The following is a 72,089-nucleotide window of genomic DNA, read 5'->3' on the forward strand; positions in this document are numbered from 1 at the left end:
ACCGTCTTGTTAAGCTACTGTGACCTCCACGTCTCTTCCAAGGGGCATTAAAACCGTCTTTTTAAACCACTCTGACCTCCACGTCTCTTCCAAGGGGCATTAACACCGTCTTGTTAAACAACTTTGACCTCCATGTCTCTTCCAAGGGGCATTCAAACCATCTTGTTAAACCACTCTGACTTCCACGTCTCTTCCAAGGGGCATTAAAACCGTCTTGTTAAACCACTCTGACCGCCACTTCTCTTCCAAGGGGCATTAAAACCGTCTTGTTAAACCACGCTGACCTCCACATCTCTTCCAAGGGGCATTAAAACCATCTTGTTAGACCACTCTGACCTCAACGTCTCTTCCAAGGGGCATTAAAACCGTCTTGTTAAACCACTCTGACCTCCACGTCTCTTCCAAGGGGCATTAAAACTGTTTTATTGAGCTACTGTGACCTCCACGTCTCTACCAAGGGGCATTAAAACCATCTTGTTAAACTAGTCTGACCTCCACGTCTCTTCCAAAGGGCATTAAAACTGTCTTGTTAAGCTACTGTGACCTCCACGTCTCTTCCAAGGGGCATTAAAACCATCATGTTAAACCACTCTGGCCTCCACGTCTCTTCCAAGGGGCATTAAAACCGTCTTGTTAAACCACTCTGACCTCCACGTCTCTTCCAAGGGGCATTAAAACCATCTTGTTAAACCACTCTGACCTCCACGTCTCTTCCAAGGGGCATTAACACCGTCTTGTTATACCACTCCGACCTCCACGACTCTTCCAAGGGGCATTAAAACCGTCTTTTTAAACCACTCTGACCTCCACGTCTCTTCCAAGGGGCATTAAAACCGTCTTGTTAAACCACTCTGACCTCCATGTCTCTTCCAAGGTGCATTAAAACCTTCTTGTTAAACCACTCTGACCTCCACGTCTCTTCCAAGGGGCATTAAAACCATCTTGTTAAGCTACTGTGACCTCCACGTCTCTTCCAAGGGGCATTAAAACCGTCTTGTTCAGCTACTGTGACCTCCACGTCTCTTCCAAGGGGCATTAAAACCATCTTGTTAAACCACTCTGACCTCCATGTCTCTTCCAAGGGGCATTAAAACCGTCTTGCTAAACCACTCTGACCTCCATGTCTCTTCCAGGGGGCATTAAAACCGTCTTGTTATACCACTCTGACCTCCACGTCTCTTCCAAGGGGCATTAAAACCGTCTTGTTAAACCACTCTGACCTCCACGTCTCTTGCAAGGGGTATTAAAACTGTTTTATTGAGCTAATGTGACCTCCACGTCTCTACCAAGGGGCATTAAAACCATCTTGTTAAACTAGTCTGACCTCCACGTCTCTTCCAAGGGGCATTAAAACTGTCTTGTTAAGCTACTGTGACCTCCACGTCTCTTCCAAGGGGCATTAAAACCATCATGTTAAACCACTCTGACCTCCACGTCTCTTCCAAGAGGCATTAAAACCGTCTTGTTAAACCACTCTGACCTCCACGTCTTTTCCAAGGGGCATTAAAACAATCTTGTTAAACCACTCTGACCTCCACGTCTCTTCCAAGGGGCATTAAAACCGTCTTGCTAAACCACTCTGACCTCCAAGTCTCTTCCAAGGTGCATTAAAACCATCTTTTTAAACCACTCTGACCTCCATGTCTCTTCCAAGGGGCATTAAAACCATCTTGTTAAACCACTCTGACCTCCACGTCTCTTCCAAGGGGCATTAAAATCGTCTTGTTAAGCTACTGTGACCTCCACGTCTCTTCCAAGGGGCATTAAAATCATCTTGTTCAGCTACTGTGACCTTCACGTCTCTTCCAAGGGGCATTAAAACCATCTAGTTAATCTTCCGTGACCTCCACGTCTCTTCCAAGGGGCATTAAAATCATCTTGTTAAACCACTCTGACCTCCACGTCTCTTCCAAGGGGCATCAAAACAATCTTGTTAAACTGCTGTGACCTCCACGTCTCTTCCAAGGGGCATTAAAACCGTGTTGTTAAACCACTCTGACGTCCACGTCTCTCCCAAAGGGCATTAAAACCATCTTGTTAATCCACTCTGACCTCCACGTCTTTTCCAAGGGGCATTAAAACCATCTTGTTAAACCACTCTGACTTCCACGTCTCTTCCAAGGGGCATTAAAACCGTCTTGTCAAACCACTCTGACCGCCACTTCTCTTCCAAGGGGCATTAAAACCGTCTTGTTAAACCACTTTGACCTCCACGTCTTTTCCAAGGGACATTAAAACCATCTTGTTAAACCACTCTAACCTCCATGTCTCTTCCAAGGTGCATTAAAACCTTCTTGTTAAACCACTCTGACCTCCACGTCTCTTCCAAGGGGCATTAAAACCATCTTGTTAAGCTACTGTGACCTCCACGTCTCTTCCAAGGGGCATTAAAACCGTCATGTTCAGCTACTGTGACCTCCACGTCTCTTCCAAGGGGCATTAAAACCGTCTTGTTAAACCACTCTGACCTCCACTTCTCTTCCAAGGGGCATTAACACCGTCTTGTTAAACAACTTTGACCTCCATGTCTCTTCCAAGGGGCATTAAAACCATCTTGTTAAACCACTCTGACCTCCAAGTCTTTTCCAAGGGGCATTAAAACAATCATGTTAAACCACTCTGACCTCCACGTCTCTTCCAAGGGGCATTAAAACCGTCTTGCTAAACCACTCTGACCTCCAAGTCTCTTCCAAGGTGCATTAAAATCGTCTTGCTAAACCACTCTGACCTCCACGTCTTTTCCAAGGGGCATTAAAACAATCTTGTTAAACCACTCTGACCTCCACGTCTCTTCAAGGGGCATTAAAACCGTCTTACTAAACCACTCTGACCTCCAAGTCTCTTCCAAGGTGCATTAAAACCGTCTTGTTAAAACACTCTAACCTCCACGTCTCTTCCAAGGGGCATTAAAACCATCTTGTTAAACCACTCTGACCTCCACGTCTCTTCCAAGGGGCATTAAAATCGTCTTGTTAAGCTACTGTGACCTCCACGTCTCTTCCAAAGGGCATTAAAACCATCTTGTTCAGCTACTGTGACCTTCACGTCTCTTCCAAGGGGCATAAAAACCATCTTGTTAAGCTTCCGTGACCTCCACGTCTCTTCCAAGGGGCATTAAAATCATCTTGTTAAACCACTCTGACCTCCACGTCTTTTCCAAGGAGCATCAAAACAATCTTGTTAAGCTGCTGTGACCTCCACGTCTCTTCCAAGGGGCATTAAAACCGTCTTGTTAAACCACTCTGACCTCCACGTCTCTCCCAAAGGGCATTAAAACCATCTTGTTAATCCACTCTGACCTCCATGTCTCTTCCAAGGGGCATTAAAACCGTCTTCTTAACCCACTCTGACCTCCACGTCTCTTCCAAAGGGCATTAAAACCATCTTGTTAAGCTACGGTGACCTCCACGCCTCTTCCAAAGGAAATTAAAACTGTCTTGTTAAACCACTCAGACCTCCACGTCTCTTCCAAGGGGCATTAAAACCATCTTGTTAAACCACTCTGACCTCCACGTCTCTTCCAAGGGGCATTAACACCGTCTTGTTATACCACTCCGACCTCCACGACTCTTCCAAGGGGCATTAAAACCGTCTTTTTAAACCACTCTGACGTCCACGTCTCATCCAAGGGGCATTAAAACCGTCTTGTTAAACTACTGTGACCTCCACGTCTCTTCCAAGGGGCATTAAAACCGTCTTTTTAAACCACTCTGACCTCCACGTCTCTTCCAAGGGGTATTAACACCGTCTTGTTAAACAACTTTGACCTCCATGTCTCTTCCAAGGGGCATTCAAACCATCTTGTTAAACCATTCTGACTTCCACGTCTCTTCCAAGGGGCATTAAAACCGTCTTGTTAAACCACTCTGACCGCCACTTCTCTTCCAAGGGGCATTAAAACCGTCTTGTTAAACCACGCTGACCTCCACATCTCTTCCAAGGGGCATTAAAACCATCTTGTTAGACCACTCTGACCTCAACGTCTCTTCCAAGGGGCATTAAAACCGTCTTGTTAAACCACTCTGACCTCCACGTCTCTTCCAAGGGGCATTAAATCTGTTTTATTGAGCTACTGTGACCTCCACGTCTCTACCAAGGGGCATTAAAACCATCTTGTTAAACTAGTCTGACCTCCACGTCTCTTCCAAAGGGCATTAAAACTGTCTTGTTAAGCTACTGTGACCTCCACGTCTCTTCCAAGGGGCATTAAAACCATCATGTTAAACCACTCTGGCCTCCACGTCTCTTCCAAGGGGCATTAAAACCGTCTTGTTAAACCACTCTGACCTCCACGTCTCTTCCAAGGGGCATTAAAACCATCTTGTTAAACCACTCTGACCTCCACGTCTCTTCCAAGGGGCATTAACACCGTCTTGTTATACCACTCCGACCTCCACGACTCTTCCAAGGGGCATTAAAACCGTCTTTTTAAACCACTCTGACCTCCACGTCTCTTCCAAGGGGCATTAAAACCGTCTTGTTAAACCACTCTGACCTCCATGTCTCTTCCAAGGTGCATTAAAACCTTCTTGTTAAACCACTCTGACCTCCACGTCTCTTCCAAGGGGCATTAAAACCATCTTGTTAAGCTACTGTGACCTCCACGTCTCTTCCAAGGGGCATTAAAACCGTCTTGTTCAGCTACTGTGACCTCCACGTCTCTTCCAAGGGGCATTAAAACCATCTTGTTAAACCACTCTGACCTCCATGTCTCTTCCAAGGGGCATTAAAACCGTCTTGTTAAACCACTCTGACCTCCATGTCTCTTCCAGGGGGCATTAAAACCATCTTGTTATACCACTCTGACCTCCACGTCTCTTCCAAGGGGCATTAAAACCGTCTTGTTAAACCACTCTGACCTCCACGTCTCTTCCAAGGGGTATTAAAACTGTTTTATTGAGCTAATGTGACCTCCACGTCTCTACCAAGGGGCATTAAAAACATCTTGTTAAACTAGTCTGACCTCCACGTCTCTTCCAAGGGGCATTAAAACTGTCTTGTTAAGCTACTGTGACCTCCACGTCTCTTCCAAGGGGCATTAAAACCATCATGTTAAACCACTCTGACCTCCACGTCTCTTCCAAGAGGCATTAAAACCGTCTTGTTAAACCACTCTGACCTCCACGTCTTTTCCAAGGGGCATTAAAACAATCTTGTTAAACCACTCTGACCTCCACGTCTCTTCCAAGGGGCATTAAAACCGTCTTGCTAAACCACTCTGACCTCCAAGTCTCTTCCAAGGTGCATTAAAACCATCTTTTTAAACCACTCTGACCTCCACGTCTCTTCCAAGGGGCATTAAAACCATCTTGTTAAACCACTCTGACCTCCACGTCTCTTCCAAGGGGCATTAAAATCGTCTTGTTAAGCTACTGTGACCTCCACGTCTCTTCCAAGGGGCATTAAAATCATCTTGTTCAGCTACTGTGACCTTCACGTCTCTTCCAAGGGGCATTAAAACCATCTAGTTAATCTTCCGTGACCTCCACGTCTCTTCCAAGGGGCATTAAAATCATCTTGTTAAACCACTCTGACCTCCACGTCTCTTCCAAGGGGCATCAAAACAATCTTGTTAAGCTGCTGTGACCTCCACGTCTCTTCCAAGGGGCATTAAAACCGTGTTGTTAAACCACTCTGACCTCCACGTCTCTCCCAAAGGGCATTAAAACCATCTTGTTAATCCACTCTGACCTCCACGTCTTTTCCAAGGGGCATTAAAACCATCTTGTTAAACCACTCTGACTTCCACGTCTCTTCCAAGGGGCATTAAAACCGTCTTGTCAAACCACTCTGACCGCCACTTCTCTTCCAAGGGGCATTAAAACCGTCTTGTTAAACCACTCTGACCTCCACATCTCTTCCAAGGGGCATTAAAACCATCTTGTTAGACTACTCTGACCTCCACGTCTCTTCCAAGGGGCATTAAAACGGTCTTGTTAAACCACTCTGACCTCCACGTCTCTTCCAAGGGGCATTAAAACTGCCTTATTGAGCTACTGTGACCTCCACGTCTCTACCAAGGGGCATTAAAACCATCTTGTTAAACTAGTCTGACCTCCACGTCTCTTCCAAGGGGCATTAAAACTGTCTTGTTAAGCTACTGTGACCTCCACGTCTCTTCCAAGGGGCATTAAAACCATCATGTTAAACCACTCTGACCTCCACGTCTCTTGCAAGGGGCATTAAAACCGTCTTGTTAAACCACTCTGACCTCCACGTCTTTTCCAAGGGGCATTAAAACCATCTTGTTAAACCACTCTGACCTACACGTCTCTTCAAGGGGCATTAAAACCGTCTTGCTAAACCACTCTGACCTCCAAGTCTCTTAGAAGGTGCATTAAAACTGTCTTGTTAAACCACTCTGACCTCCACGTCTCTTCCAAGGGGCATTAAAACCATCTTGTTAAACCACTCTGACCTCCACGTCTCTTCCAAGGGGCATTAAAATCGTCTTGTTAAGCTACTGTGACCTCCACGTCTCTTCCAAGGGGCATTAAAACCATCTTGTTCAGCTACTGTGACCTTCACGTCTCTTCCAAGGGGCATTAAAACCATCTTATTAAGCTTCCGTGACCTCCACGTCTCTTCCAAGGGGCATTAAAATCATCTTGTTAAACCACTCTGACCTCCACGTCTCTTCCAAGCGGCATCAAAACAATCTTGTTAAGCTGCTGTGACCTCCACGTCTCTTCCAAGGGGCATTAAAACCATCTTGTTAAACCACTCTGACCTCCACGTCTCTTCCAAGGGGCATTAAAATCGTCTTGTTAAGCTACTGTGACCTCCACGTCTCTTCCAAGGGGCATTAAAATCATCTTGTTCAGCTACTGTGACCTTCACGTCTCTTCCAAGGGGCATTAAAACCATCTAGTTAATCTACCGTGACCTCCACGTCTCTTCCAAGGGGCATTAAAATCATCTTGTTAAACCACTCTGACCTCCACGTCTCTTCCAAGGGGCATTAAAACAATCTTGTTAAGCTGCTGTGACCTCCACGTCTCTTCCAAGGGGCATTAAAACCGTGTTGTTAAACCACTCTGACCTCCACGTCTCTCCCAAAGGGCATTAAAACCATCTTGTTAATCCACTCTGACCTCCACGTCTTTTCCAAGGGGCATTAAAACCATCTTGTTAAACCACTCTGACTTCCACGTCTCTTCCAAGGGGCATTAAAACCGTCTGGTCAAACCACTCTGACCGCCACTTCTCTTCCAAGGGGCATTAAAACCGTCTTGTTAAACCACTCTGACCTCCACATCTCTTCCAAGGGGCATTAAAACCATCTTGTTAGACTACTCTGACCTCCACGTCTCTTCCAAGGGGCATTAAAACCGTCTTGTTAAACCACTCTGACCTCCACGTCTCTTCCAAGGGGCATTAAAACTGCCTTATTGAGCTACTGTGACCTCCACGTCTCTACCAAGGGGCATTAAAACCATCTTGTTAAACTAGTCTGACCTCCACGTCTCTTCCAAGGGGCATTAAAACTGTCTTGTTAAGCTACTGTGACCTCCACGTCTCTTCCAAGGGGCATTAAAACCATCATGTTAAACCACTCTGACCTCCACGTCTCTTGCAAGGGGCATTAAAACCGTCTTGTTAAACCACTCTGACCTCCACGTCTTTTCCAAGGGGCATTAAAACCATCTTGTTAAACCACTCTGACCTACACGTCTCTTCAAGGGGCATTAAAACCGTCTTGCTAAACCACTCTGACCTCCAAGTCTCTTAGAAGGTGCATTAAAACTGTCTTGTTAAACCACTCTGACCTCCACGTCTCTTCCAAGGGGCATTAAAACCATCTTGTTAAACCACTCTGACCTCCACGTCTCTTCCAAGGGGCATTAAAATCGTCTTGTTAAGCTACTGTGACCTCCACGTCTCTTCCAAGGGGCATTAAAACCATCTTGTTCAGCTACTGTGACCTTCTCGTCTCTTCCAAGGGGCATTAAAACCATCTTATTAAGCTTCCGTGACCTCCACGTCTCTTCCAAGGGGCATTAAAATCATCTTGTTAAACCACTCTGACCTCCATGTCTCTTCCAAGGGGCATCAAAACAATCTTGTTAAGCTGCTGTGACCTCCACGTCTCTTCCAAGGGGCATTAAAACCGTCTTGTTAAACCACTCTGACCTCCACGTCTCTCCCAAAGGGCATTAAAACCATCTTGTTAATCTACTCCGACCTCCACGTCTCTTCCAAGGGGCATTAACACCGTCTTGTTATACCACTCTGACCTCCACGACTCTTCCAAGGGGCATTAAAACCGTCTTTTTAAACCACTCTGACCTCCACGTCTCTTCCAAGGGGCATTAAAACCTTCTTGTTAAACCACTCTGACCTCCACGTCTCTTCCAAGGGGCATTAAAACCATCTTGTTAAGCTACTGTGACCTCCACGTCTCTTCCAAGGGGCATTAAAACCGTCTTGTTCAGCTACTGTGACCTCCACGTCTCTTCCAAGGGGCATTAAAACCATCTTGTTAAACCACTCTGACCTCCATGTCTCTTCCAAGGGGCATTAAAACCGTCTTGTTAAACCACTCTGACCTCCATGTCTCTTCCAGGGGGCATTAAAACCATCTTGTTATACCACTCTGACCTCCACGTCTCTTCCAAGGGGCATTAAAACCGTCTTGTTAAACCACTCTGACCTCCACGTCTCTTCCAAGGGGTATTAAAACTGTTTTATTGAGCTAATGTGACCTCCACGTCTCTACCAAGGGGCATTAAAACCATCTTGTTAAACTAGTCTGACCTCCACGTCTCTTCCAAGGGGCATTAAAACTGTCTTGTTAAGCTACTGTGACCTCCACGTCTCTTCCAAGGGGCATTAAAACCATCATGTTAAACCACTCTGACCTCCACGTCTCTTCCAAGAGGCATTAAAACCGTCTTGTTAAACCACTCTGACCTCCACGTCTTTTCCAAGGGGCATTAAAACAATCTTGTTAAACCACTCTGACCTCCACGTCTCTTCCAAGGGGCATTAAAACCGTCTTGCTAAACCACTCTGACCTCCAAGTCTCTTCCAAGGTGCATTAAAACCATCTTTTTAAACCACTCTGACCTCCACGTCTCTTCCAAGGGGCATTAAAACCATCTTGTTAAACCACTCTGACCTCCACGTCTCTTCCAAGGGGCATTAAAATCGTCTTGTTAAGCTACTGTGACCTCCACGTCTCTTCCAAGGGGCATTAAAATCATCTTGTTCAGCTACTGTGACCTTCACGTCTCTTCCAAGGGGCATTAAAACCATCTAGTTAATCTTCCGTGACCTCCACGTCTCTTCCAAGGGGCATTAAAATCATCTTGTTAAACCACTCTGACCTCCACGTCTCTTCCAAGGGGCATCAAAACAATCTTGTTAAGCTGCTGTGACCTCCACGTCTCTTCCAAGGGGCATTAAAACCGTGTTGTTAAACCACTCTGACCTCCACGTCTCTCCCAAAGGGCATTAAAACCATCTTGTTAATCCACTCTGACCTCCACGTCTTTTCCAAGGGGCATTAAAACCATCTTGTTAAACCACTCTGACTTCCACGTCTCTTCCAAGGGGCATTAAAACCGTCTTGTCAAACCACTCTGACCGCCACTTCTCTTCCAAGGGGCATTAAAACCGTCTTGTTAAACCACTCTGACCTCCACATCTCTTCCAAGGGGCATTAAAACCATCTTGTTAGACTACTCTGACCTCCACGTCTCTTCCAAGGGGCATTAAAACGGTCTTGTTAAACCACTCTGACCTCCACGTCTCTTCCAAGGGGCATTAAAACTGCCTTATTGAGCTACTGTGACCTCCACGTCTCTACCAAGGGGCATTAAAACCATCTTGTTAAACTAGTCTGACCTCCACGTCTCTTCCAAGGGGCATTAAAACTGTCTTGTTAAGCTACTGTGACCTCCACGTCTCTTCCAAGGGGCATTAAAACCATCATGTTAAACCACTCTGACCTCCACGTCTCTTGCAAGGGGCATTAAAACCGTCTTGTTAAACCACTCTGACCTCCACGTCTTTTCCAAGGGGCATTAAAACCATCTTGTTAAACCACTCTGACCTACACGTCTCTTCAAGGGGCATTAAAACCGTCTTGCTAAACCACTCTGACCTCCAAGTCTCTTAGAAGGTGCATTAAAACTGTCTTGTTAAACCACTCTGACCTCCACGTCTCTTCCAAGGGGCATTAAAACCATCTTGTTAAACCACTCTGACCTCCACGTCTCTTCCAAGGGGCATTAAAATCGTCTTGTTAAGCTACTGTGACCTCCACGTCTCTTCCAAGGGGCATTAAAACCATCTTGTTCAGCTACTGTGACCTTCACGTCTCTTCCAAGGGGCATTAAAACCATCTTATTAAGCTTCCGTGACCTCCACGTCTCTTCCAAGGGGCATTAAAATCATCTTGTTAAACCACTCTGACCTCCACGTCTCTTCCAAGGGGCATCAAAACAATCTTGTTAAGCTGCTGTGACCTCCACGTCTCTTCCAAGGGGCATTAAAACCATCTTGTTAAACCACTCTGACCTCCACGTCTCTTCCAAGGGGCATTAAAATCGTCTTGTTAAGCTACTGTGACCTCCACGTCTCTTCCAAGGGGCATTAAAATCATCTTGTTCAGCTACTGTGACCTTCACGTCTCTTCCAAGGGGCATTAAAACCATCTAGTTAATCTACCGTGACCTCCACGTCTCTTCCAAGGGGCATTAAAATCATCTTGTTAAACCACTCTGACCTCCACGTCTCTTCCAAGGGGCATTAAAACAATCTTGTTAAGCTGCTGTGACCTCCACGTCTCTTCCAAGGGGCATTAAAACCGTGTTGTTAAACCACTCTGACCTCCACGTCTCTCCCAAAGGGCATTAAAACCATCTTGTTAATCCACTCTGACCTCCACGTCTTTTCCAAGGGGCATTAAAACCATCTTGTTAAACCACTCTGACTTCCACGTCTCTTCCAAGGGGCATTAAAACCGTCTGGTCAAACCACTCTGACCGCCACTTCTCTTCCAAGGGGCATTAAAACCGTCTTGTTAAACCACTCTGACCTCCACATCTCTTCCAAGGGGCATTAAAACCATCTTGTTAGACTACTCTGACCTCCACGTCTCTTCCAAGGGGCATTAAAACCGTCTTGTTAAACCACTCTGACCTCCACGTCTCTTCCAAGGGGCATTAAAACTGCCTTATTGAGCTACTGTGACCTCCACGTCTCTACCAAGGGGCATTAAAACCATCTTGTTAAACTAGTCTGACCTCCACGTCTCTTCCAAGGGGCATTAAAACTGTCTTGTTAAGCTACTGTGACCTCCACGTCTCTTCCAAGGGGCATTAAAACCATCATGTTAAACCACTCTGACCTCCACGTCTCTTGCAAGGGGCATTAAAACCGTCTTGTTAAACCACTCTGACCTCCACGTCTTTTCCAAGGGGCATTAAAACCATCTTGTTAAACCACTCTGACCTACACGTCTCTTCAAGGGGCATTAAAACCGTCTTGCTAAACCACTCTGACCTCCAAGTCTCTTAGAAGGTGCATTAAAACTGTCTTGTTAAACCACTCTGACCTCCACGTCTCTTCCAAGGGGCATTAAAACCATCTTGTTAAACCACTCTGACCTCCACGTCTCTTCCAAGGGGCATTAAAATCGTCTTGTTAAGCTACTGTGACCTCCACGTCTCTTCCAAGGGGCATTAAAACCATCTTGTTCAGCTACTGTGACCTTCTCGTCTCTTCCAAGGGGCATTAAAACCATCTTATTAAGCTTCCGTGACCTCCACGTCTCTTCCAAGGGGCATTAAAATCATCTTGTTAAACCACTCTGACCTCCATGTCTCTTCCAAGGGGCATCAAAACAATCTTGTTAAGCTGCTGTGACCTCCACGTCTCTTCCAAGGGGCATTAAAACCGTCTTGTTAAACCACTCTGACCTCCACGTCTCTCCCAAAGGGCATTAAAACCATCTTGTTAATCTACTCCGACCTCCACGTCTCTTCCAAGGGGCATTAACACCGTCTTGTTATACCACTCTGACCTCCACGACTCTTCCAAGGGGCATTAAAACCGTCTTTTTAAACCACTCTGACCTCCACGTCTCTTCCAAGGGGCATTAAAACCTTCTTGTTAAACCACTCTGACCTCCACGTCTCTTCCAAGGGGCATTAAAACCATCTTGTTAAGCTACTGTGACCTCCACGTCTCTTCCAAGGGGCATTAAAACCGTCTTGTTCAGCTACTGTGACCTCCACGTCTCTTCCAAGGGGCATTAAAACCATCTTGTTAAACCACTCTGACCTCCATGTCTCTTCCAAGGGGCATTAAAACCGTCTTGTTAAACCACTCTGACCTCCATGTCTCTTCCAGGGGGCATTAAAACCATCTTGTTATACCACTCTGACCTCCACGTCTCTTCCAAGGGGCATTAAAACCGTCTTGTTAAACCACTCTGACCTCCACGTCTCTTCCAAGGGGTATTAAAACTGTTTTATTGAGCTAATGTGACCTCCACGTCTCTACCAAGGGGCATTAAAACCATCTTGTTAAACTAGTCTGACCTCCACGTCTCTTCCAAGGGGCATTAAAACTGTCTTGTTAAGCTACTGTGACCTCCACGTCTCTTCCAAGGGGCATTAAAACCATCATGTTAAACCAATCTGACCTCCACGTCTCTTCCAAGAGGCATTAAAACCGTCTTGTTAAACCACTCTGACCTCCACGTCTTTTCCAAGGGGCATTAAAACAATCTTGTTAAACCACTCTGACCTCCACGTCTCTTCCAAGGGGCATTAAAACCGTCTTGCTAAACCACTCTGACCTCCAAGTCTCTTCCAAGGTGCATTAAAACCATCTTTTTAAACCACTCTGACCTCCACGTCTCTTCCAAGGGGCATTAAAACCATCTTGTTAAACCACTCTGACCTCCACGTCTCTTCCAAGGGGCATTAAAATCGTCTTGTTAAGCTACTGTGACCTCCACGTCTCTTCCAAGGGGCATTAAAATCATCTTGTTCAGCTACTGTGACCTTCACGTCTCTTCCAAGGGGCATTAAAACCATCTAGTTAATCTTCCGTGACCTCCACGTCTCTTCCAAGGGGCATTAAAATCATCTTGTTAAACCACTCTGACCTCCATGTCTCTTCCAAGGGGCATCAAAACAATCTTGTTAAGCTGCTGTGACCTCCACGTCTCTTCCAAGGGGCATTAAAACCGTGTTGTTAAACCACTCTGACCTCCACGTCTCTCCCAAAGGGCATTAAAACCATCTTGTTAATCCACTCTGACCTCCACGTCTTTTCCAAGGGGCATTAAAACCATCTTGTTAAACCACTCTGACTTCCACGTCTCTTCCAAGTGGCATTAAAACCGTCTTGTCAAACCACTCTGACCGCCACTTCTCTTCCAAGGGGCATTAAAACCGTCTTGTTAAACCACTCTGACCTCCACATCTCTTCCAAGGGGCATTAAAACCATCTTGTTAGACTACTCTGACCTCCACGTCTCTTCCAAGGGGCATTAAAACCGTCTTGTTAAACCACTCTGACCTCCACGTCTCTTCCAAGGGGCATTAAAACTGCCTTATTGAGCTACTGTGACCTCCACGTCTCTACCAAGGGGCATTAAAACCATCTTGTTAAACTAGTCTGACCTCCACGTCTCTTCCAAGGGGCATTAAAACTGTCTTGTTAAGCTACTGTGACCTCCACGTCTCTTCCAAGGGGCATTAAAACCATCATGTTAAACCACTCTGACCTCCACGTCTCTTGCAAGGGGCATTAAAACCGTCTTGTTAAACCACTCTGACCTCCACGTCTTTTCCAAGGGGCATTAAAACCATCTTGTTAAACCACTCTGACCTACACGTCTCTTCAAGGGGCATTAAAACCGTCTTGCTAAACCACTCTGACCTCCAAGTCTCTTAGAAGGTGCATTAAAACTGTCTTGTTAAACCACTCTGACCTCCACGTCTCTTCCAAGGGGCATTAAAACCATCTTGTTAAACCACTCTGACCTCCACGTCTCTTCCAAGGGGCATTAAAATCGTCTTGTTAAGCTACTGTGACCTCCACGTCTCTTCCAAGGGGCATTAAAACCATCTTGTTCAGCTACTGTGACCTTCACGTCTCTTCCAAGGGGCATTAAAACCATCTTATTAAGCTTCCGTGACCTCCACGTCTCTTCCAAGGGGCATTAAAATCATCTTGTTAAACCACTCTGACCTCCACGTCTCTTCCAAGGGGCATCAAAACAATCTTGTTAAGCTGCTGTGACCTCCACGTCTCTTCCAAGGGGCATTAAAACCATCTTGTTAAACCACTCTGACCTCCACGTCTCTTCCAAGGGGCATTAAAATCGTCTTGTTAAGCTACTGTGACCTCCACGTCTCTTCCAAGGGGCATTAAAATCATCTTGTTCAGCTACTGTGACCTTCACGTCTCTTCCAAGGGGCATTAAAACCATCTAGTTAATCTTCCGTGACCTCCACGTCTCTTCCAAGGGGCATTAAAATCATCTTGTTAAACCACTCTGACGTCCACGTCTCTTCCAAGGGGCATCAAAACAATCTTGTTAAGCTGCTGTGACCTCCACGTCTCTTCCAAGGGGCATTAAAACCGTGTTGTTAAACCACTCTGACCTCCACGTCTCTCCCAAAGGGCATTAAAACCATCTTGTTAATCCACTCTGACCTCCACGTCTTTTCCAAGGGGCATTAAAACCATCTTGTTAAACCACTCTGACTTCCACGTCTCTTCCAAGGGGCATTAAAACCGTCTTGTCAAACCACTCTGACCGCCACTTCTCTTCCAAGGGGCATTAAAACCGTCTTGTTAAACCACTCTGACCTCCACATCTCTTCCAAGGGGCATTAAAACCATCTTGTTAGACTACTCTGACCTCCACGTCTCTTCCAAGGGGCATTAAAACGGTCTTGTTAAACCACTCTGACCTCCACGTCTCTTCCAAGGGGCATTAAAACTGCCTTATTGAGCTACTGTGACCTCCACGTCTCTACCAAGGGGCATTAAAACCATCTTGTTAAACTAGTCTGACCTCCACGTCTCTTCCAAGGGGCATTAAAACTGTCTTGTTAAGCTACTGTGACCTCCACGTCTCTTCCAAGGGGCATTAAAACCATCATGTTAAACCACTCTGACCTCCACGTCTCTTGCAAGGGGCATTAAAACCGTCTTGTTAAACCACTCTGACCTCCACGTCTTTTCCAAGGGGCATTAAAACCATCTTGTTAAACCACTCTGACCTACACGTCTCTTCAAGGGGCATTAAAACCGTCTTGCTAAACCACTCTGACCTCCAAGTCTCTTAGAAGGTGCATTAAAACTGTCTTGTTAAACCACTCTGACCTCCACGTCTCTTCCAAGGGGCATTAAAACCATCTTGTTAAACCACTCTGACCTCCACGTCTCTTCCAAGGGGCATTAAAATCGTCTTGTTAAGCTACTGTGACCTCCACGTCTCTTCCAAGGGGCATTAAAACCATCTTGTTCAGCTACTGTGACCTTCTCGTCTCTTCCAAGGGGCATTAAAACCATCTTATTAAGCTTCCGTGACCTCCACGTCTCTTCCAAGGGGCATTAAAATCATCTTGTTAAACCACTCTGACCTCCATGTCTCTTCCAAGGGGCATCAAAACAATCTTGTTAAGCTGCTGTGACCTCCACGTCTCTTCCAAGGGGCATTAAAACCGTCTTGTTAAACCACTCTGACCTCCACGTCTCTCCCAAAGGGCATTAAAACCATCTTGTTAATCTACTCCGACCTCCACGTCTCTTCCAAGGGGCATTAACACCGTCTTGTTATACCACTCTGACCTCCACGACTCTTCCAAGGGGCATTAAAACCGTCTTTTTAAACCACTCTGACCTCCACGTCTCTTCCAAGGGGCATTAAAACCTTCTTGTTAAACCACTCTGACCTCCACGTCTCTTCCAAGGGGCATTAAAACCATCTTGTTAAGCTACTGTGACCTCCACGTCTCTTCCAAGGGGCATTAAAACCGTCTTGTTCAGCTACTGTGACCTCCACGTCTCTTCCAAGGGGCATTAAAACCATCTTGTTAAACCACTCTGACCTCCATGTCTCTTCCAAGGGGCATTAAAACCGTCTTGTTAAACCACTCTGACCTCCATGTCTCTTCCAGGGGGCATTAAAACCATCTTGTTATACCACTCTGACCTCCACGTCTCTTCCAAGGGGCATTAAAACCGTCTTGTTAAACCACTCTGACCTCCACGTCTCTTCCAAGGGGTATTAAAACTGTTTTATTGAGCTAATGTGACCTCCACGTCTCTACCAAGGGGCATTAAAACCATCTTGTTAAACTAGTCTGACCTCCACGTCTCTTCCAAGGGGCATTAAAACTGTCTTGTTAAGCTACTGTGACCTCCACGTCTCTTCCAAGGGGCATTAAAACCATCATGTTAAACCAATCTGACCTCCACGTCTCTTCCAAGAGGCATTAAAACCGTCTTGTTAAACCACTCTGACCTCCACGTCTTTTCCAAGGGGCATTAAAACAATCTTGTTAAACCACTCTGACCTCCACGTCTCTTCCAAGGGGCATTAAAACCGTCTTGCTAAACCACTCTGACCTCCAAGTCTCTTCCAAGGTGCATTAAAACCATCTTTTTAAACCACTCTGACCTCCACGTCTCTTCCAAGGGGCATTAAAACCATCTTGTTAAACCACTCTGACCTCCACGTCTCTTCCAAGGGGCATTAAAATCGTCTTGTTAAGCTACTGTGACCTCCACGTCTCTTCCAAGGGGCATTAAAATCATCTTGTTCAGCTACTGTGACCTTCACGTCTCTTCCAAGGGGCATTAAAACCATCTAGTTAATCTTCCGTGACCTCCACGTCTCTTCCAAGGGGCATTAAAATCATCTTGTTAAACCACTCTGACCTCCATGTCTCTTCCAAGGGGCATCAAAACAATCTTGTTAAGCTGCTGTGACCTCCACGTCTCTTCCAAGGGGCATTAAAACCGTGTTGTTAAACCACTCTGACCTCCACGTCTCTCCCAAAGGGCATTAAAACCATCTTGTTAATCCACTCTGACCTCCACGTCTTTTCCAAGGGGCATTAAAACCATCTTGTTAAACCACTCTGACTTCCACGTCTCTTCCAAGTGGCATTAAAACCGTCTTGTCAAACCACTCTGACCGCCACTTCTCTTCCAAGGGGCATTAAAACCGTCTTGTTAAACCACTCTGACCTCCACATCTCTTCCAAGGGGCATTAAAACCATCTTGTTAGACTACTCTGACCTCCACGTCTCTTCCAAGGGGCATTAAAACCGTCTTGTTAAACCACTCTGACCTCCACGTCTCTTCCAAGGGGCATTAAAACTGCCTTATTGAGCTACTGTGACCTCCACGTCTCTACCAAGGGGCATTAAAACCATCTTGTTAAACTAGTCTGACCTCCACGTCTCTTCCAAGGGGCATTAAAACTGTCTTGTTAAGCTACTGTGACCTCCACGTCTCTTCCAAGGGGCATTAAAACCATCATGTTAAACCACTCTGACCTCCACGTCTCTTGCAAGGGGCATTAAAACCGTCTTGTTAAACCACTCTGACCTCCACGTCTTTTCCAAGGGGCATTAAAACCATCTTGTTAAACCACTCTGACCTACACGTCTCTTCAAGGGGCATTAAAACCGTCTTGCTAAACCACTCTGACCTCCAAGTCTCTTAGAAGGTGCATTAAAACTGTCTTGTTAAACCACTCTGACCTCCACGTCTCTTCCAAGGGGCATTAAAACCATCTTGTTAAACCACTCTGACCTCCACGTCTCTTCCAAGGGGCATTAAAATCGTCTTGTTAAGCTACTGTGACCTCCACGTCTCTTCCAAGGGGCATTAAAACCATCTTGTTCAGCTACTGTGACCTTCACGTCTCTTCCAAGGGGCATTAAAACCATCTTATTAAGCTTCCGTGACCTCCACGTCTCTTCCAAGGGGCATTAAAATCATCTTGTTAAACCACTCTGACCTCCACGTCTCTTCCAAGGGGCATCAAAACAATCTTGTTAAGCTGCTGTGACCTCCACGTCTCTTCCAAGGGGCATTAAAACCATCTTGTTAAACCACTCTGACCTCCACGTCTCTTCCAAGGGGCATTAAAATCGTCTTGTTAAGCTACTGTGACCTCCACGTCTCTTCCAAGGGGCATTAAAATCATCTTGTTCAGCTACTGTGACCTTCACGTCTCTTCCAAGGGGCATTAAAACCATCTAGTTAATCTTCCGTGACCTCCACGTCTCTTCCAAGGGGCATTAAAATCATCTTGTTAAACCACTCTGACGTCCACGTCTCTTCCAAGGGGCATCAAAACAATCTTGTTAAGCTGCTGTGACCTCCACGTCTCTTCCAAGGGGCATTAAAACCGTGTTGTTAAACCACTCTGACCTCCACGTCTCTCCCAAAGGGCATTAAAACCATCTTGTTAATCCACTCTGACCTCCACGTCTTTTCCAAGGGGCATTAAAACCATCTTGTTAAAACACTCTGACTTCCACGTCTCTTCCAAGGGGCATTAAAACCGTCTTGTCAAACCACTCTGACCGCCACTTCTCTTCCAAGGGGCATTAAAACCGTCTTGTTAAACCACTCTGACCTCCACATCTCTTCCAAGGGGCATTAAAACCATCTTGTTAGACTACTCTGACCTCCACGTCTCTTCCAAGGGGCATTAAAACGGTCTTGTTAAACCACTCTGACCTCCACGTCTCTTCCAAGGGGCATTAAAACTGCCTTATTGAGCTACTGTGACCTCCACGTCTCTACCAAGGGGCATTAAAACCATCTTGTTAAACTAGTCTGACCTCCACGTCTCTTCCAAGGGGCATTAAAACTGTCTTGTTAAGCTACTGTGACCTCCACGTCTCTTCCAAGGGGCATTAAAACCATCATGTTAAACCACTCTGACCTCCACGTCTCTTGCAAGGGGCATTAAAACCGTCTTGTTAAACCACTCTGACCTCCACGTCTTTTCCAAGGGGCATTAAAACCATCTTGTTAAACCACTCTGACCTACACGTCTCTTCAAGGGGCATTAAAACCGTCTTGCTAAACCACTCTGACCTCCAAGTCTCTTAGAAGGTGCATTAAAACTGTCTTGTTAAACCACTCTGACCTCCACGTCTCTTCCAAGGGGCATTAAAACCATCTTGTTAAACCACTCTGACCTCCACGTCTCTTCCAAGGGGCATTAAAATCGTCTTGTTAAGCTACTGTGACCTCCACGTCTCTTCCAAGGGGCATTAAAACCATCTTGTTCAGCTACTGTGACCTTCACGTCTCTTCCAAGGGGCATTAAAACCATCTTATTAAGCTTCCGAGACCTCCACGTCTCTTCCAAGGGGCATTAAAATCATCTTGTTAAACCACTCTGACCTCCACGTCTCTTCCAAGGGGCATCAAAACAATCTTGTTAAGCTGCTGTGACCTCCACGTCTCTTCCAAGGGGCATTAAAACCGTCTTGTTAAACCACTCTGACCTCCACGTCTCTCCCAAAGGGCATTAAAACCATCTTGTTAATCTACTCTGACCTCCACGTCTCTTCCAAGGGGCATTAACACCGTCTTGTTATACCACTCCGACCTCCACGACTCTTCCAAGGGGCATTGAAACCGTCTTTTTAAACCACTCTGACCTCCACGTCTCTTCCAAGGGGCATTAAAACCTTCTTGTTAAACCACTCTGACCTCCACGTCTCTTCCAAGGGGCATTAAAACCATCTTGTTAAGCTACTGTGACCTCCACGTCTCTTTCAAGGGGCATTAAAACCGTCTTGTTCAGCTACTGTGACCTCCACGTCTCTTCCAAGGGGCATTAAAACTGTCTTGTTAAGCTACTGTGACCTCCACGTCTCTTCCAAGGGGCATTAAAACCGTCTTGTTAGGCAACTGTGACCGCCACGTCTCTTCCAAGGGGCATTAAAACCGTCTTGTTAAACCACTCTGACCTCCATGTCTATTCCAAGGGGCATTAAACCATCTTGTTAAACCACTCTGACTTCCACGTCTCTTCCAAGGGGCATTAAAACCGTCTTGTTAAACCACTCTGACCGCCACGTCTCTTCCAAGGGGCATTAAAACCGTCTTCTTAACCCACTCTGACCTCCACGTCTCTTCCAAAGGGCATTAAAACCATCTTGTTAAGCTACGGTGACCTCCACGCCTCTTCCAAAGGAAATTAAAACTGTCTTGTTAAACCACTCAGACCTCCACGTCTCTTCCAAGGGGCATTAAAACCATCTTGTTAAACCACTCTGACCTCCACGTCTCTTCCAAGGGGCATTAACACCGTCTTGTTATACCACTCCGACCTCCACGACTCTTCCAAGGGGCATTAAAACCGTCTTTTTAAACCGCTCTGACCTCCACGTCTCATCCAAGGGGCATTAAAACCGTCTTGTTAAGCTACTGTGACCTCCACGTCTCTTCCAAGGGGCATTAAAACCGTCTTGTTAAACCACTCTGACCTCCACGTCTCTTCCAAGGGGCATTAACACCGTCTTGTTAAACAACTTTGACCTCCATGTCTCTTCCAAGGGGCATTAAAACCATCTTGTTAAACCACTCTGACTTCCACGTCTCTTCCAATGGGCATTAAAACCGTCTTGTTAAACCACTCTGACCGCCACTTCTCTTCCAAGGGGCATTAAAACCGTCTTGTTAAACCACGCTGACCTCCACATCTCTTCCAAGGGGCATTAAAACCATCTTGTTAGACCACTCTGACCTCAACGTCTCTTCCAAGGGGCATTAAAACCGTCTTGTTAAACCACTCTGACCTCCACGTCTCTTCCAAGGGGCATTAAAACTGTTTTATTGAGCTACTGTGACCTCCACGTCTCTACCAAGGGGCATTAAAACCATCTTGTTAAACTAGTCTGACCTCCACGTCTCTTCCAAAGGGCATTAAAACTGTCTTGTTAAGCTACTGTGACCTCCACGTCTCTTCCAAGGGGCATTAAAACCATCATGTTAAACCACTCTGGCCTCCACGTCTCTTCCAAGGGGCATTAAAACCGTCTTGTTAAACCACTCTGACCTCCACGTCTCTTCCAAGGGGCATTAAAGCCATCTTGTTAAACCACTCTGACCTCCACGTCTCTTCCAAGGGGCATTAACACCGTCTTGTTATACCACTCCGACCTCCACGACTCTTCCAAGGGGCATTAAAACCGTCTTTTTAAACCACTCTGACCTCCACGTCTCTTCCAAGGGGCATTAAAACCATCTTGTTAAACCACTCTGACCTCCATGTCTCTTCCAAGGTGCATTAAAACCTTCTTGTTAAACCACTCTGACCTCCACGTCTCTTCCAAGGGGCATTAAAACCATCTTGTTAAGCTACTGTGACCTCCACGTCTCTTCCAAGGGGCATTAAAACCATCTTGTTAAACCACTCTGACCTCCATGTCTCTTCCAAGGGGCATTAAAACCGTCTTGTTAAACCACTCTGACCTCCATGTCTCTTCCAGGGGGCATTAAAACCATCTTGTTATACCACTCTGACCTCCACGTCTCTTCCAAGGGGCATTAAAACCGTCTTGTTAAACCACTCTGACCTCCACGTCTCTTCCAAGGGGTATTAAAACTGTTTTATTGAGCTAATGTGACCTCCACGTCTCTACCAAGGGGCATTAAAACCATCTTGTTAAACTAGTCTGACCTCCACGTCTCTTCCAAGGGGCATTAAAACTGTCTTGTTAAGCTTCTGTGACCTCCACGTCTCTTCCAAGGGGCATTAAAACCATCATGTTAAACCACTCTGACCTCCACGTCTCTTCCAAGAGGCATTAAAACCGTCTTGTTAAACCACTCTGACCTCCACGTCTTTTCCAAGGGGCATTAAAACAATCTTGTTAAACCACTCTGACCTCCACGTCTCTTCCAAGGGGCATTAAAACCGTCTTGCTAAACCACTCTGACCTCCAAGTCTCTTCCAAGGTGCATTAAAACCATCTTTTTAAACCACTCTGACCTCCACGTCTCTTCCAAGGGGCATTAAAACCATCTTGTTAAACCACTCTGACCTCCACGTCTCTTCCAAGGGGCATTAAAATCGTCTTGTTAAGCTACTGTGACCTCCACGTCTCTTCCAAGGGGCATTAAAATCATCTTGTTCAGCTACTGTGACCTTCACGTCTCTTCCAAGGGGCATTAAAACCATCTAGTTATTCTTCCGTGACCTCCACGTCTCTTCCAAGGGGCATTAAAATCATCTTGTTAAACCACTCTGACCTCCACGTCTCTTCCAAGGGGCATCAAAACAATCTTGTTAAGCTGCTGTGACCTCCACGTCTCTTCCAAGGGGCATTAAAACCGTGTTGTTAAACCACTCTGACCTCCACGTCTCTCCCAAAGGGCATTAAAACCATCTTGTTAATCCACTCTGACCTCCACGTCTCTTCCAAGGGGCATTAAAACCATCTTGTTAAACCACTCTGACTTCCACGTCTCTTCCAAGGGGCATTAAAACCGTCTTGTTAAACCACTCTGACCGCCACTTCTCTTCCAAGGGGCATTAAAACCGTCTTGTTAAACCACTCTGACCTCCACATCTCTTCCAAGGGGCATTAAAACCATCTTGTTAGACCACTCTGACCTCCACGTCTCTTCCAAGGGGCATTAAAACCGTGTTGTTAAACCACTCTGACCTCCACGTCTCTTCCAAGGGGCATTAAAACCTTCTTGTTAAACCACTCTGACCTCCACGTCTCTTCCAAGGGGCATTAAAACAATCTTGTTAAGCTACTGTGACCTCCACGTCTCTTCCAAGGGGCATTAAAACCGTCTTGTTCAGCTACTGTGACCTCCACGTCTCTTCCAAGGGGCATTAAAACCATCTTGTTAAACCACTCTGACCTCCATGTCTCTTCCAAGGGGCATTAAAACCGTCTTGTTAAACCACTCTGACCTCCATGTCTCTTCCAGGGGGCATTAAAACCATCTTGTTATACCACTCTGACCTCCACGTCTCTTCCAAGGGGCATTAAAACCGTCTTGTTAAACCACTCTGACCTCCACGTCTCTTCCAAGGGGTATTAAAACTGTTTTATTGAGCTAATGTGACCTCCACGTCTCTACCAAGGGGCATTAAAACCATCTTGTTAAACTAGTCTGACCTCCACGTCTCTTCCAAGGGGCATTAAAACTGTCTTGTTAAGCTACTGTGACCTCCACGTCTCTTCCAAGGGGCATTAAAACCATCATGTTAAACCAATCTGACCTCCACGTCTCTTCCAAGAGGCATTAAAACCGTCTTGTTAAACCACTCTGACCTCCACGTCTTTTCCAAGGGGCATTAAAACAATCTTGTTAAACCACTCTGACCTCCACGTCTCTTCCAAGGGGCATTAAAACCGTCTTGCTAAACCACTCTGACCTCCAAGTCTCTTCCAAGGTGCATTAAAACCATCTTTTTAAACCACTCTGACCTCCACGTCTCTTCCAAGGGGCATTAAAACCATCTTGTTAAACCACTCTGACCTCCACGTCTCTTCCAAGGGGCATTAAAATCGTCTTGTTAAGCTACTGTGACCTCCACGTCTCTTCCAAGGGGCATTAAAATCATCTTGTTCAGCTACTGTGACCTTCACGTCTCTTCCAAGGGGCATTAAAACCATCTAGTTAATCTTCCGTGACCTCCACGTCTCTTCCAAGGGGCATTAAAATCATCTTGTTAAACCACTCTGACCTCCATGTCTCTTCCAAGGGGCATCAAAACAATCTTGTTAAGCTGCTGTGACCTCCACGTCTCTTCCAAGGGGCATTAAAACCGTGTTGTTAAACCACTCTGACCTCCACGTCTCTCCCAAAGGGCATTAAAACCATCTTGTTAATCCACTCTGACCTCCACGTCTTTTCCAAGGGGCATTAAAACCATCTTGTTAAACCACTCTGACTTCCACGTCTCTTCCAAGTGGCATTAAAACCGTCTTGTCAAACCACTCTGACCGCCACTTCTCTTCCAAGGGGCATTAAAACCGTCTTGTTAAACCACTCTGACCTCCACATCTCTTCCAAGGGGCATTAAAACCATCTTGTTAGACTACTCTGACCTCCACGTCTCTTCCAAGGGGCATTAAAACCGTCTTGTTAAACCACTCTGACCTCCACGTCTCTTCCAAGGGGCATTAAAACTGCCTTATTGAGCTACTGTGACCTCCACGTCTCTACCAAGGGGCATTAAAACCATCTTGTTAAACTAGTCTGACCTCCACGTCTCTTCCAAGGGGCATTAAAACTGTCTTGTTAAGCTACTGTGACCTCCACGTCTCTTCCAAGGGGCATTAAAACCATCATGTTAAACCACTCTGACCTCCACGTCTCTTGCAAGGGGCATTAAAACCGTCTTGTTAAACCACTCTGACCTCCACGTCTTTTCCAAGGGGCATTAAAACCATCTTGTTAAACCACTCTGACCTACACGTCTCTTCAAGGGGCATTAAAACCGTCTTGCTAAACCACTCTGACCTCCAAGTCTCTTAGAAGGTGCATTAAAACTGTCTTGTTAAACCACTCTGACCTCCACGTCTCTTCCAAGGGGCATTAAAACCATCTTGTTAAACCACTCTGACCTCCACGTCTCTTCCAAGGGGCATTAAAATCGTCTTGTTAAGCTACTGTGACCTCCACGTCTCTTCCAAGGGGCATTAAAACCATCTTGTTCAGCTACTGTGACCTTCACGTCTCTTCCAAGGGGCATTAAAACCATCTTATTAAGCTTCCGTGACCTCCACGTCTCTTCCAAGGGGCATTAAAATCATCTTGTTAAACCACTCTGACCTCCACGTCTCTTCCAAGGGGCATCAAAACAATCTTGTTAAGCTGCTGTGACCTCCACGTCTCTTCCAAGGGGCATTAAAACCATCTTGTTAAACCACTCTGACCTCCACGTCTCTTCCAAGGGGCATTAAAATCGTCTTGTTAAGCTACTGTGACCTCCACGTCTCTTCCAAGGGGCATTAAAATCATCTTGTTCAGCTACTGTGACCTTCACGTCTCTTCCAAGGGGCATTAAAACCATCTAGTTAATCTTCCGTGACCTCCACGTCTCTTCCAAGGGGCATTAAAATCATCTTGTTAAACCACTCTGACGTCCACGTCTCTTCCAAGGGGCATCAAAACAATCTTGTTAAGCTGCTGTGACCTCCACGTCTCTTCCAAGGGGCATTAAAACCGTGTTGTTAAACCACTCTGACCTCCACGTCTCTCCCAAAGGGCATTAAAACCATCTTGTTAATCCACTCTGACCTCCACGTCTTTTCCAAGGGGCATTAAAACCATCTTGTTAAACCACTCTGACTTCCACGTCTCTTCCAAGGGGCATTAAAACCGTCTTGTCAAACCACTCTGACCGCCACTTCTCTTCCAAGGGGCATTAAAACCGTCTTGTTAAACCACTCTGACCTCCACATCTCTTCCAAGGGGCATTAAAACCATCTTGTTAGACTACTCTGACCTCCACGTCTCTTCCAAGGGGCATTAAAACGGTCTTGTTAAACCACTCTGACCTCCACGTCTCTTCCAAGGGGCATTAAAACTGCCTTATTGAGCTACTGTGACCTCCACGTCTCTACCAAGGGGCATTAAAACCATCTTGTTAAACTAGTCTGACCTCCACGTCTCTTCCAAGGGGCATTAAAACTGTCTTGTTAAGCTACTGTGACCTCCACGTCTCTTCCAAGGGGCATTAAAACCATCATGTTAAACCACTCTGACCTCCACGTCTCTTGCAAGGGGCATTAAAACCGTCTTGTTAAACCACTCTGACCTCCACGTCTTTTCCAAGGGGCATTAAAACCATCTTGTTAAACCACTCTGACCTACACGTCTCTTCAAGGGGCATTAAAACCGTCTTGCTAAACCACTCTGACCTCCAAGTCTCTTAGAAGGTGCATTAAAACTGTCTTGTTAAACCACTCTGACCTCCACGTCTCTTCCAAGGGGCATTAAAACCATCTTGTTAAACCACTCTGACCTCCACGTCTCTTCCAAGGGGCATTAAAATCGTCTTGTTAAGCTACTGTGACCTCCACGTCTCTTCCAAGGGGCATTAAAACCATCTTGTTCAGCTACTGTGACCTTCTCGTCTCTTCCAAGGGGCATTAAAACCATCTTATTAAGCTTCCGTGACCTCCACGTCTCTTCCAAGGGGCATTAAAATCATCTTGTTAAACCACTCTGACCTCCATGTCTCTTCCAAGGGGCATCAAAACAATCTTGTTAAGCTGCTGTGACCTCCACGTCTCTTCCAAGGGGCATTAAAACCGTCTTGTTAAACCACTCTGACCTCCACGTCTCTCCCAAAGGGCATTAAAACCATCTTGTTAATCTACTCCGACCTCCACGTCTCTTCCAAGGGGCATTAACACCGTCTTGTTATACCACTCTGACCTCCACGACTCTTCCAAGGGGCATTAAAACCGTCTTTTTAAACCACTCTGACCTCCACGTCTCTTCCAAGGGGCATTAAAACCTTCTTGTTAAACCACTCTGACCTCCACGTCTCTTCCAAGGGGCATTAAAACCATCTTGTTAAGCTACTGTGACCTCCACGTCTCTTCCAAGGGGCATTAAAACCGTCTTGTTCAGCTACTGTGACCTCCACGTCTCTTCCAAGGGGCATTAAAACCATCTTGTTAAACCACTCTGACCTCCATGTCTCTTCCAAGGGGCATTAAAACCGTCTTGTTAAACCACTCTGACCTCCATGTCTCTTCCAGGGGGCATTAAAACCATCTTGTTATACCACTCTGACCTCCACGTCTCTTCCAAGGGGCATTAAAACCGTCTTGTTAAACCACTCTGACCTCCACGTCTCTTCCAAGGGGTATTAAAACTGTTTTATTGAGCTAATGTGACCTCCACGTCTCTACCAAGCGGCATTAAAACCATCTTGTTAAACTAGTCTGACCTCCACGTCTCTTCCAAGGGGCATTAAAACTGTCTTGTTAAGCTACTGTGACCTCCACGTCTCTTCCAAGGGGCATTAAAACCATCATGTTAAACCAATCTGACCTCCACGTCTCTTCCAAGAGGCATTAAAACCGTCTTGTTAAACCACTCTGACCTCCACGTCTTTTCCAAGGGGCATTAAAACAATCTTGTTAAACCACTCTGACCTCCACGTCTCTTCCAAGGGGCATTAAAACCGTCTTGCTAAACCACTCTGACCTCCAAGTCTCTTCCAAGGTGCATTAAAACCATCTTTTTAAACCACTCTGACCTCCACGTCTCTTCCAAGGGGCATTAAAACCATCTTGTTAAACCACTCTGACCTCCACGTCTCTTCCAAGGGGCATTAAAATCGTCTTGTTAAGCTACTGTGACCTCCACGTCTCTTCCAAGGGGCATTAAAATCATCTTGTTCAGCTACTGTGACCTTCACGTCTCTTCCAAGGGGCATTAAAACCATCTAGTTAATCTTCCGTGACCTCCACGTCTCTTCCAAGGGGCATTAAAATCATCTTGTTAAACCACTCTGACCTCCATGTCTCTTCCAAGGGGCATCAAAACAATCTTGTTAAGCTGCTGTGACCTCCACGTCTCTTCCAAGGGGCATTAAAACCGTGTTGTTAAACCACTCTGACCTCCACGTCTCTCCCAAAGGGCATTAAAACCATCTTGTTAATCCACTCTGACCTCCACGTCTTTTCCAAGGGGCATTAAAACCATCTTGTTAAACCACTCTGACTTCCACGTCTCTTCCAAGTGGCATTAAAACCGTCTTGTCAAACCACTCTGACCGCCACTTCTCTTCCAAGGGGCATTAAAACCGTCTTGTTAAACCACTCTGACCTCCACATCTCTTCCAAGGGGCATTAAAACCATCTTGTTAGACTACTCTGACCTCCACGTCTCTTCCAAGGGGCATTAAAACCGTCTTGTTAAACCACTCTGACCTCCACGTCTCTTCCAAGGGGCATTAAAACTGCCTTATTGAGCTACTGTGACCTCCACGTCTCTACCAAGGGGCATTAAAACCATCTTGTTAAACTAGTCTGACCTCCACGTCTCTTCCAAGGGGCATTAAAACTGTCTTGTTAAGCTACTGTGACCTCCACGTCTCTTCCAAGGGGCATTAAAACCATCATGTTAAACCACTCTGACCTCCACGTCTCTTGCAAGGGGCATTAAAACCGTCTTGTTAAACCACTCTGACCTCCACGTCTTTTCCAAGGGGCATTAAAACCATCTTGTTAAACCACTCTGACCTACACGTCTCTTCAAGGGGCATTAAAACCGTCTTGCTAAACCACTCTGACCTCCAAGTCTCTTAGAAGGTGCATTAAAACTGTCTTGTTAAACCACTCTGACCTCCACGTCTCTTCCAAGGGGCATTAAAACCATCTTGTTAAACCACTCTGACCTCCACGTCTCTTCCAAGGGGCATTAAAATCGTCTTGTTAAGCTACTGTGACCTCCACGTCTCTTCCAAGGGGCATTAAAACCATCTTGTTCAGCTACTGTGACCTTCACGTCTCTTCCAAGGGGCATTAAAACCATCTTATTAAGCTTCCGTGACCTCCACGTCTCTTCCAAGGGGCATTAAAATCATCTTGTTAAACCACTCTGACCTCCACGTCTCTTCCAAGGGGCATCAAAACAATCTTGTTAAGCTGCTGTGACCTCCACGTCTCTTCCAAGGGGCATTAAAACCATCTTGTTAAACCACTCTGACCTCCACGTCTCTTCCAAGGGGCATTAAAATCGTCTTGTTAAGCTACTGTGACCTCCACGTCTCTTCCAAGGGGCATTAAAATCATCTTGTTCAGCTACTGTGACCTTCACGTCTCTTCCAAGGGGCATTAAAACCATCTAGTTAATCTTCCGTGACCTCCACGTCTCTTCCAAGGGGCATTAAAATCATCTTGTTAAACCACTCTGACGTCCACGTCTCTTCCAAGGGGCATCAAAACAATCTTGTTAAGCTGCTGTGACCTCCACGTCTCTTCCAAGGGGCATTAAAACCGTGTTGTTAAACCACTCTGACCTCCACGTCTCTCCCAAAGGGCATTAAAACCATCTTGTTAATCCACTCTGACCTCCACGTCTTTTCCAAGGGGCATTAAAACCATCTTGTTAAAACACTCTGACTTCCACGTCTCTTCCAAGGGGCATTAAAACCGTCTTGTCAAACCACTCTGACCGCCACTTCTCTTCCAAGGGGCATTAAAACCGTCTTGTTAAACCACTCTGACCTCCACATCTCTTCCAAGGGGCATTAAAACCATCTTGTTAGACTACTCTGACCTCCACGTCTCTTCCAAGGGGCATTAAAACGGTCTTGTTAAACCACTCTGACCTCCACGTCTCTTCCAAGGGGCATTAAAACTGCCTTATTGAGCTACTGTGACCTCCACGTCTCTACCAAGGGGCATTAAAACCATCTTGTTAAACTAGTCTGACCTCCACGTCTCTTCCAAGGGGCATTAAAACTGTCTTGTTAAGCTACTGTGACCTCCACGTCTCTTCCAAGGGGCATTAAAACCATCATGTTAAACCACTCTGACCTCCACGTCTCTTGCAAGGGGCATTAAAACCGTCTTGTTAAACCACTCTGACCTCCACGTCTTTTCCAAGGGGCATTAAAACCATCTTGTTAAACCACTCTGACCTACACGTCTCTTCAAGGGGCATTAAAACCGTCTTGCTAAACCACTCTGACCTCCAAGTCTCTTAGAAGGTGCATTAAAACTGTCTTGTTAAACCACTCTGACCTCCACGTCTCTTCCAAGGGGCATTAAAACCATCTTGTTAAACCACTCTGACCTCCACGTCTCTTCCAAGGGGCATTAAAATCGTCTTGTTAAGCTACTGTGACCTCCACGTCTCTTCCAAGGGGCATTAAAACCATCTTGTTCAGCTACTGTGACCTTCACGTCTCTTCCAAGGGGCATTAAAACCATCTTATTAAGCTTCCGAGACCTCCACGTCTCTTCCAAGGGGCATTAAAATCATCTTGTTAAACCACTCTGACCTCCACGTCTCTTCCAAGGGGCATCAAAACAATCTTGTTAAGCTGCTGTGACCTCCACGTCTCTTCCAAGGGGCATTAAAACCGTCTTGTTAAACCACTCTGACCTCCACGTCTCTCCCAAAGGGCATTAAAACCATCTTGTTAATCTACTCTGACCTCCACGTCTCTTCCAAGGGGCATTAACACCGTCTTGTTATACCACTCCGACCTCCACGACTCTTCCAAGGGGCATTGAAACCGTCTTTTTAAACCACTCTGACCTCCACGTCTCTTCCAAGGGGCATTAAAACCTTCTTGTTAAACCACTCTGACCTCCACGTCTCTTCCAAGGGGCATTAAAACCATCTTGTTAAGCTACTGTGACCTCCACGTCTCTTTCAAGGGGCATTAAAACCGTCTTGTTCAGCTACTGTGACCTCCACGTCTCTTCCAAGGGGCATTAAAACTGTCTTGTTAAGCTACTGTGACCTCCACGTCTCTTCCAAGGGGCATTAAAACCGTCTTGTTAGGCAACTGTGACCGCCACGTCTCTTCCAAGGGGCATTAAAACCGTCTTGTTAAACCACTCTGACCTCCATGTCTATTCCAAGGGGCATTAAACCATCTTGTTAAACCACTCTGACTTCCACGTCTCTTCCAAGGGGCATTAAAACCGTCTTGTTAAACCACTCTGACCGCCACGTCTCTTCCAAGGGGCATTAAAACCGTCTTCTTAACCCACTCTGACCTCCACGTCTCTTCCAAAGGGCATTAAAACCATCTTGTTAAGCTACGGTGACCTCCACGCCTCTTCCAAAGGAAATTAAAACTGTCTTGTTAAACCACTCAGACCTCCACGTCTCTTCCAAGGGGCATTAAAACCATCTTGTTAAACCACTCTGACCTCCACGTCTCTTCCAAGGGGCATTAACACCGTCTTGTTATACCACTCCGACCTCCACGACTCTTCCAAGGGGCATTAAAACCGTCTTTTTAAACCGCTCTGACCTCCACGTCTCATCCAAGGGGCATTAAAACCGTCTTGTTAAGCTACTGTGACCTCCACGTCTCTTCCAAGGGGCATTAAAACCGTCTTGTTAAACCACTCTGACCTCCACGTCTCTTCCAAGGGGCATTAACACCGTCTTGTTAAACAACTTTGACCTCCATGTCTCTTCCAAGGGGCATTAAAACCATCTTGTTAAACCACTCTGACTTCCACGTCTCTTCCAAGGGGCATTAAAACCGTCTTGTTAAACCACTCTGACCGCCACTTCTCTTCCAAGGGGCATTAAAACCGTCTTGTTAAACCACGCTGACCTCCACATCTCTTCCAAGGGGCATTAAAACCATCTTGTTAGACCACTCTGACCTCAACGTCTCTTCCAAGGGGCATTAAAACCGTCTTGTTAAACCACTCTGACCTCCACGTCTCTTCCAAGGGGCATTAAAACTGTTTTATTGAGCTACTGTGACCTCCACGTCTCTACCAAGGGGCATTAAAACCATCTTGTTAAACTAGTCTGACCTCCACGTCTCTTCCAAAGGGCATTAAAACTGTCTTGTTAAGCTACTGTGACCTCCACGTCTCTTCCAAGGGGCATTAAAACCATCATGTTAAACCACTCTGGCCTCCACGTCTCTTCCAAGGGGCATTAAAACCGTCTTGTTAAACCACTCTGACCTCCACGTCTCTTCCAAGGGGCATTAAAACCATCTTGTTAAACCACTCTGACCTCCACGTCTCTTCCAAGGGGCATTAACACCGTCTTGTTATACCACTCCGACCTCCACGACTCTTCCAAGGGGCATTAAAACCGTCTTTTTAAACCACTCTGACCTCCACGTCTCTTCCAAGGGGCATTAAAACCATCTTGTTAAACCACTCTGACCTCCATGTCTCTTCCAAGGTGCATTAAAACCTTCTTGTTAAACCACTCTGACCTCCACGTCTCTTCCAAGGGGCATTAAAACCATCTTGTTAAGCTACTGTGACCTCCACGTCTCTTCCAAGGGGCATTAAAACCATCTTGTTAAACCACTCTGACCTCCATGTCTCTTCCAAGGGGCATTAAAACCGTCTTGTTAAACCACTCTGACCTCCATGTCTCTTCCAGGGGGCATTAAAACCATCTTGTTATACCACTCTGACCTCCACGTCTCTTCCAAGGGGCATTAAAACCGTCTTGTTAAACCACTCTGACCTCCACGTCTCTTCCAAGGGGTATTAAAACTGTTTTATTGAGCTAATGTGACCTCCACGTCTCTACCAAGGGGCATTAAAACCATCTTGTTAAACTAGTCTGACCTCCACGTCTCTTCCAAGGGGCATTAAAACTGTCTTGTTAAGCTTCTGTAACCTCCACGTCTCTTCCAAGGGGCATTAAAACCATCATGTTAAACCACTCTGACCTCCACGTCTCTTCCAAGAGGCATTAAAACCGTCTTGTTAAACCACTCTGACCTCCACGTCTTTTCCAAGGGGCATTAAAACAATCTTGTTAAACCACTCTGACCTCCACGTCTCTTCCAAGGGGCATTAAAACCGTCTTGCTAAACCACTCTGACCTCCAAGTCTCTTCCAAGGTGCATTAAAACCATCTTTTTAAACCACTCTGACCTCCACGTCTCTTCCAAGGGGCATTAAAACCATCTTGTTAAACCACTCTGACCTCCACGTCTCTTCCAAGGGGCATTAAAATCGTCTTGTTAAGCTACTGTGACCTCCACGTCTCTTCCAAGGGGCATTAAAATCATCTTGTTCAGCTACTGTGACCTTCACGTCTCTTCCAAGGGGCATTAAAACCATCTAGTTATTCTTCCGTGACCTCCACGTCTCTTCCAAGGGGCATTAAAATCATCTTGTTAAACCACTCTTACCTCCACGTCTCTTCCAAGGGGCATCAAAACAATCTTGTTAAGCTGCTGTGACCTCCACGTCTCTTCCAAGGGGCATTAAAACCGTGTTGTTAAACCACTCTGACCTCCACGTCTCTCCCAAAGGGCATTAAAACCATCTTGTTAATCCACTCTGACCTCCACGTCTCTTCCAAGGGGCATTAAAACCATCTTGTTAAACCACTCTGACTTCCACGTCTCTTCCAAGGGGCATTAAAACCGTCTTGTTAAACCACTCTGACCGCCACTTCTCTTCCAAGGGGCATTAAAACCGTCTTGTTAAACCACTCTGACCTCCACATCTCTTCCAAGGGGCATTAAAACCATCTTGTTAGACCACTCTGACCTCCACGTCTCTTCCAAGGGGCATTAAAACCGTGTTGTTAAACCACTCTGACCTCCACGTCTCTTCCAAGGGGCATTAAAACTGCCTTATTGAGCTACTGTGACCTCCACGTCTCTACCAAGGGGCATTAAAACCATCTTGTTAAACTAGTCTGACCTCCACGTCTCTTCCAAGGGGCATTAAAACTGTCTTGTTAAGCTACTGTGACCTCCACGTCTCTTCCAAGGGGCATTAAAACCATCATGTTAAACCACTCTGACCTCCACGTCTCTTGCAAGGGGCATTAAAACCGTCTTGTTAAACCACTCTGACCTCCACGTCTTTTCCAAGGGGCATTAAAACCGTCTTGTTAAACCACCCTGACCTCCACGTCTCTTCCAAGGGGCATTAAAACCATCTTGTTAAACCACTCTGACCTCCACGTCTCTTCCAAGGGGCATTAAAATCGTCTTGTTAAGCTACTGTGACCTCCACGTCTCTTCGAAGGGGCATTAAAACCATCTTGTTCAGCTACTGTGACCTTCACGTCTCTTCCAAGGGGCATTAAAACCATCTTATTAAGCTTCCGTGACCTCCACGTCTCTTCCAAGGGGCATTAAAATCATCTTGTTAAACCACTCTGACCTCCACGTCTCTTCCAAGGGGCATCAAAACAATCTTGTTAAGCTGCTGTGACCTCCACGTCTCTTCCAAGGGGCATTAAAACCGTCTTGTTAAACCACTCTGACCTCCACGTCTCTCCCAAAGGGCATTAAAACCATCTTGTTAATCTACTCTGACCTCCACGTCTCTTCCAAGAGGCATTAACACCGTCTTGTTATACCACTCCGACCTCCACGACTCTTCCAAGGGGCATTAAAACCGTCTTTTTAAACCACTCTGACCTCCACGTCTCTTCCAAGGGGCATTAAAACCTTCTTGTTAAACCACTCTGACCTCCACGTCTCTTCCAAGGGGCATTAAAACCATCTTGTTAAGCTACTGTGACCTCCACGTCTCTTTCAAGGGGCATTAAAACCGTCTTGTTCAGCTACTGTGACCTCCACGTCTCTTCCAAGGGGCATTAAAACTGTCTTGTTAAGCTACTGTGACCTCCACGTCTCTTCCAAGGGGCATTAAAACCGTCTTGTTAGGCATCTGTGACCGCCACGTCTCTTCCAAGGGGCATTAAAACCGTCTTGTTAAACCACTCTGACCTCCACGTCTCTTCCAAGGGGCATTAAAACCATCTTGTTAAACCACTCTGACCTCCATGTCTCTTCCAAGGGGCATTAAAACCATCTTGTTAAACCACTCTGACTTCCACGTCTCTTCCAAGGGGCATTAAAACCGTCTTGTTAAACCACTCTGACCGCCACGTCTCTTCCAAGGGGCATTAAAACCGTCTTCTTAAACCACTCTGACCTCCACGTCTCTTCCAAGGGGCATTAAAACCGTCTTGTTAAACCACTCTGACCTCCACGTCTCTTCCAAGGGGCATTAAACTGTTTTATTGAGCTACTGTGACCTCCACGTCTCTACCAAGGGGCATTAAAACCATCTTGTTAAACTAGTCTGACCTCCACGTCTCTTCCAAGGGGCATTAAAACTGTCTTGTTAAGCTACTGTGACATCCACGTCTCTTCGAAGGGGCATTAAAACCATCATGTTAAACCACTCTGACATTCACGTCTCTTCCAAGGGGCATTAAAACCGTCTTGTTAAACCACTCTGACCTCCACGTCTTTTGCAAGGGGCATTAAAACAATCTTGTTAAACCACTCTAACCTCCACGTCTCTTCCAAGGGGCATTAAAACCGTCTTGCTAAACCATTCTGACCTCCAAGTCTCTTCCAAGGTGCATTAAAATCGTCTTGCTAAACCACTCTGACCTCCACGTCTTTTCCAGGGGGCATTAAAACAATCTTGTTAAACCACTCTGACCTCCACGTCTCTTCAAGGGGCATTAAAACCGTCTTGCTAAACCACTCTGAACTCCAAGTCTCTTCCAAGGTGCATTAAAACCGTCTTGTTAAACCACTCTAACCTCCACGTCTCTTCCAAGGGGCATTAAAACCATCTTGTTAAACCACTCTGACCTCCATGTCTCTTCCAAAGGGCATTAAAACCATCTTGTTAAGCTACGGTGACCTCCACGCCTCTTCCAAAGGAAATTAAAACTGTCTTGTTAAACCACTCAGACCTCCACGTCTCTTCCAAGGGGCATTAAAACCATCTTGTTAAACCACTCTGACCTCCACGTCTCTTCCAAGGGGCATTAACACCGTCTTGTTATACCACTCCGACCTCCACGACTCTTCCAAGGGGCATTAAAACCGTCTTTTTAAACCACTCTGACCTCCACGTCTCATCCAAGGGGCATTAAAACCGTCTTGTTAAGCTACTGTGACCTGCACGTCTCTTCCAAGGGGCATTAAAACCGTCTTGTTAAACCACTCTGACCTCCACGTCTCTTCCAAGGGGCATTAACACCGTCTTGTTAAACAACTTTGACCTCCATGTCTCTTCCAAGGGGCATTAAAACCATCTTGTTAAACCACTCTGACTTCCACGTCTCTTCCAAGGGGCATTAAAACCGTCTTGTTAAACCACTCTGACCGCCACGTCTCTTCCAAGGGGCATTAAAACCGTCTTCTTAAACCACTCTGACCTCCACGTCTCTTCCAAGGGGCATTAAAACCGTCTTGTTAAACCACTCTGATCTCCACGTCTCTTCCAAGGGGCATTAAACTGTTTTATTGAGCTACTGTGACCTCCACGTCTCGACCAAGGGGCATTAAAACCATCTTGTTAAACTAGTCTGACCTCCACGTCTCTTCGAAGGGGCATTAAAACTGTCTTGTTAAGCTACTGTGACATCCACGTCTCTTCGAAGGGGCATTAAAACCATCATGTTAAACCACTCTTACATTCACGTCTCTTCCAAGGGGCATTAAAACCGTCTTGTTAAACCACTCTGACCTCCACGTCTTTTGCAAGGGGCATTAAAACAATCTTGTTAAACCACTCTAACCTCCACGTCTCTTCCAAGGGGCATTAAAACCGTCTTGCTAAACCATTCTGACCTCCAAGTCTCTTCCAAGGTGCATTAAAATCGTCTTGCTAAACCACTCTGACCTCCACGTCTTTTCCAAGGGGCATTAAAACAATCTTGTTAAACCACTCTGACCTCCACGTCTCTTCAAGGGGCATTAAAACCGTCTTGCTAAACCACTCTGAACTCCAAGTCTCTTCCAAGGTGCATTAAAACCGTCTTGTTAAACCACTCTAACCTCCACGTCTCTTCCAAGGGGCATTAAAACCATCTTGTTAAACCACTCTGACCTCCATGTCTCTTCCAAAGGGCATTAAAACCATCTTGTTAAGCTACGGTGACCTCCACGCCTCTTCCAAAGGAAATTAAAACTGTCTTGTTAAACCACTCAGACCTCCACGTCTCTTCCAAGGAGCATTAAAACCATCTTGTTAAACCACTCTGACCTCCATGTCTCTTCCAAGGGGCATTAACACCGTCTTGTTATACCACTCCGACCTCCACGACTCTTCCAAGGGGCATTAAAACAGTCTTTTTAAACCACTCTGACCTCCACGTCTCATCCAAGGGGCATTAAAACCGTCTTGTTAAGCTACTGTGACCTCCACGTCTCTTCCAAGGGGCATTAAAACCGTCTTGTTAAACCACTCTGACCTCCACGTCTCTTCCAAGGGGCATTAACACCGTCTTGTTAAACAACTTTGACCTCCATGTCTCTTCCAAGGGGCATTAAAACCATCTTGTTAAACCACTCTGACTTCCACGTCTCTTCCAAGGGGCATTAAAACCGTCTTGTTAAACCACTCTGACCGCCACTTCTCTTCCAAGGGGCATTAAAACCGTCTTGTTAAACCACGCTGACCTCCACATCTCTTCCAAGGGGCATTAAAACCATCTTGTTAGACCACTCTGACCTCAACGTCTCTTCCAAGGGGCATTAAAAACGTCTTGTTAAACCACTCTGACCTCCACGTCTCTTCCAAGGGGCATTAAAACTGTTTTATTGAGCTACTGTGACCTCCACGTCTCTACCAAGGGGCATTAAAACCATCTTGTTAAACTAGTCTGACCTCCACGTCTCTTCCAAAGGGCATTAAAACTGTCTTGTTAAGCTACTGTGACCTCCACGTCTCTTCCAAGGGGCATTAAAACCATCATGTTAAACCACTCTGGCCTCCACGTCTCTTCCAAGGGGCATTAAAACCGTCTTGTTAAACCACTCTGACCTCCACGTCTCTTCCAAGGGGCATTAAAACCATCTTGTTAAACCACTCTGACCTCCACGTCTCTTCCAAGGGGCATTAACACCGTCTTGTTATACCACTCCGACCTCCACGACTCTTCCAAGGGGCATTAAAACCGTCTTGTTAAACCACTCTGACCTCCACGTCTCTTCCAAGGGGTATTAAAACTGTTTTATTGAGCTAATGTGACCTCCACGTCTCTACCAAGGGGCATTAAAACCATCTTGTTAAACTAGTCTGACCTCCACGTCTCTTCCAAGGGGCATTAAAACTGTCTTGTTAAGCTACTGTGACCTCCACGTCTCTTCCAAGGGGCATTAAAACCATCATGTTAAACCAATCTGACCTCCACGTCTCTTCCAAGAGGCATTAAAACCGTCTTGTTAAACCACTCTGACCTCCACGTCTTTTCCAAGGGGCATTAAAACAATCTTGTTAAACCACTCTGACCTCCACGTCTCTTCCAAGGGGCATTAAAACCGTCTTGCTAAACCACTCTGACCTCCAAGTCTCTTCCAAGGTGCATTAAAACCATCTTTTTAAACCACTCTGACCTCCACGTCTCTTCCAAGGGGCATTAAAACCATCTTGTTAAACCACTCTGACCTCCACGTCTCTTCCAAGGGGCATTAAAATCGTCTTGTTAAGCTACTGTGACCTCCACGTCTCTTCCAAGGGGCATTAAAATCATCTTGTTCAGCTACTGTGACCTTCACGTCTCTTCCAAGGGGCATTAAAACCATCTAGTTAATCTTCCGTGACCTCCACGTCTCTTCCAAGGGGCATTAAAATCATCTTGTTAAACCACTCTGACCTCCATGTCTCTTCCAAGGGGCATCAAAACAATCTTGTTAAGCTGCTGTGACCTCCACGTCTCTTCCAAGGGGCATTAAAACCGTGTTGTTAAACCACTCTGACCTCCACGTCTCTCCCAAAGGGCATTAAAACCATCTTGTTAATCCACTCTGACCTCCACGTCTTTTCCAAGGGGCATTAAAACCATCTTGTTAAACCACTCTGACTTCCACGTCTCTTCCAAGTGGCATTAAAACCGTCTTGTCAAACCACTCTGACCGCCACTTCTCTTCCAAGGGGCATTAAAACCGTCTTGTTAAACCACTCTGACCTCCACATCTCTTCCAAGGGGCATTAAAACCATCTTGTTAGACTACTCTGACCTCCACGTCTCTTCCAAGGGGCATTAAAACCGTCTTGTTAAACCACTCTGACCTCCACGTCTCTTCCAAGGGGCATTAAAACTGCCTTATTGAGCTACTGTGACCTCCACGTCTCTACCAAGGGGCATTAAAACCATCTTGTTAAACTAGTCTGACCTCCACGTCTCTTCCAAGGGGCATTAAAACTGTCTTGTTAAGCTACTGTGACCTCCACGTCTCTTCCAAGGGGCATTAAAACCATCATGTTAAACCACTCTGACCTCCACGTCTCTTGCAAGGGGCATTAAAACCGTCTTGTTAAACCACTCTGACCTCCACGTCTTTTCCAAGGGGCATTAAAACCATCTTGTTAAACCACTCTGACCTACACGTCTCTTCAAGGGGCATTAAAACCGTCTTGCTAAACCACTCTGACCTCCAAGTCTCTTAGAAGGTGCATTAAAACTGTCTTGTTAAACCACTCTGACCTCCACGTCTCTTCCAAGGGGCATTAAAACCATCTTGTTAAACCACTCTGACCTCCACGTCTCTTCCAAGGGGCATTAAAATCGTCTTGTTAAGCTACTGTGACCTCCACGTCTCTTCCAAGGGGCATTAAAACCATCTTGTTCAGCTACTGTGACCTTCACGTCTCTTCCAAGGGGCATTAAAACCATCTTATTAAGCTTCCGTGACCTCCACGTCTCTTCCAAGGGGCATTAAAATCATCTTGTTAAACCACTCTGACCTCCACGTCTCTTCCAAGGGGCATCAAAACAATCTTGTTAAGCTGCTGTGACCTCCACGTCTCTTCCAAGGGGCATTAAAACCATCTTGTTAAACCACTCTGACCTCCACGTCTCTTCCAAGGGGCATTAAAATCGTCTTGTTAAGCTACTGTGACCTCCACGTCTCTTCCAAGGGGCATTAAAATCATCTTGTTCAGCTACTGTGACCTTCACGTCTCTTCCAAGGGGCATTAAAACCATCTAGTTAATCTTCCGTGACCTCCACGTCTCTTCCAAGGGGCATTAAAATCATCTTGTTAAACCACTCTGACGTCCACGTCTCTTCCAAGGGGCATCAAAACAATCTTGTTAAGCTGCTGTGACCTCCACGTCTCTTCCAAGGGGCATTAAAACCGTGTTGTTAAACCACTCTGACCTCCACGTCTCTCCCAAAGGGCATTAAAACCATCTTGTTAATCCACTCTGACCTCCACGTCTTTTCCAAGGGGCATTAAAACCATCTTGTTAAACCACTCTGACTTCCACGTCTCTTCCAAGGGGCATTAAAACCGTCTTGTCAAACCACTCTGACCGCCACTTCTCTTCCAAGGGGCATTAAAACCGTCTTGTTAAACCACTCTGACCTCCACATCTCTTCCAAGGGGCATTAAAACCATCTTGTTAGACTACTCTGACCTCCACGTCTCTTCCAAGGGGCATTAAAACGGTCTTGTTAAACCACTCTGACCTCCACGTCTCTTCCAAGGGGCATTAAAACTGCCTTATTGAGCTACTGTGACCTCCACGTCTCTACCAAGGGGCATTAAAACCATCTTGTTAAACTAGTCTGACCTCCACGTCTCTTCCAAGGGGCATTAAAACTGTCTTGTTAAGCTACTGTGACCTCCACGTCTCTACCAAGGGGCATTAAAACCATCATGTTAAACCACTCTGACCTCCACGTCTCTTGCAAGGGGCATTAAAACCGTCTTGTTAAACCACTCTGACCTCCACGTCTTTTCCAAGGGGCATTAAAACCATCTTGTTAAACCACTCTGACCTACACGTCTCTTCAAGGGGCATTAAAACCGTCTTGCTAAACCACTCTGACCTCCAAGTCTCTTAGAAGGTGCATTAAAACTGTCTTGTTAAACCACTCTGACCTCCACGTCTCTTCCAAGGGGCATTAAAACCATCTTGTTAAACCACTCTGACCTCCACGTCTCTTCCAAGGGGCATTAAAATCGTCTTGTTAAGCTACTGTAACCTCCACGTCTCTTCCAAGGGGCATTAAAACCATCTTGTTCAGCTACTGTGACCTTCTCGTCTCTTCCAAGGGGCATTAAAACCATCTTATTAAGCTTCCGTGACCTCCACGTCTCTTCCAAGGGGCATTAAAATCATCTTGTTAAACCACTCTGACCTCCATGTCTCTTCCAAGGGGCATCAAAACAATCTTGTTAAGCTGCTGTGACCTCCACGTCTCTTCCAAGGGGCATTAAAACCGTCTTGTTAAACCACTCTGACCTCCACGTCTCTCCCAAAGGGCATTAAAACCATCTTGTTAATCTACTCCGACCTCCACGTCTCTTCCAAGGGGCATTAACACCGTCTTGTTATACCACTCTGACCTCCACGACTCTTCCAAGGGGCATTAAAACCGTCTTTTTAAACCACTCTGACCTCCACGTCTCTTCCAAGGGGCATTAAAACCTTCTTGTTAAACCACTCTGACCTCCACGTCTCTTCCAAGGGGCATTAAAACCATCTTGTTAAGCTACTGTGACCTCCACGTCTCTTCCAAGGGGCATTAAAACCGTCTTGTTCAGCTACTGTGACCTCCACGTCTCTTCCAAGGGGCATTAAAACCATCTTGTTAAACCACTCTGACCTCCATGTCTCTTCCAAGGGGCATTAAAACCGTCTTGTTAAACCACTCTGACCTCCATGTCTCTTCCAGGGGGCATTAAAACCATCTTGTTATACCACTCTGACCTCCACGTCTCTTCCAAGGGGCATTAAAACCGTCTTGTTAAACCACTCTGACCTCCACGTCTCTTCCAAGGGGTATTAAAACTGTTTTATTGAGCTAATGTGACCTCCACGTCTCTACCAAGGGGCATTAAAACCATCTTGTTAAACTAGTCTGACCTCCACGTCTCTTCCAAGGGGCATTAAAACTGTCTTGTTAAGCTACTGTGACCTCCACGTCTCTTCCAAGGGGCATTAAAACCATCATGTTAAACCAATCTGACCTCCACGTCTCTTCCAAGAGGCATTAAAACCGTCTTGTTAAACCACTCTGACCTCCACGTCTTTTCCAAGGGGCATTAAAACAATCTTGTTAAACCACTCTGACCTCCACGTCTCTTCCAAGGGGCATTAAAACCGTCTTGCTAAACCACTCTGACCTCCAAGTCTCTTCCAAGGTGCATTAAAACCATCTTTTTAAACCACTCTGACCTCCACGTCTCTTCCAAGGGGCATTAAAACCATCTTGTTAAACCACTCTGACCTCCACGTCTCTTCCAAGGGGCATTAAAATCATCTTGTTAAGCTACTGTGACCTCCACGTCTCTTCCAAGGGGCATTAAAATCATCTTGTTCAGCTACTGTGACCTTCACGTCTCTTCCAAGGGGCATTAAAACCATCTAGTTAATCTTCCGTGACCTCCACGTCTCTTCCAAGGGGCATTAAAATCATCTTGTTAAACCACTCTGACCTCCATGTCTCTTCCAAGGGGCATCAAAACAATCTTGTTAAGCTGCTGTGACCTCCACGTCTCTTCCAAGGGGCATTAAAACCGTGTTGTTAAACCACTCTGACCTCCACGTCTCTCCCAAAGGGCATTAAAACCATCTTGTTAATCCACTCTGACCTCCACGTCTTTTCCAAGGGGCATTAAAACCATCTTGTTAAACCACTCTGACTTCCACGTCTCTTCCAAGTGGCATTAAAACCGTCTTGTCAAACCACTCTGACCGCCACTTCTCTTCCAAGGGGCATTAAAACCGTCTTGTTAAACCACTCTGATCTCCACATCTCTTCCAAGGGGCATTAAAACCATCTTGTTAGACTACTCTGACCTCCACGTCTCTTCCAAGGGGCATTAAAACGGTCTTGTTAAACCACTCTGACCTCCACGTCTCTTCCAAGGGGCATTAAAACTGCCTTATTGAGCTACTGTGACCTCCACGTCTCTACCAAGGGGCATTAAAACCATCTTGTTAAACTAGTCTGACCTCCACGTCTCTTCCAAGGGGCATTAAAACTGTCTTGTTAAGCTACTGTGACCTCCACGTCTCTTCCAAGGGGCATTAAAACCATCATGTTAAACCACTCTGACCTCCACGTCTCTTGCAAGGGGCATTAAAACCGTCTTGTTAAACCACTCTGACCTCCACGTCTTTTCCAAGGGGCATTAAAACCATCTTGTTAAACCACTCTGACCTACACGTCTCTTCAAGGGGCATTAAAACCGTCTTGCTAAACCACTCTGACCTCCAAGTCTCTTAGAAGGTGCATTAAAACTGTCTTGTTAAACCACTCTGACCTCCACGTCTCTTCCAAGGGGCATTAAAACCATCTTGTTAAACCACTCTGACCTCCACGTCTCTTCCAAGGGGCATTAAAATCGTCTTGTTAAGCTACTGTGACCTCCACGTCTCTTCCAAGGGGCATTAAAACCATCTTGTTCAGCTACTGTGACCTTCACGTCTCTTCCAAGGGGCATTAAAACCATCTTATTAAGCTTCCGTGACCTCCACGTCTCTTCCAAGGGGCATTAAAATCATCTTGTTAAACCACTCTGACCTCCACGTCTCTTCCAAGGGGCATCAAAACAATCTTGTTAAGCTGCTGTGACCTCCACGTCTCTTCCAAGGGGCATTAAAACCATCTTGTTAAACCACTCTGACCTCCACGTCTCTTCCAAGGGGCATTAAAATCGTCTTGTTAAGCTACTGTGACCTCCACGTCTCTTCCAAGGGGCATTAAAATCATCTTGTTCAGCTACTGTGACCTTCACGTCTCTTCCAAGGGGCATTAAAACCATCTAGTTAATCTTCCGTGACCTCCACGTCTCTTCCAAGGGGCATTAAAATCATCTTGTTAAACCACTCTGACGTCCACGTCTCTTCCAAGGGGCATCAAAACAATCTTGTTAAGCTGCTGTGACCTCCACGTCTCTTCCAAGGGGCATTAAAACCGTGTTGTTAAACCACTCTGACCTCCACGTCTCTCCCAAAGGGCATTAAAACCATCTTGTTAATCCACTCTGACCTCCACGTCTTTTCCAAGGGGCATTAAAACCATCTTGTTAAACCACTCTGACTTCCACGTCTCTTCCAAGGGGCATTAAAACCGTCTTGTCAAACCACTCTGACCGCCACTTCTCTTCCAAGGGGCATTAAAACCGTCTTGTTAAACCACTCTGACCTCCACATCTCTTCCAAGGGGCATTAAAACCATCTTGTTAGACTACTCTGACCTCCACGTCTCTTCCAAGGGGCATTAAAACGGTCTTGTTAAACCACTCTGACCTCCACGTCTCTTCCAAGGGGCATTAAAACTGCCTTATTGAGCTACTGTGACCTCCACGTCTCTACCAAGGGGCATTAAAACCATCTTGTTAAACTAGTCTGACCTCCACGTCTCTTCCAAGGGGCATTAAAACTGTCTTGTTAAGCTACTGTGACCTCCACGTCTCTTCCAAGGGGCATTAAAACCATCATGTTAAACCACTCTGACCTCCACGTCTCTTGCAAGGGGCATTAAAACCGTCTTGTTAAACCACTCTGACCTCCACGTCTTTTCCAAGGGGCATTAAAACCATCTTGTTAAACCACTCTGACCTACACGTCTCTTCAAGGGGCATTAAAACCGTCTTGCTAAACCACTCTGACCTCCAAGTCTCTTAGAAGGTGCATTAAAACTGTCTTGTTAAACCACTCTGACCTCCACGTCTCTTCCAAGGGGCATTAAAACCATCTTGTTAAACCACTCTGACCTCCACGTCTCTTCCAAGGGGCATTAAAATCGTCTTGTTAAGCTACTGTGACCTCCACGTCTCTTCCAAGGGGCATTAAAACCATCTTGTTCAGCTACTGTGACCTTCACGTCTCTTCCAAGGGGCATTAAAACCATCTTATTAAGCTTCCGAGACCTCCACGTCTCTTCCAAGGGGCATTAAAATCATCTTGTTAAACCACTCTGACCTCCACGTCTCTTCCAAGGGGCATCAAAACAATCTTGTTAAGCTGCTGTGACCTCCACGTCTCTTCCAAGGGGCATTAAAACCGTCTTGTTAAACCACTCTGACCTCCACGTCTCTCCCAAAGGGCATTAAAACCATCTTGTTAATCTACTCTGACCTCCACGTCTCTTCCAAGGGGCATTAACACCGTCTTGTTATACCACTCCGACCTCCACGACTCTTCCAAGGGGCATTGAAACCGTCTTTTTAAACCACTCTGACCTCCACGTCTCTTCCAAGGGGCATTAAAACCTTCTTGTTAAACCACTCTGACCTCCACGTCTCTTCCAAGGGGCATTAAAACCATCTTGTTAAGCTACTGTGACCTCCACGTCTCTTTCAAGGGGCATTAAAACCGTCTTGTTCAGCTACTGTGACCTCCACGTCTCTTCCAAGGGGCATTAAAACTGTCTTGTTAAGCTACTGTGACCTCCACGTCTCTTCCAAGGGGCATTAAAACCGTCTTGTTAGGCAACTGTGACCGCCACGTCTCTTCCAAGGGGCATTAAAACCGTCTTGTTAAACCACTCTGACCTCCATGTCTATTCCAAGGGGCATTAAACCATCTTGTTAAACCACTCTGACTTCCACGTCTCTTCCAAGGGGCATTAAAACCGTCTTGTTAAACCACTCTGACCGCCACGTCTCTTCCAAGGGGCATTAAAACCGTCTTCTTAACCCACTCTGACCTCCACGTCTCTTCCAAAGGGCATTAAAACCATCTTGTTAAGCTACGGTGACCTCCACGCCTCTTCCAAAGGAAATTAAAACTGTCTTGTTAAACCACTCAGACCTCCACGTCTCTTCCAAGGGGCATTAAAACCATCTTGTTAAACCACTCTGACCTCCACGTCTCTTCCAAGGGGCATTAACACCGTCTTGTTATACCACTCCGACCTCCACGACTCTTCCAAGGGGCATTAAAACCGTCTTTTTAAACCGCTCTGACCTCCACGTCTCATCCAAGGGGCATTAAAACCGTCTTGTTAAGCTACTGTGACCTCCACGTCTCTTCCAAGGGGCATTAAAACCGTCTTGTTAAACCACTCTGACCTCCACGTCTCTTCCAAGGGGCATTAACACCGTCTTGTTAAACAACTTTGACCTCCATGTCTCTTCCAAGGGGCATTAAAACCATCTTGTTAAACCACTCTGACTTCCACGTCTCTTCCAAGGGGCATTAAAACCGTCTTGTTAAACCACTCTGACCGCCACTTCTCTTCCAAGGGGCATTAAAACCGTCTTGTTAAACCACGCTGACCTCCACATCTCTTCCAAGGGGCATTAAAACCATCTTGTTAGACCACTCTGACCTCAACGTCTCTTCCAAGGGGCATTAAAACCGTCTTGTTAAACCACTCTGACCTCCACGTCTCTTCCAAGGGGCATTAAAACTGTTTTATTGAGCTACCGTGACCTCCACGTCTCTACCAAGGGGCATTAAAACCATCTTGTTAAACTAGTCTGACCTCCACGTCTCTTCCAAAGGGCATTAAAACTGTCTTGTTAAGCTACTGTGACCTCCACGTCTCTTCCAAGGGGCATTAAAACCATCATGTTAAACCACTCTGGCCTCCACGTCTCTTCCAAGGGGCATTAAAACCGTCTTGTTAAACCACTCTGACCTCCACGTCTCTTCCAAGGGGCATTAAAACCATCTTGTTAAACCACTCTGACCTCCACGTCTCTTCCAAGGGGCATTAACACCGTCTTGTTATACCACTCCGACCTCCACGACTCTTCCAAGGGGCATTAAAACCGTCTTTTTAAACCACTCTGACCTCCACGTCTCTTCCAAGGGGCATTAAAACCATCTTGTTAAACCACTCTGACCTCCATGTCTCTTCCAAGGTGCATTAAAACCTTCTTGTTAAACCACTCTGACCTCCACGTCTCTTCCAAGGGGCATTAAAACCATCTTGTTAAGCTACTGTGACCTCCACGTCTCTTCCAAGGGGCATTAAAACCATCTTGTTAAACCACTCTGACCTCCATGTCTCTTCCAAGGGGCATTAAAACCGTCTTGTTAAACCACTCTGACCTCCATGTCTCTTCCAGGGGGCATTAAAACCATCTTGTTATACCACTCTGACCTCCACGTCTCTTCCAAGGGGCATTAAAACCGTCTTGTTAAACCACTCTGACCTCCACGTCTCTTCCAAGGGGTATTAAAACTGTTTTATTGAGCTAATGTGACCTCCACGTCTCTACCAAGGGGCATTAAAACCATCTTGTTAAACTAGTCTGACCTCCACGTCTCTTCCAAGGGGCATTAAAACTGTCTTGTTAAGCTTCTGTGACCTCCACGTCTCTTCCAAGGGGCATTAAAACCATCATGTTAAACCACTCTGACCTCCACGTCTCTTCCAAGAGGCATTAAAACCGTCTTGTTAAACCACTCTGACCTCCACGTCTTTTCCAAGGGGCATTAAAACAATCTTGTTAAACCACTCTGACCTCCACGTCTCTTCCAAGGGGCATTAAAACCGTCTTGCTAAACCACTCTGACCTCCAAGTCTCTTCCAAGGTGCATTAAAACCATCTTTTTAAACCACTCTGACCTCCACGTCTCTTCCAAGGGGCATTAAAACCATCTTGTTAAACCACTCTGACCTCCACGTCTCTTCCAAGGGGCATTAAAATCGTCTTGTTAAGCTACTGTGACCTCCACGTCTCTTCCAAGGGGCATTAAAATCATCTTGTTCAGCTACTGTGACCTTCACGTCTCTTCCAAGGGGCATTAAAACCATCTAGTTATTCTTCCGTGACCTCCACGTCTCTTCCAAGGGGCATTAAAATCATCTTGTTAAACCACTCTGACCTCCACGTCTCTTCCAAGGGGCATCAAAACAATCTTGTTAAGCTGCTGTGACCTCCACGTCTCTTCCAAGGGGCATTAAAACCGTGTTGTTAAACCACTCTGACCTCCACGTCTCTCCCAAAGGGCATTAAAACCATCTTGTTAATCCACTCTGACCTCCACGTCTCTTCCAAGGGGCATTAAAACCATCTTGTTAAACCACTCTGACTTCCACGTCTCTTCCAAGGGGCATTAAAACCGTCTTGTTAAACCACTCTGACCGCCACTTCTCTTCCAAGGGGCATTAAAACCGTCTTGTTAAACCACTCTGACCTCCACATCTCTTCCAAGGGGCATTAAAACCATCTTGTTAGACCACTCTGACCTCCACGTCTCTTCCAAGGGGCATTAAAACCGTGTTGTTAAACCACTCTGACCTCCACGTCTCTTCCAAGGGGCATTAAAACTGCCTTATTGAGCTACTGTGACCTCCACGTCTCTACCAAGGGGCATTAAAACCATCTTGTTAAACTAGTCTGACCTCCACGTCTCTTCCAAGGGGCATTAAAACTGTCTTGTTAAGCTACTGTGACCTCCACGTCTCTTCCAAGGGGCATTAAAACCATCATGTTAAACCACTCTGACCTCCACGTCTCTTGCAAGGGGCATTAAAACCGTCTTGTTAAACCACTCTGACCTCCACGTCTTTTCCAAGGGGCATTAAAACCGTCTTGTTAAACCACCCTGACCTCCACGTCTCTTCCAAGGGGCATTAAAACCATCTTGTTAAACCACTCTGACCTCCACGTCTCTTCCAAGGGGCATTAAAATCGTCTTGTTAAGCTACTGTGACCTCCACGTCTCTTCGAAGGGGCATTAAAACCATCTTGTTCAGCTACTGTGACCTTCACGTCTCTTCCAAGGGGCATTAAAACCATCTTATTAAGCTTCCGTGACCTCCACGTCTCTTCCAAGGGGCATTAAAATCATCTTGTTAAACCACTCTGACCTCCACGTCTCTTCCAAGGGGCATCAAAACAATCTTGTTAAGCTGCTGTGACCTCCACGTCTCTTCCAAGGGGCATTAAAACCGTCTTGTTAAACCACTCTGACCTCCACGTCTCTCCCAAAGGGCATTAAAACCATCTTGTTAATCTACTCTGACCTCCACGTCTCTTCCAAGAGGCATTAACACCGTCTTGTTATACCACTCCGACCTCCACGACTCTTCCAAGGGGCATTAAAACCGTCTTTTTAAACCACTCTGACCTCCACGTCTCTTCCAAGGGGCATTAAAACCTTCTTGTTAAACCACTCTGACCTCCACGTCTCTTCCAAGGGGCATTAAAACCATCTTGTTAAGCTACTGTGACCTCCACGTCTCTTTCAAGGGGCATTAAAACCGTCTTGTTCAGCTACTGTGACCTCCACGTCTCTTCCAAGGGGCATTAAAACTGTCTTGTTAAGCTACTGTGACCTCCACGTCTCTTCCAAGGGGCATTAAAACCGTCTTGTTAGGCATCTGTGACCGCCACGTCTCTTCCAAGGGGCATTAAAACCGTCTTGTTAAACCACTCTGACCTCCACGTCTCTTCCAAGGGGCATTAAAACCATCTTGTTAAACCACTCTGACCTCCATGTCTCTTCCAAGGGGCATTAAAACCATCTTGTTAAACCACTCTGACTTCCACGTCTCTTCCAAGGGGCATTAAAACCGTCTTGTTAAACCACTCTGACCGCCACGTCTCTTCCAAGGGGCATTAAAACCGTCTTCTTAAACCACTCTGACCTCCACGTCTCTTCCAAGGGGCATTAAAACCGTCTTGTTAAACCACTCTGACCTCCACGTCTCTTCCAAGGGGCATTAAACTGTTTTATTGAGCTACTGTGACCTCCACGTCTCTACCAAGGGGCATTAAAACCATCTTGTTAAACTAGTCTGACCTCCACGTCTCTTCCAAGGGGCATTAAAACTGTCTTGTTAAGCTACTGTGACATCCACGTCTCTTCGAAGGGGCATTAAAACCATCATGTTAAACCACTCTGACATTCACGTCTCTTCCAAGGGGCATTAAAACCGTCTTGTTAAACCACTCTGACCTCCACGTCTTTTGCAAGGGGCATTAAAACAATCTTGTTAAACCACTCTAACCTCCACGTCTCTTCCAAGGGGCATTAAAACCGTCTTGCTAAACCATTCTGACCTCCAAGTCTCTTCCAAGGTGCATTAAAATCGTCTTGCTAAACCACTCTGACCTCCACGTCTTTTCCAGGGGGCATTAAAACAATATTGTTAAACCACTCTGACCTCCACGTCTCTTCAAGGGGCATTAAAACCGTCTTGCTAAACCACTCTGAACTCCAAGTCTCTTCCAAGGTGCATTAAAACCGTCTTGTTAAACCACTCTAACCTCCACGTCTCTTCCAAGGGGCATTAAAACCATCTTGTTAAACCACTCTGACCTCCATGTCTCTTCCAAAGGGCATTAAAACCATCTTGTTAAGCTACGGTGACCTCCACGCCTCTTCCAAAGGAAATTAAAACTGTCTTGTTAAACCACTCAGACCTCCACGTCTCTTCCAAGGGGCATTAAAACCATCTTGTTAAACCACTCTGACCTCCACGTCTCTTCCAAGGGGCATTAACACCGTCTTGTTATACCACTCCGACCTCCACGACTCTTCCAAGGGGCATTAAAACCGTCTTTTTAAACCACTCTGACCTCCACGTCTCATCCAAGGGGCATTAAAACCGTCTTGTTAAGCTACTGTGACCTGCACGTCTCTTCCAAGGGGCATTAAAACCGTCTTGTTAAACCACTCTGACCTCCACGTCTCTTCCAAGGGGCATTAACACCGTCTTGTTAAACAACTTTGACCTCCATGTCTCTTCCAAGGGGCATTAAAACCATCTTGTTAAACCACTCTGACTTCCACGTCTCTTCCAAGGGGCATTAAAACCGTCTTGTTAAACCACTCTGACCGCCACGTCTCTTCCAAGGGGCATTAAAACCGTCTTCTTAAACCACTCTGACCTCCACGTCTCTTCCAAGGGGCATTAAAACCGTCTTGTTAAACCACTCTGATCTCCACGTCTCTTCCAAGGGGCATTAAACTGTTTTATTGAGCTACTGTGACCTCCACGTCTCGACCAAGGGGCATTAAAACCATCTTGTTAAACTAGTCTGACCTCCACGTCTCTTCCAAGGGGCATTAAAACTGTCTTGTTAAGCTACTGTGACATCCACGTCTCTTCGAAGGGGCATTAAAACCATCATGTTAAACCACTCTGACATTCACGTCTCTTCCAAGGGGCATTAAAACCGTCTTGTTAAACCACTCTGACCTCCACGTCTTTTGCAAGGGGCATTAAAACAATCTTGTTAAACCACTCTAACCTCCACGTCTCTTCCAAGGGGCATTAAAACCGTCTTGCTAAACCATTCTGACCTCCAAGTCTCTTCCAAGGTGCATTAAAATCGTCTTGCTAAACCACTCTGACCTCCACGTCTTTTCCAAGGGGCATTAAAACAATCTTGTTAAACCACTCTGACCTCCACGTCTCTTCAAGGGGCATTAAAACCGTCTTGCTAAACCACTCTGAACTCCAAGTCTCTTCCAAGGTGCATTAAAACCGTCTTGTTAAACCACTCTAACCTCCACGTCTCTTCCAAGGGGCATTAAAACCATCTTGTTAAACCACTCTGACCTCCATGTCTCTTCCAAAGGGCATTAAAACCATCTTGTTAAGCTACGGTGACCTCCACGCCTCTTCCAAAGGAAATTAAAACTGTCTTGTTAAACCACTCAGACCTCCACGTCTCTTCCAAGGAGCATTAAAACCATCTTGTTAAACCACTCTGACCTCCATGTCTCTTCCAAGGGGCATTAACACCGTCTTGTTATACCACTCCGACCTCCACGACTCTTCCAAGGGGCATTAAAACAGTCTTTTTAAACCACTCTGACCTCCACGTCTCATCCAAGGGGCATTAAAACCGTCTTGTTAAGCTACTGTGACCTCCACGTCTCTTCCAAGGGGCATTAAAACCGTCTTGTTAAACCACTCTGACCTCCACGTCTCTTCCAAGGGGCATTAACACCGTCTTGTTAAACAACTTTGACCTCCATGTCTCTTCCAAGGGGCATTAAAACCATCTTGTTAAACCACTCTGACTTCCACGTCTCTTCCAAGGGGCATTAAAACCGTCTTGTTAAACCACTCTGACCGCCACTTCTCTTCCAAGGGGCATTAAAACCGTCTTGTTAAACCACGCTGACCTCCACATCTCTTCCAAGGGGCATTAAAACCATCTTGTTAGACCACTCTGACCTCAACGTCTCTTCCAAGGGGCATTAAAAACGTCTTGTTAAACCACTCTGACCTCCACGTCTCTTCCAAGGGGCATTAAAACTGTTTTATTGAGCTACTGTGACCTCCACGTCTCTACCAAGGGGCATTAAAACCATCTTGTTAAACTAGTCTGACCTCCACGTCTCTTCCAAAGGGCATTAAAACTGTCTTGTTAAGCTACTGTGACCTCCACGTCTCTTCCAAGGGGCATTAAAACCATCATGTTAAACCACTCTGGCCTCCACGTCTCTTCCAAGGGGCATTAAAACCGTCTTGTTAAACCACTCTGACCTCCACGTCTCTTCCAAGGGGCATTAAAACCATCTTGTTAAACCACTCTGACCTCCACGTCTCTTCCAAGGGGCATTAACACCGTCTTGTTATACCACTCCGACCTCCACGACTCTTCCAAGGGGCATTAAAACCGTCTTTTTAAACCACTCTGACCTCCACGTCTCTTCCAAGGGGCATTAAAACCGTCTTGTTAAACCACTCTGACCTCCATGTCTCTTCCAAGGTGCATTAAAACCTTCCTGTTAAACCACTCTGACCTCCACGTCTCTTCCAAGGGGCATTAAAACCATCTTGTTAAGCTACTGTGACCTCCACGTCTCTTCCAAGCGGCATTAAAACCGTCTTGTTCAGCTACTGTGACCTCCACGTCTCTTCCAAGGGGCATTAAAACCATCTTGTTAAACCACTCTGACCTCCATGTCTCTTCCAAGGGGCATTAAAACCGTCTTGTTAAACCACTCTGACCTCCATGTCTCTTCCAGGGGGCATTAAAACCATCTTGTTATACCACTCTGACCTCCACGTCTCTTCCAAGGGGCATTAAAACCGTCTTGTTAAACCACTCTGACCTCCACGTCTCTTCCAAGGGGTATTAAAACTGTTTTATTGAGCTAATGTGACCTTCACGTCTCTACCAAGGGGCATTAAAACCATCTTGTTAAACTAGTCTGACCTCCACGTCTCTTCCAAGGGGCATTAAAACTGTCTTGTTAAGCTACTGTGACCTCCACGTCTCTTCCAAGGGGCATTAAAACCATCATGTTAAACCACTCTGACCTCCACGTCTTTTCCAAGAGGCATTAAAACCGTCTTGTTAAACCACTCTGACCTCCACGTCTTTTCCAAGGGGCATTAAAACAATCTTGTTAAACCACTCTGACCTCCACGTCTCTTCCAAGGGGCATTAAAACCGTCTTGCTAAACCACTCTGACCTCCAAGTCTCTTCCAAGGTGCATTAAAACCATCTTTTTAAACAACTCTGACCTCCACGTCTCTTCCAAGGGGCATTAAAACCATCTTGTTAAACCACTCTGACCTCCACGTCTCTTCCAAGGGGCATTAAAATCGTCTTGTTAAGATACTGTGACCTCCACGTCTCTTCCAAGGGGCATTAAAATCATCTTGTTCAGCTACTGTGACCTTCACGTCTCTTCCAAGGGGCATTAAAACCATCTAGTTAATCTTCCGTGACCTCCACGTCTCTTCCAAGGGGCATTAAAATCATCTTGTTAAACCACTCTGACCTCCACGTCTTTTCCAAGGGGCATCAAAACAATCTTGTTAAGCTGCTGTGACCTCCACGTCTCTTCCAAGGGGCATTAAAACCGTGTTGTTAAACCACTCTGACCTCCACGTCTCTCCCAAAGGGCATTAAAACCATCTTGTTAATCCACTCTGACCTCCACGTCTTTTCCAAGGGGCATTAAAACCATCTTGTTAAACCACTCTGACTTCCACGTCTCTTCCAAGTGGCATTAAAACCGTCTTGTCAAACCACTCTGACCGCCACTTCTCTTCCAAGGGGCATTAAAACCGTCTTGTTAAACCACTCTGATCTCCACATCTCTTCCAAGGGGCATTAAAACCATCTTGTTAGACTACTCTGACCTCCACGTCTCTTCCAAGGGGCATTAAAACGGTCTTGTTAAACCACTCTGACCTCCACGTCTCTTCCAAGGGGCATTAAAACTGCCTTATTGAGCTACTGTGACCTCCACGTCTCTACCAAGGTGCATTAAAACCATCTTGTTAAACTAGTCTGACCTCCACGTCTCTTCCAAGGGGCATTAAAACTGTCTTGTTAAGCTACTGTGACCTCCACGTCTCTTCCAAGGGGCATTAAAACCATCATGTTAAACCACTCTGACCTCCACGTCTCTTGCAAGGGGCATTAAAACCGTCTTGTTAAACCACTCTGACCTCCACGTCTTTTCCAAGGGGCATTAAAACCATCTTGTTAAACCACTCTGACCTACACGTCTCTTCAAGGGGCATTAAAACCGTCTTGCTAAACCACTCTGACCTCCAAGTCTCTTAGAAGGTGCATTAAAACTGTCTTGTTAAACCACTCTGACCTCCACGTCTCTTCCAAGGGGCATTAAAACCATCTTGTTAAACCACTCTGACCTCCACGTCTCTTCCAAGGGGCATTAAAATCGTCTTGTTAAGCTACTGTGACCTCCACGTCTCTTCCAAGGGGCATTAAAACCATCTTGTTCAGCTACTGTGACCTTCACGTCTCTTCCAAGGGGCATTAAAACCATCTTATTAAGCTTCCGTGACCTCCACGTCTCTTCCAAGGGGCATTAAAATCATCTTGTTAAACCACTCTGACCTCCACGTCTCTTCCAAGGGGCATCAAAACAATCTTGTTAAGCTGCTGTGACCTCCACGTCTCTTCCAAGGGGCATTAAAACCATCTTGTTAAACCACTCTGACCTCCACGTCTCTTCCAAGGGGCATTAAAATCGTCTTGTTAAGCTACTGTGACCTCCACGTCTCTTCCAAGGGGCATTAAAATCATCTTGTTCAGCTACTGTGACCTTCACGTCTCTTCCAAGGGGCATTAAAACCATCTAGTTAATCTTCCGTGACCTCCACGTCTCTTCCAAGGGGCATTAAAATCATCTTGTTAAACCACTCTGACGTCCACGTCTCTTCCAAGGGGCATCAAAACAATCTTGTTAAGCTGCTGTGACCTCCACGTCTCTTCCAAGGGGCATTAAAACCGTGTTGTTAAACCACTCTGACCTCCACGTCTCTCCCAAAGGGCATTAAAACCATCTTGTTAATCCACTCTGACCTCCACGTCTTTTCCAAGGGGCATTAAAACCATCTTGTTAAACCACTCTGACTTCCACGTCTCTTCCAAGGGGCATTAAAACCGTCTTGTCAAACCACTCTGACCGCCACTTCTCTTCCAAGGGGCATTAAAACCGTCTTGTTAAACCACTCTGACCTCCACATCTCTTCCAAGGGGCATTAAAACCATCTTGTTAGACTACTCTGACCTCCACGTCTCTTCCAAGGGGCATTAAAACGGTCTTGTTAAACCACTCTGACCTCCACGTCTCTTCCAAGGGGCATTAAAACTGCCTTATTGAGCTACTGTGACCTCCACGTCTCTACCAAGGGGCATTAAAACCATCTTGTTAAACTAGTCTGACCTCCACGTCTCTTCCAAGGGGCATTAAAACTGTCTTGTTAAGCTACTGTGACCTCCACGTCTCTTCCAAGGGGCATTAAAACCATCATGTTAAACCACTCTGACCTCCACGTCTCTTGCAAGGGGCATTAAAACCGTCTTGTTAAACCACTCTGACCTCCACGTCTTTTCCAAGGGGCATTAAAACCATCTTGTTAAACCACTCTGACCTACACGTCTCTTCAAGGGGCATTAAAACCGTCTTGCTAAACCACTCTGACCTCCAAGTCTCTTAGAAGGTGCATTAAAACTGTCTTGTTAAACCACTCTGACCTCCACGTCTCTTCCAAGGGGCATTAAAACCATCTTGTTAAACCACTCTGACCTCCACGTCTCTTCCAAGGGGCATTAAAATCGTCTTGTTAAGCTACTGTGACCTCCACGTCTCTTCCAAGGGGCATTAAAACCATCTTGTTCAGCTACTGTGACCTTCACGTCTCTTCCAAGGGGCATTAAAACCATCTTATTAAGCTTCCGAGACCTCCACGTCTCTTCCAAGGGGCATTAAAATCATCTTGTTAAACCACTCTGACCTCCACGTCTCTTCCAAGGGGCATCAAAACAATCTTGTTAAGCTGCTGTGACCTCCACGTCTCTTCCAAGGGGCATTAAAACCGTCTTGTTAAACCACTCTGACCTCCACGTCTCTCCCAAAGGGCATTAAAACCATCTTGTTAATCTACTCTGACCTCCACGTCTCTTCCAAGGGGCATTAACACCGTCTTGTTATACCACTCCGACCTCCACGACTCTTCCAAGGGGCATTGAAACCGTCTTTTTAAACCACTCTGACCTCCACGTCTCTTCCAAGGGGCATTAAAACCTTCTTGTTAAACCACTCTGACCTCCACGTCTCTTCCAAGGGGCATTAAAACCATCTTGTTAAGCTACTGTGACCTCCACGTCTCTTTCAAGGGGCATTAAAACCGTCTTGTTCAGCTACTGTGACCTCCACGTCTCTTCCAAGGGGCATTAAAACTGTCTTGTTAAGCTACTGTGACCTCCACGTCTCTTCCAAGGGGCATTAAAACCGTCTTGTTAGGCAACTGTGACCGCCACGTCTCTTCCAAGGGGCATTAAAACCGTCTTGTTAAACCACTCTGACCTCCATGTCTATTCCAAGGGGCATTAAACCATCTTGTTAAACCACTCTGACTTCCACGTCTCTTCCAAGGGGCATTAAAACCGTCTTGTTAAACCACTCTGACCGCCACGTCTCTTCCAAGGGGCATTAAAACCGTCTTCTTAACCCACTCTGACCTCCACGTCTCTTCCAAAGGGCATTAAAACCATCTTGTTAAGCTACGGTGACCTCCACGCCTCTTCCAAAGGAAATTAAAACTGTCTTGTTAAACCACTCAGACCTCCACGTCTCTTCCAAGGGGCATTAAAACCATCTTGTTAAACCACTCTGACCTCCACGTCTCTTCCAAGGGGCATTAACACCGTCTTGTTATACCACTCCGACCTCCACGACTCTTCCAAGGGGCATTAAAACCGTCTTTTTAAACCGCTCTGACCTCCACGTCTCATCCAAGGGGCATTAAAACCGTCTTGTTAAGCTACTGTGACCTCCACGTCTCTTCCAAGGGGCATTAAAACCGTCTTGTTAAACCACTCTGACCTCCACGTCTCTTCCAAGGGGCATTAACACCGTCTTGTTAAACAACTTTGACCTCCATGTCTCTTCCAAGGGGCATTAAAACCATCTTGTTAAACCACTCTGACTTCCACGTCTCTTCCAAGGGGCATTAAAACCGTCTTGTTAAACCACTCTGACCGCCACTTCTCTTCCAAGGGGCATTAAAACCGTCTTGTTAAACCACGCTGACCTCCACATCTCTTCCAAGGGGCATTAAAACCATCTTGTTAGACCACTCTGACCTCAACGTCTCTTCCAAGGGGCATTAAAACCGTCTTGTTAAACCACTCTGACCTCCACGTCTCTTCCAAGGGGCATTAAAACTGTTTTATTGAGCTACCGTGACCTCCACGTCTCTACCAAGGGGCATTAAAACCATCTTGTTAAACTAGTCTGACCTCCACGTCTCTTCCAAAGGGCATTAAAACTGTCTTGTTAAGCTACTGTGACCTCCACGTCTCTTCCAAGGGGCATTAAAACCATCATGTTAAACCACTCTGGCCTCCACGTCTCTTCCAAGGGGCATTAAAACCGTCTTGTTAAACCACTCTGACCTCCACGTCTCTTCCAAGGGGCATTAAAACCATCTTGTTAAACCACTCTGACCTCCACGTCTCTTCCAAGGGGCATTAACACCGTCTTGTTATACCACTCCGACCTCCACGACTCTTCCAAGGGGCATTAAAACCGTCTTTTTAAACCACTCTGACCTCCACGTCTCTTCCAAGGGGCATTAAAACCATCTTGTTAAACCACTCTGACCTCCATGTCTCTTCCAAGGTGCATTAAAACCTTCTTGTTAAACCACTCTGACCTCCACGTCTCTTCCAAGGGGCATTAAAACCATCTTGTTAAGCTACTGTGACCTCCACGTCTCTTCCAAGGGGCATTAAAACCATCTTGTTAAACCACTCTGACCTCCATGTCTCTTCCAAGGGGCATTAAAACCGTCTTGTTAAACCACTCTGACCTCCATGTCTCTTCCAGGGGGCATTAAAACCATCTTGTTATACCACTCTGACCTCCACGTCTCTTCCAAGGGGCATTAAAACCGTCTTGTTAAACCACTCTGACCTCCACGTCTCTTCCAAGGGGTATTAAAACTGTTTTATTGAGCTAATGTGACCTCCACGTCTCTACCAAGGGGCATTAAAACCATCTTGTTAAACTAGTCTGACCTCCACGTCTCTTCCAAGGGGCATTAAAACTGTCTTGTTAAGCTTCTGTGACCTCCACGTCTCTTCCAAGGGGCATTAAAACCATCATGTTAAACCACTCTGACCTCCACGTCTCTTCCAAGAGGCATTAAAACCGTCTTGTTAAACCACTCTGACCTCCACGTCTTTTCCAAGGGGCATTAAAACAATCTTGTTAAACCACTCTGACCTCCACGTCTCTTCCAAGGGGCATTAAAACCGTCTTGCTAAACCACTCTGACCTCCAAGTCTCTTCCAAGGTGCATTAAAACCATCTTTTTAAACCACTCTGACCTCCACGTCTCTTCCAAGGGGCATTAAAACCATCTTGTTAAACCACTCTGACCTCCACGTCTCTTCCAAGGGGCATTAAAATCGTCTTGTTAAGCTACTGTGACCTCCACGTCTCTTCCAAGGGGCATTAAAATCATCTTGTTCAGCTACTGTGACCTTCACGTCTCTTCCAAGGGGCATTAAAACCATCTAGTTATTCTTCCGTGACCTCCACGTCTCTTCCAAGGGGCATTAAAATCATCTTGTTAAACCACTCTGACCTCCACGTCTCTTCCAAGGGGCATCAAAACAATCTTGTTAAGCTGCTGTGACCTCCACGTCTCTTCCAAGGGGCATTAAAACCGTGTTGTTAAACCACTCTGACCTCCACGTCTCTCCCAAAGGGCATTAAAACCATCTTGTTAATCCACTCTGACCTCCACGTCTCTTCCAAGGGGCATTAAAACCATCTTGTTAAACCACTCTGACTTCCACGTCTCTTCCAAGGGGCATTAAAACCGTCTTGTTAAACCACTCTGACCGCCACTTCTCTTCCAAGGGGCATTAAAACCGTCTTGTTAAACCACTCTGACCTCCACATCTCTTCCAAGGGGCATTAAAACCATCTTGTTAGACCACTCTGACCTCCACGTCTCTTCCAAGGGGCATTAAAACCGTGTTGTTAAACCACTCTGACCTCCACGTCTCTTCCAAGGGGCATTAAAACTGCCTTATTGAGCTACTGTGACCTCCACGTCTCTACCAAGGGGCATTAAAACCATCTTGTTAAACTAGTCTGACCTCCACGTCTCTTCCAAGGGGCATTAAAACTGTCTTGTTAAGCTACTGTGACCTCCACGTCTCTTCCAAGGGGCATTAAAACCATCATGTTAAACCACTCTGACCTCCACGTCTCTTGCAAGGGGCATTAAAACCGTCTTGTTAAACCACTCTGACCTCCACGTCTTTTCCAAGGGGCATTAAAACCGTCTTGTTAAACCACCCTGACCTCCACGTCTCTTCCAAGGGGCATTAAAACCATCTTGTTAAACCACTCTGACCTCCACGTCTCTTCCAAGGGGCATTAAAATCGTCTTGTTAAGCTACTGTGACCTCCACGTCTCTTCGAAGGGGCATTAAAACCATCTTGTTCAGCTACTGTGACCTTCACGTCTCTTCCAAGGGGCATTAAAACCATCTTATTAAGCTTCCGTGACCTCCACGTCTCTTCCAAGGGGCATTAAAATCATCTTGTTAAACCACTCTGACCTCCACGTCTCTTCCAAGGGGCATCAAAACAATCTTGTTAAGCTGCTGTGACCTCCACGTCTCTTCCAAGGGGCATTAAAACCGTCTTGTTAAACCACTCTGACCTCCACGTCTCTCCCAAAGGGCATTAAAACCATCTTGTTAATCTACTCTGACCTCCACGTCTCTTCCAAGAGGCATTAACACCGTCTTGTTATACCACTCCGACCTCCACGACTCTTCCAAGGGGCATTAAAACCGTCTTTTTAAACCACTCTGACCTCCACGTCTCTTCCAAGGGGCATTAAAACCTTCTTGTTAAACCACTCTGACCTCCACGTCTCTTCCAAGGGGCATTAAAACCATCTTGTTAAGCTACTGTGACCTCCACGTCTCTTTCAAGGGGCATTAAAACCGTCTTGTTCAGCTACTGTGACCTCCACGTCTCTTCCAAGGGGCATTAAAACTGTCTTGTTAAGCTACTGTGACCTCCACGTCTCTTCCAAGGGGCATTAAAACCGTCTTGTTAGGCATCTGTGACCGCCACGTCTCTTCCAAGGGGCATTAAAACCGTCTTGTTAAACCACTCTGACCTCCACGTCTCTTCCAAGGGGCATTAAAACCATCTTGTTAAACCACTCTGACCTCCATGTCTCTTCCAAGGGGCATTAAAACCATCTTGTTAAACCACTCTGACTTCCACGTCTCTTCCAAGGGGCATTAAAACCGTCTTGTTAAACCACTCTGACCGCCACGTCTCTTCCAAGGGGCATTAAAACCGTCTTCTTAAACCACTCTGACCTCCACGTCTCTTCCAAGGGGCATTAAAACCGTCTTGTTAAACCACTCTGACCTCCACGTCTCTTCCAAGGGGCATTAAACTGTTTTATTGAGCTACTGTGACCTCCACGTCTCTACCAAGGGGCATTAAAACCATCTTGTTAAACTAGTCTGACCTCCACGTCTCTTCCAAGGGGCATTAAAACTGTCTTGTTAAGCTACTGTGACATCCACGTCTCTTCGAAGGGGCATTAAAACCATCATGTTAAACCACTCTGACATTCACGTCTCTTCCAAGGGGCATTAAAACCGTCTTGTTAAACCACTCTGACCTCCACGTCTTTTGCAAGGGGCATTAAAACAATCTTGTTAAACCACTCTAACCTCCACGTCTCTTCCAAGGGGCATTAAAACCGTCTTGCTAAACCTTTCTGACCTCCAAGTCTCTTCCAAGGTGCATTAAAATCGTCTTGCTAAACCACTCTGACCTCCACGTCTTTTCCAGGGGGCATTAAAACAATATTGTTAAACCACTCTGACCTCCACGTCTCTTCAAGGGGCATTAAAACCGTCTTGCTAAACCACTCTGAACTCCAAGTCTCTTCCAAGGTGCATTAAAACCGTCTTGTTAAACCACTCTAACCTCCACGTCTCTTCCAAGGGGCATTAAAACCATCTTGTTAAACCACTCTGACCTCCATGTCTCTTCCAAAGGGCATTAAAACCATCTTGTTAAGCTACGGTGACCTCCACGCCTCTTCCAAAGGAAATTAAAACTGTCTTGTTAAACCACTCAGACCTCCACGTCTCTTCCAAGGGGCATTAAAACCATCTTGTTAAACCACTCTGACCTCCACGTCTCTTCCAAGGGGCATTAACACCGTCTTGTTATACCACTCCGACCTCCACGACTCTTCCAAGGGGCATTAAAACCGTCTTTTTAAACCACTCTGACCTCCACGTCTCATCCAAGGGGCATTAAAACCGTCTTGTTAAGCTACTGTGACCTGCACGTCTCTTCCAAGGGGCATTAAAACCGTCTTGTTAAACCACTCTGACCTCCACGTCTCTTCCAAGGGGCATTAACACCGTCTTGTTAAACAACTTTGACCTCCATGTCTCTTCCAAGGGGCATTAAAACCATCTTGTTAAACCACTCTGACTTCCACGTCTCTTCCAAGGGGCATTAAAACCGTCTTGTTAAACCACTCTGACCGCCACGTCTCTTCCAAGGGGCATTAAAACCGTCTTCTTAAACCACTCTGACCTCCACGTCTCTTCCAAGGGGCATTAAAACCGTCTTGTTAAACCACTCTGATCTCCACGTCTCTTCCAAGGGGCATTAAACTGTTTTATTGAGCTACTGTGACCTCCACGTCTCGACCAAGGGGCATTAAAACCATCTTGTTAAACTAGTCTGACCTCCACGTCTCTTCCAAGGGGCATTAAAACTGTCTTGTTAAGCTACTGTGACATCCACGTCTCTTCGAAGGGGCATTAAAACCATCATGTTAAACCACTCTGACATTCACGTCTCTTCCAAGGGGCATTAAAACCGTCTTGTTAAACCACTCTGACCTCCACGTCTTTTGCAAGGGGCATTAAAACAATCTTGTTAAACCACTCTAACCTCCACGTCTCTTCCAAGGGGCATTAAAACCGTCTTGCTAAACCATTCTGACCTCCAAGTCTCTTCCAAGGTGCATTAAAATCGTCTTGCTAAACCACTCTGACCTCCACGTCTTTTCCAAGGGGCATTAAAACAATCTTGTTAAACCACTCTGACCTCCACGTCTCTTCAAGGGGCATTAAAACCGTCTTGCTAAACCACTCTGAACTCCAAGTCTCTTCCAAGGTGCATTAAAACCGTCTTGTTAAACCACTCTAACCTCCACGTCTCTTCCAAGGGGCATTAAAACCATCTTGTTAAACCACTCTGACCTCCATGTCTCTTCCAAAGGGCATTAAAACCATCTTGTTAAGCTACGGTGACCTCCACGCCTCTTCCAAAGGAAATTAAAACTGTCTTGTTAAACCACTCAGACCTCCACGTCTCTTCCAAGGAGCATTAAAACCATCTTGTTAAACCACTCTGACCTCCATGTCTCTTCCAAGGGGCATTAACACCGTCTTGTTATACCACTCCGACCTCCACGACTCTTCCAAGGGGCATTAAAACAGTCTTTTTAAACCACTCTGACCTCCACGTCTCATCCAAGGGGCATTAAAACCGTCTTGTTAAGCTACTGTGACCTCCACGTCTCTTCCAAGGGGCATTAAAACCGTCTTGTTAAACCACTCTGACCTCCACGTCTCTTCCAAGGGGCATTAACACCGTCTTGTTAAACAACTTTGACCTCCATGTCTCTTCCAAGGGGCATTAAAACCATCTTGTTAAACCACTCTGACTTCCACGTCTCTTCCAAGGGGCATTAAAACCGTCTTGTTAAACCACTCTGACCGCCACTTCTCTTCCAAGGGGCATTAAAACCGTCTTGTTAAACCACGCTGACCTCCACATCTCTTCCAAGGGGCATTAAAACCATCTTGTTAGACCACTCTGACCTCAACGTCTCTTCCAAGGGGCATTAAAAACGTCTTGTTAAACCACTCTGACCTCCACGTCTCTTCCAAGGGGCATTAAAACTGTTTTATTGAGCTACTGTGACCTCCACGTCTCTACCAAGGGGCATTAAAACCATCTTGTTAAACTAGTCTGACCTCCACGTCTCTTCCAAAGGGCATTAAAACTGTCTTGTTAAGCTACTGTGACCTCCACGTCTCTTCCAAGGGGCATTAAAACCATCATGTTAAACCACTCTGGCCTCCACGTCTCTTCCAAGGGGCATTAAAACCGTCTTGTTAAACCACTCTGACCTCCACGTCTCTTCCAAGGGGCATTAAAACCATCTTGTTAAACCACTCTGACCTCCACGTCTCTTCCAAGGGGCATTAACACCGTCTTGTTATACCACTCCGACCTCCACGACTCTTCCAAGGGGCATTAAAACCGTCTTTTTAAACGACTCTGACCTCCACGTCTCTTCCAAGGGGCATTAAAACCGTCTTGTTAAACCACTCTGACCTCCATGTCTCTTCCAAGGTGCATTAAAACCTTCCTGTTAAACCACTCTGACCTCCACGTCTCTTCCAAGGGGCATTAAAACCATCTTGTTAAGCTACTGTGACCTCCACGTCTCTTCCAAGCGGCATTAAAACCGTCTTGTTCAGCTACTGTGACCTCCACGTCTCTTCCAAGGGGCATTAAAACCATCTTGTTAAACCACTCTGACCTCCATGTCTCTTCCAAGGGGCATTAAAACCGTCTTGTTAAACCACTCTGACCTCCATGTCTCTTCCAGGGGGCATTAAAACCATCTTGTTATACCACTCTGACCTCCACGTCTCTTCCAAGGGGCATTAAAACCGTCTTGTTAAACCACTCTGACCTCCACGTCTCTTCCAAGGGGTATTAAAACTGTTTTATTGAGCTAATGTGACCTTCACGTCTCTACCAAGGGGCATTAAAACCATCATGTTAAACCACTCTGACCTCCACGTCTCTTCCAAGAGGCATTAAAACCGTCTTGTTAAACCACTCTGACCTCCACGTCTTTTCCAAGGGGCATTAAAACAATCTTGTTAAACCACTCTGACCTCCACGTCTCTTCCAAGGGGCATTAAAACCGTCTTGCTAAACCACTCTGACCTCCAAGTCTCTTCCAAGGTGCATTAAAACCATCTTTTTAAACAACTCTGACCTCCACGTCTCTTCCAAGGGGCATTAAAACCATCTTGTTAAACCACTCTGACCTCCACGTCTCTTCCAAGGGGCATTAAAATCGTCTTGTTAAGATACTGTGACCTCCACGTCTCTTCCAAGGGGCATTAAAATCATCTTGTTCAGCTACTGTGACCTTCACGTCTCTTCCAAGGGGCATTAAAACCATCTAGTTAATCTTCCGTGACCTCCACGTCTCTTCCAAGGGGCATTAAAATCATCTTGTTAAACCACTCTGACCTCCACGTCTTTTCCAAGGGGCATCAAAACAATCTTGTTAAGCTGCTGTGACCTCCACGTCTCTTCCAAGGGGCATTAAAACCGTGTTGTTAAACCACTCTGACCTCCACGTCTCTCCCAAAGGGCATTAAAACCATCTTGTTAATCCACTCTGACCTCCACGTCTCTTCCAAGGGGCATTAAAACCATCTTGTTAAACCACTCTGACTTCCACGTCTCTTCCAAGGGGCATTAAAACCGTCTTGTTAAACCACTCTGACCGCCACTTCTCTTCCAAGGGGCATTAAAACCGTCTTGTTAAACCACTCTGACCTCCACATCTCTTCCAAGGGGCATTAAAACCATCTTGTTAGACCACTCTGACCTCCACGTCTCTTCCAAGGGGCATTAAAACCGTGTTGTTAAACCACTCTGACCTCCACGTCTCTTCCAAGGGGCATTAAAACTGCCTTATTGAGCTACTGTGACCTCCACGTCTCTACCAAGGGGCATTAAAACCATCTTGTTAAACTAGTCTGACCTCCACGTCTCTTCCAAGGGGCATTAAAACTGTCTTGTTAAGCTACTGTGACCTCCACGTCTCTTCCAAGGGGCATTAAAACCATCATGTTAAACCACTCTGACCTCCACGTCTCTTGCAAGGGGCATTAAAACCGTCTTGTTAAACCACTCTGACCTCCACGTCTTTTCCAAGGGGCATTAAAACCATCTTGTTAAACCACTCTGACCTACACGTCTCTTCAAGGGGCATTAAAACCGTCTTGCTAAACCACTCTGACCTCCAAGTCTCTTAGAAGGTGCATTAAAACCGTCTTGTTAAACCACTCTGACCTCCACGTCTCTTCCAAGGGGCATTAAAACCATCTTGTTAAACCACTCTGACCTCCACGTCTCTTCCAAGGGGCATTAAAATCGTCTTGTTAAGCTACTTTGACCTCCACGTCTCTTCCAAGGGGCATTAAAACCATCTTGTTCAGCTACTGTGACCTTCACGTCTCTTCCAAGGGGCATTAAAACCATCTTATTAAGCTTCCGTGACCTCCACGTCTCTTCCAAGGGGCATTAAAATCATCTTGTTAAACCACTCTGACCTCCACGTCTCTTCCAAGGGGCATCAAAACAATCTTGTTAAGCTGCTGTGACCTCCACGTCTCTTCCAAGGGGCATTAAAACCGTCTTGTTAAACCACTCTGACCTCCACGTCTCTCCCAAAGGGCATTAAAACCATCTTGTTAATCTACTCTGACCTTCACGTCTCTTCCAAGGGGCATTAACACCGTCTTGTTATACCACTCCGACCTCCACGACTCTTCCAAGGGGCATTAAAACCGTCTTTTTAAACCACTCTGACCTCCACGTCTCTTCCAAGGGGCATTAAAACCTTCTTGTTAAACCACTCTGACCTCCACGTCTCTTCCAAGGGGCATTAAAACCATCTTGTTAAGCTACTGTGACCTCCACGTCTCTTTCAAGGGGCATTAAAACCGTCTTGTTCAGCTACTGTGACCTCCACGTCTCTTCCAAGGGGCATTAAAACTGTCTTGTTAAGCTACTGTGACCTCCACGTCTCTTCCAAGGGGCATTAAAACCGTCTTGTTAGGCAACTGTGACCGCCACGTCTCTTCCAAGGGGCATTAAAACCGTCTTGTTAAACCACTCTGACCTCCACGTCTCTTCCAAGGGGCATTAAAACCATCTTGTTAAACCACTCTGACCTCCATGTCTCTTCCAAGGGGCATTAAAACCATCTTGTTAAACCACTCTGACTTCCACGTCTCTTCCAAGGGGCATTAAACCGTCTTGTTAAACCACTCTGACCGCCACGTCTCTTCCAAGGGGCATTAAAACCGTCTTCTTAAACCACTCTGACCTCCACGTCTCTTCCAAGGGGCATTAAAACCGTCTTGTTAAACCACTCTGACCTCCACGTCTCTTCCAAGGGGCATTAAACTGTTTTATTGAGCTACTGTGACCTCCACGTCTCTACCAAGGGGCATTAAAACCATCTTGTTAAACTAGTCTGACCTCCACGTCTCTTCCAAGGGGCATTAAAACTGTCTTGTTAAGCTACTGTGACATCCACGTCTCTTCCAAGGGGCATTAAAACCATCATGTTAAACCACTCTGACATTCACGTCTCTTCCAAGGGGCATTAAAACCGTCTTGTTAAACCACTCTGACCTCCACGTCTTTTGCAAGGGGCATTAAAACAATCTTGTTAAACCACTCTAACCTCCACGTCTCTTCCAAGGGGCATTAAAACGGTCTTGCTAAACCACTCTGACCTCCAAGTCTCTTCCAAGGTGCATTAAAATCGTCTTGCTAAACCACTCTGACCTCCACGTCTTTTCCAAGGGGCATTAAAACAATCTTGTTAAACCACTCTGACCTCCACGTCTCTTCAAGGGGCATTAAAACCGTCTTGCTAAACCACTCTGAACTCCAAGTCTCTTCCAAGGTGCATTAAAACCGTCTTGTTAAACCACTCTAACCTCCACGTCTCTTCCAAGGGGCATTAAAACCATCTTGTTAAACCACTCTGACCTCCATGTCTCTTCCAAGGGGCAATAAAATCGTCTTGTTAAGCTACTGTGACCTCCACGTCTCTTCCAAAGGGCATTAAAACCATCTTGTTCAGCTACTGTGACCTTCACGTCTCTTCCAAGGGGCATTAAAACCATCTTGTTAAGCTTCCGTGACCTCCACGTCTCTTCCAAGGGGCATTAAAATCATCTTGTTAAACCACTCTGACCTCCACGTCTCTTCCAAGCGGCATTAAAACCATGTTGTTAAGCTACTGTGACCTCCACGTCTCTTCCAAGGGGCATTAAAACCGTATTGTTCAGCTACTGTGACCTCCACGTCTCTTCCAAGGGGCATTAAAACCATCTTGTTAAACCACTCTGACCTCCATGTCTCTTCCAAGGGGCATTAAAACCGTCTTGTTAAACCACTCTGACCTCCATGTCTCTTCCAAGGGGCATTAAAACCATCTTGTTATACCACTCTGACCTCCACGTCTCTTCCAAGGTGCATTAAAACCGTCTTGTTAAACCACTCTGACCTCCACGTCTCTTCCAAGGGGTATTAAAACTGTTTTATTGAGCTACTGTGACCTCCACGTCTCTACCAAAGGGCATTAAAACCATCTTGATAAACTAGTCTGACCTCCACGTCTCTTCCAAGGGGCATTAAAACTGTCTTGTTAAGCTACTGTGACCTCCACGTCTCTTCCAAGGGGCATTAAAACCATCATGTTAAACCACTCTGACCTCCACGTCTCTTCCAAGGGGCATTAAAACCATCTTGTTAAACCACTCTGACCTCCATGTCTCTTCCAAGGGGCATTAAAACCGTCTTGTTAAACCACTCTGACCTCCATGTCTCTTCCAAGGGGCATTAAAACCATCTTGTTATACCACTCTGACCTCCACGTCTCTTCCAAGGGGCATTAAAACCGTCTTGTTAAACCACTCTGACCTCCACGTCTCTTCCAAGGGGTATTAAAACTGTTTTATTGAGCTACTGTGACCTCCACGTCTCTACCAAGGGGCATTAAAACCATCTTGTTAAACTAGTCTGACCTCCACGTCTCTTCCAAGGGGCATTAAAACTGTCTTGTTAAGCTACTGTGACCTCCACGTCTCTTCCAAGGGGCATTAAAACCATCATGTTAAACCACTCTGACCTCCACGTCTCTTCCAAGGGGCATTAAAACCATCTTGTTAAACCACTCTGACCTCCATGTCTCTTCCAAGGGGCATTAAAACCGTCTTGTTAAACCACTCTGACCTCCATGTCTCTTCCAAGGGGCATTAAAACCATCTTGTTATACCACTCTGACCTCCACGTCTCTTCCAAGGGGCATTAAAACCGTCTTGTTAAACCACTCTGACCTCCACGTCTCTTCCAAGGGGTATTAAAACTGTTTTATTGAGCTACTGTGACCTCCACGTCTCTACCAAGGGGCATTAAAACCATCTTGTTAAACTAGTCTGACCTCCACGTCTCTTCCAAGGGGCATTAAAACTGTCTTGTTAAGCTACTGTGACCTCCACGTCTCTTCCAAGGGGCATTAAAACCATCATGTTAAACCACTCTGACCTCCACGTCTCTTCCAAGAGGCATTAAAACCATCTTGTTAAACCCCTCTGACCTCCACGTCTTTTCCAAGGGGCATTAAAACAATCTTGTTAAGACACTCTGACCTCCACGTCTCTTCCAAGGGGCATTAAAACCGTCTTGCTAAACCACTCTGACCTCCAAGTCTCTTCCAAGGTGCATTAAAACCATCTTTTTAAACCACTCTGACCTCCACGTCTCTTCCAAGGGGCATTAAAACCATCTTGTTAAACCACTCTGACCTCCACCTCTCTTCCAAGGGGCATTAAAATCGTCTTGTTAAGCTACTGTGACCTCCACGTCTCTTCCAAGGGGCATTAAAATCATCTTGTTCAGCTACTGTGACCTTCACGTCTCTTCCAAGGGGCATTAAAACCATCTAGTTAATCTTCCGTGACCTCCACATCTCTTCCAAGGGGCATTAAAATCATCTTGTTAAACCACTCTGACCTCCACGTCTCTTCCAAGGGGCATCAAAACAATCTTGTTAAGCTGCTGTGACCTCCACGTCTCTTCCAAGGGGCAATAAAACCGTCTTGTTAAACCACTCTGACCTCCACGTCTCTCCCAAAGGGCATTAAAACCATCTTGTTAATCCACTCTGACCTCCACATCTCTTCCAAGGGGCATTAAAACCATCTTGTTAAACCACTCTGACTTCCACGTCTCTTCCAAGGGGCATTAAAACAGTCTTGTTAAACCACACTGACCGCCACTTCTCTTCCAAGGGGCATTAAAACCGTCTTGTTAAACCACTCTGACCTCCACATCTCTTCCAAGGGGCATTAAAACCATCTTGTTAGACCACTCTGACCTCCACGTCTCTTCCAAGGGGCATTAAAACCGTCTTGTTAAACCACTCTGACCTCCACGTCTCTTCCAAGGGGCATTAAAACTGCCTTATTGAGCTACTGTGACCTCCACGTCTCTACCAAGGGGCATTAAAACCATCTTGTTAAACTAGTCTGACCTCCACGTCTCTTCCAAGGGGCATTAAAACTGTCTTGTTAAGCTACTGTGACCTCCACGTCTCTTCCAAGGGGCATTAAAACCATCATGTTAAACCACTCTGACCTCCACGTCTCTTCCAAGGGGCATTAAAACCGTCTTGTTAAACCACTATGACCTCCACGTCTTTTCCAAGGGGCATTAAAACAATCTTGTTAAACCACTCTGACCTACACGTCTCTTCAAGGGGCATTAAAACCGTCTTGCTAAACCACTCTGATCTCCAAGTCTGTTAGAAGGTGCATTAAAACCGTCTTGTTAAACCACTCTGACCTCCACGTCTCTTCCAAGTGGCATTAAAACCATCTTGTTAAACCACTCTGACCTCCACGTCTCTTCCAAGGGGCATTAAAATCGTCTTGTTAAGCTACTGTGACCTCCACGTCTCTTCCAAGGGGCATTAAAACCATCTTGTTCAGCTACTGTGACCTTCACGTCTCTTCCAATGGGCATTAAAACCATCTTGTTAAGCTTCCGTGACCTCCACGTCTCTTCCAAGGGGCATTAAAATCATCTTGTTAAACCACTCTGACCTCCACGTCTCTTTCAAGGGGCATCAAAACAATCTTGTTAAGCTGCTGTGACCTCCACGTCTCTTCCAAGGGGCATTAAAACCGTCTTGTTAAACCACTCTGACCTCCACGTCTCTCCCAAAGGGCATTAAAACCATCTTGTTAATCTACTCTGACCTCCACGTCTCTTCCAAGGGGCATTAACACCGTCTTGTTATACCACTCCGACCTCCACGACTCTTCCAAGGGGCATTAAAACCATCTTTTTAAACCACTATGACCTACACGTCTCTTCCAAGGGGCATTAAAACCGTTTTGTTAAACCAATCTGACCTCCATGTCTCTTCCAAGGTGCATTAAAACCTTCTTGTTAAACCACTCTGACCTCCACGTCTCTTCCAAGGGGCATTAAAACCATCTTGTTAAGCTTCCGTGACCTCCACGTCTCTTCCAATGGGCATTAAAATCATCTTGTTAAACCACTCTGACCTCCACGTCTCTTCCAAGGGGCATCAAAACAATCTTGTTAAGCTGCTGTGACCTCCACGTCTCTTCCAAAGGGCATTAAAACCGTCTTGTTAAACCACTCTGACCTCCACATCTCTCCCAAAGGGCATTAAAACCATCTTGTTAATCTACTCTGACCTCCACGTCTCTTCCAAGGGGCATTAACACCGTCTTGTTATACCACTCCGACCTCCACGACTCTTCCAAGGGGCATTAAAACCGTCTTTTTAAACCACTCTGACCTCCACGTCTCTTCCAAGGGGCATTAAAACCGTCTTGTTAAACCAATCTGACCTCCATGTGTCTTCCAAGGTGCATTAAAACCTTCTTGTTAAACCACTCTGACCTCCACGTCTCTTCCAAGGGGCATTAAAACCATCTTGTTAAGCTTCCGTGACCTCCACGTCTCTTCCAATGGGCATTAAAATCATCTTGTTAAACCACTCTGACCTCCACGTCTCTTCCAAGGGGCATCAAAACAATCTTGTTAAGCTGCTGTGACCTTCACGTCTCTTCCAAGGGGCATTAAAACCATCTTGTTAAGCTTCCGTGACCTCCACGTCTCTTCCAAGGGGCATTAAAATCATCTTGTTAAACCACTCTGACCTCCACGTCTCTTCCAAGGGGCATTAAAACCATGTTGTTAAGCTACTGTGACCTCCACGTCTCTTCCAAGGGGCATTAAAACCGTATTGTTCAGCTACTGTGACCTCCACGTCTCTTCCAAGGGGCATTAAAACCATCTTGTTAAACCACTCTGACCTCCATGTCTCTTCCAAGGGGCATTAAAACCGTCTTGTTAAACCACTCTGTCCTCCATGTCTCTTCCAAGGGGCATTAAAACCATCTTGTTATACCACTCTGACCTCCACGTCTCTTCCAAGGGGCATTAAAACCGTCTTGTTAAACCACTCTGACCTCCACGTCTCTTCCAAGGGGTATTAAAACTGTTTTATTGAGCTACTGTGACCTCCACGTCTCTACCAAGGGGCATTAAAACCATCTTGATAAACTAGTCTGACCTCCACGTCTCTTCCAAGGGGCATTAAAACTGTCTTGTTAAGCTACTGTGACCTCCACGTCTCTTCCAAGGGGCATTAAAACCATCATGTTAAACCACTCTGACCTCCACGTCTCTTCCAAGGGGCATTAAAACCATCTTGTTAAACCACTCTGACCTCCATGTCTCTTCCAAGGGGCATTAAAACCGTCTTGTTAAACCACTCTGACCTCCAAGTCTCTTCCAAGGGGCATTAAAACCAACTTGTTATACCACTCTGACCTCCACGTCTCTTCCAAGGGGCATTAAAACCGTCTTGTTAAACCACTCTGACCTCCACGTCTCTTCCAAGGGGTATTAAAACTGTTTTATTGAGCTACTGTGACCTCCACGTCTCTACCAAGGGGCATTAAAACCATCTTGTTAAACTAGTCTGACCTCCACGTCTCTTCCAAGGGGCATTAAAACTGT

Source organism: Phyllobates terribilis, unplaced genomic scaffold (assembly GCF_046119375.1).
Source record: "Phyllobates terribilis strain yellow unplaced genomic scaffold, ASM4611937v1 Scaffold_1__5_contigs__length_1240528914, whole genome shotgun sequence".
NCBI lineage: Eukaryota > Metazoa > Chordata > Amphibia > Anura > Dendrobatidae > Phyllobates > Phyllobates terribilis.